The sequence below is a fragment of the Pseudophryne corroboree genome, chromosome 7 (assembly GCF_028390025.1).
Source record: "Pseudophryne corroboree isolate aPseCor3 chromosome 7, aPseCor3.hap2, whole genome shotgun sequence".
Classification (NCBI taxonomy): domain Eukaryota; kingdom Metazoa; phylum Chordata; class Amphibia; order Anura; family Myobatrachidae; genus Pseudophryne; species Pseudophryne corroboree.
This window is the reverse complement of record NC_086450.1, coordinates 507,984,825-508,056,562: the sequence shown is the minus strand read 5'-3', so window position 1 is coordinate 508,056,562 and position 71,738 is coordinate 507,984,825. Positions and strand designations below refer to the sequence as shown.

At 51.0% G+C, this 71,738-nt stretch overlaps 1 protein-coding gene across 1 annotated transcript; it reads left to right on the top strand.

Annotated features, from left to right (window-relative positions):
• Window positions 1–17,493: 17,493 nt before the first annotated feature.
• RABEP2 (rabaptin, RAB GTPase binding effector protein 2) lies at window positions 17,494–59,840 on the top strand. Its single transcript, XM_063933025.1, has 12 exons — window positions 17,494–17,730; window positions 19,688–19,962; window positions 27,676–27,792; window positions 27,877–27,975; window positions 28,718–28,849; window positions 33,399–33,537; window positions 39,810–39,892; window positions 42,587–42,680; window positions 43,401–43,456; window positions 44,312–44,410; window positions 44,485–44,601; window positions 58,852–59,840. The coding sequence occupies exons 2-12, from the start codon at window positions 19,705–19,707 to the stop codon at window positions 58,951–58,953; spliced, it is 1,296 nt and encodes a 431-aa protein (XP_063789095.1). The 5' UTR covers window positions 17,494–17,730; window positions 19,688–19,704; the 3' UTR covers window positions 58,954–59,840.
• Window positions 59,841–71,738: the final 11,898 nt, after the last annotated feature.

The following is a 71,738-nucleotide window of genomic DNA, read 5'->3' as shown; positions in this document are numbered from 1 at the left end:
TTGAGAGACAATACTTATACCTGTCACTATTTTACGAGGATAATATTTGTCACAGCAGCCTGTGACCTTTTATCAATATTACTAGTATCTGTTTTTATTTATATAGCGGAGCGTCGGCATATTCCAACCTTATGATCATAAAAGGAACGCATCCTCGGTCTTATTGCTGTAGACTAAAGATTCTTAGGGGCCAATTTATCACCATCCGCATCTGATGACGGGGATGACAGGCGATAAAATCGGCCAAACTCGCACTGCGATAATAGAATACATCGCACGGATGTATCAATAATCGCATGCAGGGACAGAGCTTGTGAGAAAGCTCTGTCCCTGCAATGCCTCTCTGCAGCATCATTGGGGTATTTTTACGCTGCCGGGTCTTCCCCCCCGTCGCAACTACACCCGCACCGCAAAAAAGCCCGCCCTGGATTTATACTTATAGGTCCCAGGAGCCGGTGTCCGCTGCTCCAGTAGGCTGCTGGGAGCCAGGTTCTGCTTCTGTGCTGTGACTCCCGGTGCTCTAAAGTGCGCTGCCGCTTCGCTTCCGGGTCCCTGCACAGCTTTTTCTGCGGGCCACATCGCATTTCCTATTATAAGTATGGGAACTGTGATATGGGTTATTAAAAAATTACAATTAAAGGGTTTGGAGCAGTTTTTCACGAAAACTGCTCCAAAATCCCTTTAAATACGTTTAAGTGATACCAAAATAATGTGAAAAGGGTGAAACAATGTAAACATAATATTAATAAATAAATAGACATCTTAGTATTATTTCTGAATAATTCATAGTGCTTGATATAGCGAGCCCTCAATTTGGATATATTTCTGTATAGTCCTTTATCACGAGACCTTAGAATAGAAAATTGCATGGCCCTAAGTGGGCACTGTAGGAATTGGCAATAATCTGAGAAGCCATGGAGGGTCTCGGCAATTTACCATGCATTTGCAAATATATGCAACAAATATCTCTTACTTTCTATTATCATAAAGTTCTCAAGTATTGTTGCAAGTACTATTTAGTGCGCAGGGGGGATACTAGTGGGGAGTAAGCACCCCCCTTTCTGATTAGTGCTTGATTAGAATGTAAGCTCTCACGAGCAGGGCCCTCTTCCCTCATGTGCTTATCCTTTCATACTTTAATAATCTTCAACTGCACCAACCCCATCAGTCTTCTGGCACCTGATACTTATTCCAGTGTCATCTGCTGATGTAACTATGTTTATTTACCCTGTACTTGTCCTATATTGTCATCAACTGTAAGTTGCTGTTTTACTGTTTGATTATTCATGTACTCTGTAATTGGGCGCTGCGGAACCCTTGTGGCGCCATATAAATAAAAGATAATAATAAAATAATAATAATAGACCAGAAACCTGCACCAGACTACATGGATGACTACAGTATGACGTTCAACCCAATAGAGTGATACCTCCAGTGCTGACTGTAGTGTATATATGTCACTTTAAGTAAATACCTTAATTAGTGCCCTGCATGACCAGAACTTTATCTAATGTCTGTACTTGCTTTACGTGAGCTGTGCACACAAGGAGTGGAGGATTGTCCACTACAGTAGTTTAGGGGTGAAAGGAATTTTATTGTAAATGATACAGAAACTAAAACAGACTAATTTAATACAACAATATAAAATACGTTTCACTAGGCTGTTGTCAGATAATAAGTACAAACATTTAAAAATGTGAATCAAATCAAATAAAATAATGAAAACAGAATGAGTCTCGCTAATCTGGACTCTTGCTGAACGGGCCGCCTGGAAGCGGTTGCGCTGTGAAACTTGCTGCAAGATTCCAGATAAGTGAGACTCATTCTTAAGGTTTATATATACTAGAGTCAGTGGCGGATATTTTATTGTATTGTATATTCACCTTCAGAAGCGATTTGGGAAGCTTCATTTGATCCCCTTGGCTGCGGTCTGTAGATGCTGTAGCACTAATCAGGGGCAGAACATCCGGAGGCAATGGAAGCATTTGCCTGCAGGTGCCAGCTGTCGGGGGGCACATATAAATCCATTCATAACTGCTGCCTGCAGCTGAATGATCACTTCAGCGGTGCAGGCAGCGGTTATAGCTGGAGTTATCTGGGGGTCGGGGTCTGGGCAGCTGCTGTCACTTGACGACGGATGCCTGGTACAATATTTTTTTGGTTGCGAGATGGCGTGCCTGACGTCACGTTTGCTGCACAGCTAATTGAGGAGCCAGCCACACCGCTGACAGAGGAGCAGCTGCCCATAACACAAGGTGAGTGTGGGCTGCAAAGGGCTGGATATGGGGGCTGGGAAGACAGAAGGGTGCTGGCTAGGGAGACAGAAAGGTGCTGGCTGGAGAGACAGAAGGGTGCTGGCTGGAGAGACAAGGGTGCTGGCTGGAGAGACAGAAGGGTGCTGGCTGGGGAGACAGAAGGGTCTGGCTGGAGAGACGAGGGTGCTGGCTGGGGAGACAGAAGGGGCTGGCTGGAGAGACAGAAGGGTGCTGGCTGGAGAGACAAAAGGGGCTGGCTGGGGTGACAGAAGGGCTGGCTGGAGAGACAGAAGGGTGCTGGCTGGAGAGACAAGGGTGCTGTCTGGAGAGACAGAAGGGTGCTGGCTGGAGAGACAAGGGTGCTGGCTGGAGAGACAGAAGGGTGCTGGCTGAGGGGACAGAAAGGGCTGGAGAGACAAAAGTGGGCTGGCTGAAGATACAGAAGGGTGCTAGCTGGAGAGACAGAAGGGGCTGGCTGGAGAGACAGAAGGGTGCTGGCTGGAGAGACAGAAGGGTGCTGGCTGGGGAGATAGAAGGGGCCTGGAGAGATAAAAGTGGGCTGGCTGGAGAGACAGAAGGGGCTGGCTGGAGAGACAGGGGCTGCCTGAAGATACAGAAGGGTGCTGGCTGGAGAGACAGAAGGGGCTGGCTGGGAGACAGAAGGGTGCTGGCTGGAGATACAGGGTCTGGCTGGGGAGACAGAAGTGGGCTGGAGAGACAGAAGGGGACTGGCTGGAGAGACAAGGGTGCTGGCTGGAGAGATAAGGGTGCTGGCTGGAGCTACAGGAGCTGGCTGGAGAGACAGAAGGGTGCTGGCTGGGGACACAGATTGGGGCTGAAGAAACAGAAGGGTGCTGGCTGGAGATACAAGGGCTGGCTGGAGAGACAGAAGGGGACTGCCTGGAGAGACAGAAGGGGACTGGCTGGAGATACAGGAGCTGGCTGGAGAGACAGAAGGGGACTGGCTGGAGATACAGGAGCTGGCTGGAGAGACAGAAGGTTGCTGGCTGGAGATACAAGGGCTGGCTGGAGAAAAAGAAGAGGACTAGCTGGAGAACAGGAGCTGGCCAGAGAGACAGAAGGGGACTGGCTGGAGAGACAGAAGGGGACTGGCTGGAGATACAGGAGCTGGCTGGAGAGACAGAAGGGTGCTGGCTGGAGATAGAAGGGCTGGCTGGAGAGAAAGAAAAGGACTAGCTGGAGATACAGGAGCTGGCTGGAGAGACAGACGGGGACTGGCTGGAGATACAGGAGCTGGCTGGAGAGACAGAAGAGGACTGGCTGGAGAGACAGAAGGTGACTGGCTGGAGATACAGGAGCTGGCTGGAGAGACGAAGGGGACTGGCTGGAGAGACAGAAGGGGACTGGCTGGAGATACAGGAGCTGGCTGGAGAGACAGAAGGGGACTAGCTGGAGATACAGGAGCTGGCTGGAGAGACAGAAGGGGACTGGCTGGAGATACAGGAGCTGGCTGGAGAGACAGAAGGGGACTGGCTGGAGATACAGGAGCTGGCTGGAGAGACAGAAGGGGACTGGCTGGAGATACAGGAGCTGGCTGGAGAGACAGAAGGGGACTGGCTGGAGATACAGGAGCTGGCTAGAGAGACAGAAGGGTGCTGGCTGGAGATAGAAGGGCTGGCTGGAGAGAAAGAAGAGGACTAGCTGGAGATACAGGAGCTGGCTGGAGAGACAGAAGGGGACTGGCTGGAGATACAGGAGCTGGCTGGAGGGACAGAAGTGTGCTGGCTGGAGATACAGGAGCTGGCTGGGGAGACAGTAGGGGACTGGCTGGAGAGACAGAAGGGGACTGGCTGGAGATACAGGAGCTGGCTGGAGAGACAGAAGGGGACTGGCTGGAAATATAGGAGCTGGCTGGAGAGACAGAAGGGTGCTGGCTGGAGATACAAGGGCTGGCTGGAGAGACAGAAGGGGACTGGCTGGAGAACAGGAGCTGGCTAGAGAGACAGAAAGGAACTGGCTGGAGATACAGGAGCAGGCTGGGGAGACAGAAGGGGACTGGCTGGATATACAGAAGCTGGCTGGAGAGACAGAAGGGGACTGGCTGGAGATACAGGAGCTGGCTGGAGAGACAGAAGGGGACTGGCTGGAGATACAGGAGCTGGCTGGAGAGACAGAAGGGGACTGGCTGGAGATACAGGAGCTGGCTGGAGAGACAGAAGGGGACTGGCTGGAGATACAGGAGCTGGCTGGAGAGACAGAAGGGGACTGGCTGGAGATACAGGAGCTGGCTGGAGAGACAGAAGGGGACTGGCTGGAGATACAGGAGCTGGCTGGAGAGACAGAAGGGGACTGGCTGGAGATACAGGAGCTGGCTGGAGAGACAGAAGGGGACTGGCTGGAGATACAGGAGCTGGCTGGAGAGACAGAAGGGGACTGGCTGGAGATACAGGAGCTGGCTGGAGAGACAGAAGGGGACTGGCTGGAGATACAGGAGCTGGCTGGAGAGACAGAAGTGTGCTTGCTGGAGATACAGGAGCTGGCTGGGGAGACAGAAGGGTACTGAAGTGACAGAGGGGGCTGACTGGAGATGCTTAAATCAAAATAACTAAGATACTAAAAAATTCACCTGTGTTGAAATATGGGCCCTCATTCCGAGTTGTTCGCTCGGTAAATTTCATCGCATTGCAGCGATTTTCCGCTTAGTGCGCATATGCAATGTCCGCACTGCGACTGCGCCAAGTAAATTTGCTATGCAGTTAGGTTTTTTACTCACGGCATTTTCATCGCTCCGGCGATCGTAATGTGATTGACAGGAAATGGGTGTTACTGGGCGGAAACACGGCGTTTTAGGGACGTGTGGAAAAAACCGCTACCGTTTCCGGAAAAAACGCAGGAGTGGCTGGAGAAACGGAGGAGTGTCTGGGCGAACGCTGGGTGTGTTTGTGACGTCAAACCAGGAACGACAAGCAGTGAACTGATCGCACAGGCAGAGTAAGTATGAAGCTACTCTGAAACTGCTAAGAGGTGTGTAATCGCAATATTGCGAATACATCGGTCGCAAATTTAAGAAGCTAAGATTCACTCCCAGTAGGCGGCGGCTTAGCGTGTGTAACTCTGCTAAAATCGCCTTGCGAGCGAACAACTCGGAATGACCTCCATGGTTCATGTATGGCTATTCTTACAACCTGGACTGTTAGTGTGGCTTGAGGACCGTGGCTGTGCACCTGTTATAGAATTATACCTGGCTGCTGTTATAGAGACACCTGCATGCACAGGTTTTATTCACAGTTGGATGTATCGCACTTTGCAGCTAGTTCAGACGCACCTGCACTTTCTTCTGCACGTGTGTCTACTTGCATTGTTTGTCTTGTAACATACACAACTTGGACTTGTGATTGCATATGACTGGTGAGCCGGGATGGGGGTTGGAGTGGGCGTGTAGACAGGGTAAGGGGCTGTGCAGACACGGCCAACATACAGTAAGCAGGGATATCACAAACTTTGTGGTTTGGGGGGGCAAGATATAATTTCATTTTGCCGCTCCTAAATCGCTGAATGTCGCCCCCTCAGAGGCAGCTGGACTTACCCACCACGCCACCTACCCGATGACAAAGTTACACAATAATAGAATAGGTGATTGAGATCTGCGCTTGTAGATATAGAGGCAGCCTATGTGGTACAATGAGCCTTCATCAAGACCCCAATTTGAGACAAAAAACAGAGAAATGCCCACACCTGGCGCCACCATACATCAATAGCAAATGAAATAGCTTACATTTGATCTAAACCGATTGGAATAGATAACCTCTTTTGTAGTTTATTACAGAGGTCCACTTTTCTCACAGAGGTAATATATCTGTAGAACTAAAATAAAACAAACATAGTGCAGCCAATTTCTTAAGGTGAAATAGAAGCAATGTTTTATTGGTTCAACTCACATATTTTATGAGTCACTCATGCATGTCATCCACCAATAAGCGTGGATCCTTAATCCCCACAGATGTCCTGATGAACTGGGGACTCAAAGGAAAAAATATAGTGCAATACTATTTCACCAAACAGGACGGTTTATTCAGACAAAAACACACTTACATAAAACATTGGGGGAAATTTACTAAGATTCGTATTTTCCAGATTCATGTCAAAGTTCAATCACGAATGACATCGACAGTGTAAAATTGCAACTTTTTGAATTGATTACGACTAATTTACTAAGCTGTCGTATTCGTGTTTTTCTTTTCTTCCGATGTCAATGTCATTCGTGGTTTTCTGCTGTATAATGCGGCCGCGTTTTTGGTTTTTTTTACGACTGCGTCACATGTCTGTTACGGCAGTGATTTAGAAATTGCTGCCGCGTTTTTAGTCCTAAGTTTCGTTTTTGTTGCGCGTCCGTGATTGGTTGTATTCGTGAAGGAGGAGTGTCTGTGCATATTACTATAAAACCGCCCCAAACACACCGCACCTCGTGGGTTTAGCTAGTGGAGAGGAGAGAGGAAGGTGTATTTGGAGTTGGTGAGTTTGGTGGAGTTTTTGGTGGATTTGGAGAGGAGTTTGGTGATTGTTGAGTGCTGTACTGTGTGTGTAAGTAGTCTTGTCATATTTGTAGTATTGTTTTTTCTCAGTTTGTCAACTTTTTTGTCCTTGTTATTTTTTTAAAGTCTTTTGTCATTGTTTGTGAGTGAGTGAGCGTGTGTGTTGGCTGTGTGGTGTGTAGTAGTAGTAGTAGTGGAGGAGTGTGTTTTGTGTTTTGATTTTTCAGTGTTTTTTGTCGTTTGTCATCATGTCAGACTCAGAGGTCAGTGTGGTGGCGGAGGTTAGTGAGGTGGAGGCTGGTAGTGAGGTGGAGGCTGTTAGTGAGGTGGAGGCTGTTAGTGAGGTGGAGGGGGGTAGTGAGAGGGAGGAGGTTAGTGAGGAGGAGGAGGAGGGGGTGCCTGTTGCTGTATTCTCCAGTGATAGTGATGGTGTTGTGGCTCCGCAGCCATGCACCACTACCAAGACTGGCAGGAATATTAAGTTCAGCTATGCTGAAAACATGGCGTTGGTGCGTGAGCTGATGAAGCACCATCGCCAATTGTTTGGTCAGGATGCTGGCAAGGTGTCCTCCCGCAGGAAGTCTGTCCTGTGGGGGCAAGTAATAGTTGCCGTCAATAGTGAGGGTGTGGTGACGCGGACTGAGGACACGTGAGGTTCTATGACATAAAGCGGCGTGTCAAGGCCAAGATGGCCAAAGAGGCAAAATCTGCCCGAAAAACCGGAGGTGGCCCCCCTTTCCGGGCAACCTATCGGGACTGGGAGGAGCCTGTGCGGGCATTGATTCCTGCAGAAGTGGTGTCTGCTACTCATGTCCGGGATTCGGACCGACCCACGCAGGATGGTGAGTTTGATTTGTTATATTTTTATTTAAATGTCCTCTAAATGTTTTTGTAATCATTTTTTAAGGGTAAAGGATGCAAAAATTGTTGGTCAGATATTGCAGGCCTATGCACCCTTAAGGTGTGTTTGTGTTTAGAAATTGCATTTTCCATCTTGCCTTGGCTGTTTTTTTTTCTAAATTTTGCGCTAAAACAGGTGCAATGCCTGCTGGTATGTGTATTTGCCATAATAATTTTGCGATATTGCTTGGACATCGGTGTTGTATCTAATTGTATTTTTTATTTTTTGATTTATTTTCTTCCTAAAAAAGGTTCTATTAATTCAACATTACATTTTGGTAACATTTGCAAGTAGTCAATCTATGCAATATCTGACGCATAATTCTCAAATGTTACAGATTTATTTTGTGCAACACCATGTACATTTTGATATACACCACAAATTAAGGAAGCACGAAGATCTTAATCAGAAATTAGTTTATTTTCGAATACCTAATAGATGGTTACAGTACACTAAGGCTTTGCAGTTGTAATTTTTACACAAAGCATGGTAATAATGTTTGCTCCACTTTCTCAACAGTCCGACAGACCAGCCGGCCAGACAGGCCTCACACAACTCAGGATGATGCTGGGATTGCAGGTAAGACTTCACTGTAGTCACATATTCTGCAAACACATAGAAGTACAAAATATTAATGTTTATATATTCTCATAGGTTCTGCTTCTGTAAGCCGACCTCCTGTAAGGTGCCCATCACAGGGCTCGGGCCACTTACCCAGGAGGCCAAGTAAGACACGGCGTCTTGGCACGGAATCTGCGGCTCCATCTTCCCCACCCAGGCGGCGCATTTCTGCAGTGTCACCCCAGCCACCACTGGCACTATTGGCGAGTCCACAGAGTGATGAGCCCCGATCACCTCAGTTATCTGGTGAGTCAAAACAGAAACTAAACACATAGCAAATAATCTACACAGTACAGTTACTATGTTGTGAGTTTGATTTGAGATTACATGTTTGCCATAACAAGCAATGTGATGTTACGTCTTCAATTGCTAAAGGTTAAAATGCATAATTTTTCAAGGTCTTAGTGGTTGATATCGCCAACATCATTTAAAAAAAAACAACATACATTTGTTAAAATTTAGGACACACACGTGCACATTAAAATAAATATAAAAACAAATAAAAACTTAAAAAAAAAAACACCCTCCACAACATTATAGTGTTCACACATCTCCCCTGTCCGGTATGTAGACTGCTTACTTGCTCCGCTCCTCTGGACTATCCAGGTAAGCAGTCTATATCGTGGCCAGGGGAGGTGACATAACACTGTAATGCTGTGGAGGGGAGGTAGTTAGGTGAGGATTACTCAAGTCTGTCTATGTGCACGCCTGTGATGGTATATATGTTTTTGGCGAAAAAACACATTATAAGTTTAGAAAAACAACTCTAAAAACTATACAAATGGAGTATTATGAATGTAGTAATGTGTAGAACTAGCAAATAAATTATTTGAAAAATAAACATTGCATGTTGGCCACCCCATACAGAGCCCAGCTTGATGGCCGACGTGGACCAGCAGGGACAAGACCAACAGGCAACCATCACACTGCAACTTACACCTGTTGACCCGAGCCAGCCAATACAGCTGCAGGATATCCCCCAAGCCTCCATGAGTCCACAACTGGCACAAGCTCCACCCCAAACACAAATACCAGATGACTTTTGGGCCAGTTGGACAAGCCAACAGGCCCAAAGCAATGCCAGCCTGACCGCACATACCCAACACCTTGCCAGTCTGCCCCATCATCTACCGCGCATTAGTCGCAACTCGGGCAGACTGATTGTACAAGTAGGCCGAATCGCAACATCGATGGAGCAAATAAGGGCTGACAACAACCAAATGCTGGCTCATTTAACGCGCATCATTGATGAGCAACAGCGCCATCAGCAGGCACTCGTTCAACTCATTCAGCACAACCAGGTGGTGAATGAGTCGTTATCCCGGATTGTAGCCAGCCACACTGCAACCAACACTCAACTGATTGCAAGCCTTAATAATTTGAGCAACAACATAACATTGATGGCAGCTCAACAAGTGACCTCCAGCTCTGGGACCACGACCCCTATCCAAACGCCAGTAACCTCCCCTGTTCGGCGTTCCTCCAGAGCACGTGCCAGTGAGCCAGCACAAAGCACAGCACCCAGCACACACAAGCGAAAAAAATAACAATTTTGACAAATGTAATTTTCACAATAAAAATTTGGATTTGACAAACACACAACTTCCTGTGTCCGTCTCAAACATTGTAGAAGCTGCTATGTATGTATTAATGTTTTTCATGGGTAATGACTGAAAATGTATTTATAACATAAACTAAGTACAATGTACACACCACTATAAACAACAAACAGTAAGTAACAAAACACACAATAGAAAGTATTGCAAAGTGTTTAGTCAAGGATAATTACATCCTACAAAAACTTACCTGAAAAATACCGCAGGATCACTTCTTGCCGTACCTGCCTCCCTACATATGTACTCACACTGTCACCAGATGGTTCTAACTCCTCTGCTTGCTGACTGCTTTCTCCTTCATCATGTGCCAGATGTTGACTTAAACACAGATTATGGAGAAAACAGCAGCAGAACACAATTCTAGTCACCTTTGAGGGACTATACAACAAAAGGCCTGCAGATTTATCCAGACACCGAAACCGTGACTTCAGCACACCAAAACATCTTTCTATCACATTCCGCGTAGCCTTATGTGCATGATTGTAACTGTGTTCAGCAGGAGAATCAGGTAGGGACAATGGAGTAAGGAGCCAAGAGTAGCAGCCGTAACCCCCATCACCTGAAAAACAGATATAGTCAACATTAGTACATGTGTTAGATTATTCTTTCCCCTACTCAAAACTACAGTTTGTGGTTAAAAGACATACACACAAAACATTTTAAACATACCCAACAGCCAGCCATCAGGCATTTGTCCGGCCTCAAATTTATCGAAGAGCGATGACTGACTGAGGATGAAGGAGTCATGGCAGCCACCAGGGTAACCTGCAACAACACTCATAATTTTAAAGTTTGCATCACAGACCACCTGGACATTAGTTGATTGTGCCAGATGTCTATTTGTATATATGTATTGCCGGCCCCTAGGTGATCTCAGCTGAACGTGTGTGCAATCTATGGCCCCCAGCACATTGGGCATGCCAGCAAGCTCATAGAAAGCTACCCTGACAGCACGCCACTCCGACTCCTCGGTAGGGAAGCAGATTGAGGCATTAATGTGTGGATCCAACACATCCAAAACCTGAGTGGACATTAAAGAAGCTAAGGTGAGTGTCATGTTAGGTATTCTATACAATACTGTGTTGTTTGTACTTACAGAAGCAACACTTAGACATAACCGCATATGTATTTTTAGACTCACCTGATTCAAATATCTGGAAAAGGTGGGCTGTGAGATACCAATGACGTCGCCTGCCACAGCCTGGAAGCTCCCAGTAGCCATAAAGTGTAACACAGCCAGGAGTTTGTGTAGGCCTGAGACAGAGCGAGAGCGTGCTGTCTCAGGGTCTAGGCCCAGTTTGACAAGGTCATACAGGTGGAAAATGTTGGTTCTATTTAAGCGGAACATCTGTATGACCCTATCATCGGACAATGCGTTTAAGTTTAAACGCCCTCTAAAAAAACGAGGCTGGCGCAGCCTCCGCGGCACCTGGACAACCTGTTGACCATGTTCACTTACCTGGGCCTGATTCCTGGAAGCCTCATGGAGCAGTCTAAGGTATCCCACAGCAAACATAAATTCATTGGCACACACCACAGCCGCCATTTCAGAGTGAGAGAAGTTCAGAATGTGCCTGGGACACTTTTATAGGGCCAAACATTCAGGTGTGAGTAATGGATAATTGAGTACACATGTAAACACGCTTTTTAAATGCTGGCGCGTTTTTTTTTAGGAATTTTTTACGATTTGTAATTTTTCGCGGCCGCAAATGCATTTTCACGGCAGCAATTACAATTACGAATGGTTAGTAAATGACCGAGATTCATATCTAAACAGGCGTAATTTGACCGATGGTGTATTCATTCGTGATTTTTAACTTGAACTTCCAAAATATTACGAATGACCACATCACTGCCGTGATTTGAGTTTAGTAAATTACCGAGATGACACTTTGATGAAAAAACGGCATCTCGGTCAAAATCGGGAGCTTAGTAAATTTACCCCATAGAATTAAAAGCATATCACCCAATTAGGGTCCTGGAACGCCTCCTCACTAACAGAGCCAGCTGTATTGGGTCACCTGTATGGGGTCCAGATGGTTAGAGCCAAGGCTCTGTTAGTGAGGAGGCGTTCCAGGACCCTAATTGGGTGATATGCTTTTAATTTTATGTTTTATGTAAGTGTGTTTTTGTCTGAATAAACCGTCCTGTTTGGTGAAATAGTATTGCACTATATTTTTTCCTTTGAGTCCCCAGTTCATCAGGACATCTGTGGGGATTAAGGATCCACGCTTATTGGTGGATGACATGCATGAGTGACTCATAAAATATGTGAGTTGAACCAATAAAACATTGCTTCTATTTCACCTTAAGAAATTGGCTGCACTATGGCCCTCATTCCGAGTTGTTCGCTCGGTATTTTTCATCGCATCGCAGTGAGAATTCTCTTAGTGCGCATGCGTAATGTTCGCACTGCGCATGCGTCAAGTAACTTTACTAAGAAGAAAGTAATTTTACTCACGGCTTTTTCGTCGCTCCGGAGAACGCATTGTGATTGACAGGAAATGGGTGTTACTGGGCGGATGTACGGCGTTTTAGGGGCGTGTGGCAGGAAACGCTACCGTTTCCGGAAAAAACGCAGGCGTGTCTGGAGAAACGGTGGGAGTGCTTGGGCGAACGCTGGGTGTGTTTATGACGTCAGCCGGGACCGAAAAGCACTGAATTGATCGCACAGGCAGAGTAAGTCTGGAGTTACTCAGAAACTGCTAACTCGGTTTTGATCGCAATATTGCGAATACATCGGTCGCACATTTAAGATGTTTAGATTCACTCCCAGTAGGCGGCGGCTTAGCGTGTGTAACTCTGCTATAATCGCCTTGCGAGCGAACAACTCGGAATGAGGGCCAATGTTTGTTTTATTTTAGTTCTACAGATATATTACCTCTGTGAGAAAAGTGGACCTCTGTAATAAACTACAAAAGAGGTTATCTATTCCAATCGGTTTAGATCAAATGTAAGCTATTTCATTTGCTATTGATGTATGGTGGCGCCAGGTGTGGGCATTTCTCTGTTTTTTGCCCGATGACAAAGTTATCTGTCTATAACCGCGCTTGCGTGCGACCCGTTTATCCTATGAATCGCGGGTTCTTACGCAGTGCACGTGTGTGGTCATGGGTACGCTAGTTGTAGCAATTGACTTGCGATTGCCGCGGCTAGCGGCATAGCTGAGGAAGGACAGATCTGTATGTATTATAGATCTATCTATCTATCTATCTATCTATCTATCTCTAAATACATACACAGACATTTATATAAAAATCACCATAGAGGACACTATGGGGGTCATTCTGACCTGTTCGTTCGCTGCTTTTTGTCACAGCAATGCAAACGGGTCCCTACTGCGCATGCCAGACGGTCGAAGGCCGTAGCAGGGCTGCGATCGCCTCTGCCTGACAGGCAGAGACGATCGCTGGGCGGGAGGGGGTGGAATGGCGGTATTTGGCCGCCATTTTGTGGGAGTGGTCCGGCCAACGCAGGCATGGACGGACCGAACGGCGGGCGGGCCGCAGCGGCTGCGTGACGTCACACGCAGCTGCTGCGGGCCAGGGAGTGATGAGTAGCTCCTGGCCAGCACGCTAAAGCTGTGCTGGTCGGGAGCTACTCTTGAAGTGCAAAGGATCCGCCGCTGTGCGATGCCTTTGCACTTCTGCGGGGGGAAGGGGGGCAGCACCGACATGCGGGACGGGATAGCGCTGTGCTGGGTGTCTCCCCGCATGTCAGTGTGAATGATCGTAGATGTGCTAAATTTAGCACAGCTACGATCAGCTCGGAATGACCCCCTATTGGGAATGCAGATAATAGTGTATTAGAAGAAAAATATAACATTAAGGGGCTCATTTACTGTTTATTGAGGTTTACATTCGATAAATAGAATTTCTTATTCAGAAATTAAGGCAATAAAAAATTAATTTCTGGCCAGATGTATTAAAAATCACATCCAGGGACAGGATCCCTTCTCAGCAATGTGTAAATGTAAGTGATCGCATCAGGGATCATTTTATGCTGCGGCCCTACTGCACACGCGTGGCTATTACAGCAGATGCGCCTGCGGCTGTTACCAGGGAGGGATCCGAACAATCCCTCTCCCTGTACATTGTGTGATATCTAGCCCGTAGACTACAATGGCTAACGCCATCGCTATTGCAATGGTAAATGGGGAGAGCGCAGCAGATATCAAAGATATACAATTTGTGGGAAATCAACTGAAAAATCCGGATACTCTTTAAATTATTATTATTATTATCCTTTATTTATATGGTGCCACAAGGGTTCCGCAGCGCCCAATTACAGAGTACATAAACAAATAATCAAACAGGAAAACAGCGACTTACAGTTGACGACAGTATAGGACAAGTACAGGGTAACTAAACATAGTTACATCAGCAGATGACACTGGAATAAGTATCAGGTGGCAGAAGACTGATGGATTTGGTGCAGTGGAAGATTATTAAAGTAAGACAAAGGATAAGCACATGAGGGAAGAGGGCCCTGCTCGTGAGAGCTTACATTCTAAAGGGGAGGGGTAGACACAGACAGGGGTGACACAGATGGGGTACATAGAGAGCGTAGAACAGAGGGTTAGGATGAGATTTGGCTGGGTTTGGTGAAGAAGTGGGTCTTGAGAGCCCGTTTGAAGTTTTGTAGAGGTGGAGAGTCTGAGGGGGAGAGGTAGGGAATTCCAGAGAAGTGGTGCAGCACGTGAAAGATGTAGGTATATCTGGATTTTTCAGGTAATTTCCCATAAAATGTGTATAATTAATATGCCACAAAAACATAACTGTAACATGTGAGTGACTTTATGTAGAAGATGAAGAAACAGGATCCACTTCTAGATCACACCCTGGCAGAGGCTGTGCATGGAGGGGAATGAGACTTTACGGGGTACACTTTCAGCTGAACCTGGTTGGAAATGGGGTGAGAGAAGGCGGTGGGGGGACAAAGGGAAGCTGAGGGGGAAGAGAGGAGGAACATGTGAAGTTGGAGGTGAGAAGGGCTCAGCAATGGTCCCAGAAGTTGGGCCATCCAACAATAACTAGCCACACACTGTAGGGGCTGGTGCCGGGTGCTGGGGGCAGTAGGGCCCTGGAGGTGGACGGAGAAGGGCTGTGGGGAGGGAGGAGGTAAAGCAGCCAGAAATGGGATTATATCCATCCTGACACTGCCCGTATTAACTGTAGAAGGTGACCCAGTACTTTGACTGGTGCCTCTCAAATATTTGGAGTGGGTGGGTGTGGGTGAGCCGCCCCCCCCTTGCTCCTCCGATTCCAGTGCCTATGAGAGTAAGGGATGTCTTCCTGGAGGGACCTGACTTGCGGATACTGACACACTGCTGCAAGATGAAAACGGCTGATGATGATGATGACGGACGCAGGGCTGCATCTAATACCGCTTTCACATCGCTAATGCCATATCCCACCCGGTAAAAGAAACGTGTCCTTACCGGGTGGGAACCGGCATTTGCTCCCTTCTGCTGGCTTTCCGACCCGGCAATATACCGGGTCGGTTGCCATAGCAGCGGGGGGGGCGCAGCAGCAGCAGGGGCGGGGGTGGAGGCGGCGCTGGGAGATGAGCTCATCTCCTGCGCTGCCTCTCCCTATGCTGTGAATGGGAACCGTGTTGCATCGACGCGGCTCCCATTCACACTGCACCTGACCCGGTATTCAACCCGGGTATAATCCTTCTTTTATACCTGGTTGAATTACCGGGTCAGGCGACCCGCTAATTCTCAGAAAGTGCTTTCACATCGCACACTGACCCATGTCGACACGGCAATATGCCGTGTCGATACCGGGTTATTTGTGCGATGTGAAAGGGGTATAAGTTTCTAAAGCACCCCCCCCCCCCCCCTAAATGCAAACAGCGTGAAACTACAGGAACTGTGTTTTAATAGTCAAATTACTCTGCCTTGATTACTCATTTAGCACAAATAAAGCCTCATACTCTGCTGGGAAAGGGGAAGTCTGATTATATATTTTTGAATGTTGATATTAATTTTTTATTTTTTTTATTTGGGTCTTGTTCGCTTAGCAAATGCTCCAAGGTACTTGGGTACTTACCATCAGCCGTACACGGACAATGGCCCTCATTCCGAGTTGTTCGCTCGCAAGGCGAATGTAGCAGAGTTACACACGCTAAGCCGCCGCCTACTGGGAGTGTATCTTAGCTTCTTAAAAGTGCGACCGATGTATTCGCAATATTGCGATCACAAACGAGTTAGCAGTTTCTGAGTAGCTTCAGACTTACTCTGCCTGTGCGATCAGTTCAGTGCTTTTCGTTCCTGGTTGACGTCATAAACACACCCAGCGTTCGCCCAGGCACTCCCACCGTTTCCCCGGCCACTCCTGCGTTTTTTCCGGAAACGGTAGCGTTTTCAGCCACACGCCCCTAAAACGCTGTGTTTCCGCCCAGTAACACCCATTTCCTGTCAATCACAATGCGATCGCCGGAGCGATGAAAAAGCCGTGAGTAAAAATACTTTCTTCATAGTAAAGTTACTTGGCGCAGTCGCAGTGCGAACATTGCGCATGCGCACTGAGCGGAATTTCACTGCGATGCGATGAAAAACTCCGAGCGAACAACTCGGAATGAGGGCCAATGTAATGTAATGTGTTTCTGCAATGTTGTGCACTCACACTGAAGCCACACCTCCTCCAGGCGTATTCCTGACGCACCTGATCCAGATATGTGAAGTGGAGCAGCCACAATTGCTGATTTGCTTATGCTTTGCTTATCTCTTAAGAGGTCGCAGAAATGTAAGGGGGGGTTTCACAGATTTTGCGATTGCGTTTGCATGCAACAATAGCAAAACTGAGGAACGCATGCTGGCTGTGGGCCTGGTCCTCACCCGGGCTCATCTCTAACCACTGACGCCAATGGCGACTCTGGGCACAGCAGTGCTTGGTGAATTCTTGGCGTTGGGCAGAGCCATAGTGACACAAATCATTTAGTCACGCCCCAGCACTTAAGCCACTGAATTAAAGAAAATATCTTACATTTCAGAACATGGCCCATCTGGAATTACTGATACTCCGGACTCCGGACAGATATCCTGATTTCTGGACTGTCCTGAATAATCCTGGACAAGTGGACAAGCCTAGGCCCACATGGGGCTTCACTTGCCATGCAACAGTCCAACATATGGCTGGGCATCGGAGACATCAGCGGACTCAGGAGGAGGACCAAGAATTACGGCGTACCCTACCCTTCTGGAACACTTGGCGCTCCAACCAGGGGTGCTAATGAGGGGCCCATCCGGGGGCCCAGGCTGGTAAAGACTACCCGTAGAGAACCTGGTTATTTTATGTACCAGGACCAAAACACCTACTGCAAACAGGCAACTATCTGCAGGCCAAATACTAGAGAAATCCCAGACACACAATACACCTGCTCTAGGCCCTACTAAGGTATTAGAATCTAGAATGCCCATGATAGTAAAAGCAAAACTCCAAATAAGTTCCACAAGTAATCATCAATCTATTCTATGCTGATCATGCCATGATCAATCATCCATTAATTATTACTGCCTGCAAAACCCATCAATAACAGCAAAGTGACGGAAAAAGACGATAACAAGCAATGATAACTTGGAAGAAATGAACGAAGAGCCTCCGAGTCAGCGAAGTCGAGCGCGGGCGGAGATTCCCGAACGTCCTACGAGTCAGTGAGCCGAGCGCGGGCGGAGATTGCCGAACGCTGTCGGAGATTGCCGAGCTCAGACGGAAACGTGCCCCATGCGGATGCGGATTTGCTTAGCACTGGGAAAGTTGGATGTCTGGGGGCTGAGAGAGGGAACAGGAGGGCTCCCCCAAATATCTCTCCACAGGGCTGGAACAAGCTCAGCACAGGTCAGTCCTCCAGAGCCACTTACTGTCTGCTGTGTAATATTATGTGTTTCCCCTGGAAGCTGCAGTGTTACAATGTATCCTGTGTGCTGCAGTCTGTATTGTGTGCGCAGCAGCGTCCCTGCTCGCCTGTCGGTATGTACTAACGCTACAGCCCGTGCTTATAAGTAATGTACTTATTTCCAAACACAAATTCTACTTTTTTAACTTTATATTATAATTTTTTTTACATATCAGTCTTGGAATAAGTGAAGTCCATTGGTGTAAATTCTGGGAGTGAAAGCGTGCGCAGTCCTTGCTTCTTAGTACATAGCGCTGGTTGCATGTGTGCGGCAGGTGGTGTCGTAGTCGCCCCTCCTGGACGCCGTCTCACCGGGGGTTTCATGGAAATATAAAAGTAGGGCAAAAGTTCCAAAAACTATATAAGAATATAAAGCAGCCAGTGAGCGCAATAACAGGTCTTGCAAATGTCCCAAGTCATTGCGCTCTGCACCCCTAACGCAATCACAGCCACTGCGCTCTGCACCCCTAACGCAATCACAGCCACTGCGCGCTGCTCCCCTAACGCAGTCACAGCCACTGCGCTCTGCACCCCTAACGCAATCACAGCCACTGCGCTCTGCACCCCTAACGCAGTCACAGCCACTGCGCGCTGCTCCCCTAACGCAGTCACAGCCACTGCGCGCTGCTCCCCTAACGCAGTCACAGCCACTGCGCGCTGCTCCCCTAACGCAGTCACAGCCACTGCGCGCTGCTCCCCTAACGCAGTCACAGCCACTGCGCGCTGCTCCGCTAACACAATCACAGCCACTGCGCGCTGCTCCGCTAACACAATCACAGCCACTGCGCGCTGCTCCCCTAACGCAGTCACAGCCACTGCGCGCTGCTCCCCTAACGCAGTCACAGCCACTGCGCGCTGCTCCCCTAACGCAGTCACAGCCACTGCGCGCTGCTCCGCTAACACAATCACAGCCACTGCGCGCTGCTCCGCTAACACAATCACAGCCACTGCGCGCTGCTCCCCTAACGCAGTCACAGCCACTGCGCGCTGCTCCGCTAACACAACCACAGCCGCTGCGCGTTGCACCCCTAACGCAATCACAGCCACTGCACGCTGCTCCCCTTAACGTAATCACAGCCACTGCGCGCTGCTCCGCTAACACAGCCGCTGCGCTCTGCACCCCTAACGCAATCACAGCCACTGCGCGCTGCTCCGTTAACGCAATCACAGCCTCCGCGTTCTGCGCCCCTAAGGCAATCACAGCCTCCGCGTTCTGCTCCCCTAAGGCAATCAGAGCCGCTGTGCGCTGCTCCCCTAAGGCAATCAGGGCCTCTGCGCTCTGCTCCCCTAAGGCAATCACGCCCTCTGCGCTCTGGTCCCCTAAGGCAGTCACGGCCTCTGCGCTCTGCTCCCCTAAGGCAATCACACCCTCTGCGCTCTGCTCCCCTAAGGCAATCACGCCCTCTGCGCTCTGCTCCCCTAAGGCAATCACGCCCTCTGCGCTCTGCTCCCCTAAGGCAATCACTCCCTCTGCGCTCTGCTCCCCTAAGGCAATCACGCCCTCTGCGCTCTGCTCCCCTAAGGCAATCACGCCCTCTGCGCTCTGCTCCCCTAAGGCAATCACGCCCTCTGCGCTCTGCTCCCCTAAGGCAGTTAGGGTGATATTTTTACTTTTAGACTGATTTAATGGCTGTGGCAATTTATATGCGTCGTGTGACTTATGTCCTCATCCCAAAGGATAGCACTAGTAAAAAGCGTGTAAGTGGGCCTGACGCTGATTCTAATGTGCCCACCGGCATTTTTACTAGCCTCGCAATGTCATTCTGGTTGCCCGACAACGCAAGGTGAAGCCTTCGGCGTGGCCCAGGTGCGTTTTTCGTAGGTTCAGAACCAGTTCGCACAAATAATGACCCAACATGGTAACGCTCATGTGTATTCATTGCCTCGTGTGTGCTGCAGGGGGAATTTGCGCCTTGATGTCTGAGTCGGATGATGGAGGCTACGGGCAGGACCCTCTTTCTTCCTCTCCGGATTGCTCCTCGGATGACTCGGAACTCCTGGTGGCGGCGGAGGCGTTTGCCAGGGGATATGACTCTCTATCCATTTCTTCCTACCCTGGAGAGAGGATGATGCAAGGGCAGGAAGACACAGCGTCTCTGATATCTACAGGTACTCTGGTACCCGAGTGTATATACATCCCCCCAGCGGGCTACCAGCTGCTGTCTGAGCAAGAGGTAACGATGGGCGGCGACCTCACCATCTCATTTGCATATATGATAATCATCATGTTCTGATCAGTGTTTTTGGTAAATAGATTTAGATTTGTCACAAAAGAAGATGAAACTTCCCATTGGGTCTTCCGGTACTGGGTACTGCTTTCTCCAGTTGGAACATTCCACGGGGGAGATGTATCAAGCCTTGGAGAGTGATAAACTGGAGGAGTTGCCTGAAGCAAGCAATCAGCTTCTGTTACTTATCTAGACAGTGTTTGAAACGACAGCAAGACGCTTTATCTCTCTCCAAGGGGGAAATGTAATAGGGCAGGGTTGGCCAACCAGTCAGAGGCAAAGAGCCAGAAAAGATCTGTAGTCAAGGGAAAGAGCCAGTATCATGCGCGTGCAAAAATGGGGGCGTGACCTAGTTTTCACAAAGCCACACCCCATTTTGTGCGCACACGTTTTGTTATGACGTTTGTAGGAGTATGACCTTGTGTCATAACTCTGTTTTTAGTCATGTTGTACAGTGCCAAATACATATAATGTCCCCACAGTGCCACATACATATAAAAATTTAAAAAAATGGGTGCCCCCACAGTGCCAGATACACATATGTCCCCACAGTGCCAGATACATATATGTCTCACAGTGCCAGATACATATATGCTTCACAGTGCCAGATACACATATGTCCCCACAGTGCCAGATACATATATGTCTCACAGTGCCAGATACATATATGCTTCACATTGCCAGATACACATATGCCTCACAGTGCCAGATACACATATGTCCCCACAGTGCCAGATACATATGTCTCACAGTGCCAGATACATATATGCTTCACAGTGCCAGATACACATATGTCCCCACAGTGCCAGATACATATATGCTTCACAGTGCCAGATACATATATGCTATATGCCTCACAGCGCCAGATACATATATGCCTCCACAGTGCCAGATACATATGTCCCCACAGTGCCACATACACATATGTCCCCACAATGCCAGATACATATATGCCCCCACAGTGCCAGATACATATATGCCCCCACAGTGCCAGATACATATATGCTTCACAGTGCCAGATACATATATTCATCCACAGTGCCAGATACATATATTCCTCCACAGTGCCACATACACATATGTCCCCACAATGCCAGATACATATATGCTTCACAGTGCCAGATATATATATGCCCCCACAGTGCCAGATACATATATGCCCCCACAGTGCCAGATACATATATGCTTCACAGTGCCAGACACATATATTCCTCCACAGTGCCACATACATATATTCCTCCACAGTGCCACATACATATATGTCCCCACAGTGCCAGATACATATATGCCCCCACAGTGCCAGATACATATATGCCCCCACAGTGCCAGATACATATATGCTTCACAGTGCCAGATACATATATTCCTCCACAGTGCCAGATACATATATTCCTCCACAGTGCCACATACATATGTCCCCACAGTGCCAGATACATATATTCCTCCACAGTGCCAGATACATATATTCCTCCACAGTGCCAGATACATATATGCCTCACAGTGCCAGATACATATATGCTATATGCCTCACAGTGCCAGATACATATATGCCTCACAGTGCCAGATACATATATGCCTCACAGTGCCAGATACACATGACCCCCCCAGTGCCAGATACACATGTCCTCCCAGTGCCAGATACACATGTCCTCCCAGTGCCAGATACACATGTCCTCCCAGTGCCAGATACACATGTCCTCCCAGTGCCAGATACACATGTCCTCCCAGTGCCAGATATACATTTCCGCCCAGTGCCAGATATACATTTTCCCCAGTGCCAGCTATGCCCCCAGTGCCAGATATATATGTCCCCCCAGTGCCAGCTATGCCCCCAGTGCCAGATATACATGTCCCCCCAGTGCCAGATATACATGTCCCCCCAGTACCAGATATACATGTCCCCCCAGTGCCAGATATACATTTCCCCACAGTGCCAGCTATGCCCCTAGTGCCAGATATATATGTCCCCAAAGTGCCAGCTATGCCCCCAATGCAGTGTCCCCACAGTGCCAGATATACATGTCCCCACACAGTACCAGCTCTGCCCCCAGTGCCAGATATACATGTCCTCCCAGTGCCAGATATACATGTCCTCCCAGTGCCAGATATACATTTCCCCCCCGTGCCAGCTATGCCCCCCGTGCCAGATATACTTGTCCCCACAGTGCCAGCTATGCCCCCAGTGCCAGATATATATGTCCTCACAGTGCCAGTTATGCCCCTAGTGCCAGATATATATGTCCCCACAGTGCCAGCTATGCCCCTAGTGCCAGATATATATGTCCCCACAGTGCCAGCTATGCCCCCAATGCCAGTGTCCCCACAGTGCCAGATATGCCTCTCAGTGCCAGATATACGTGTCTCCCCAGTGTCGGCTATGACCCCAGTGCCAGGTATACATGTCCCCACAGTGCCAGCAATGCCCCCCTTCCCCCGTGCTGCTCACCGCGCTGCTGCTGTCAGTGAGGGGAGGAGAGCGCAGCGTGCGCCTCTCCTGCCCCTCACTCTCCGGCGGCTGTGTCCCTTCAATTGGGCGCCGGTCCGTGAGCCAGTTCAAAGCTCGTGGTCCGGCAGCCTCTGCCGCCGGAGAGTGAGGGGCAGGAGAGGTGCACGCTGCGCTCTCCTTCCCTCACTGACAGCAGCAGCACGGGTGAAGGGGGTCCGGGGGCAGCGGTGGCCCGGAGACGGCTGAGCCACATGCGGCGGATGAATGAGCCGCATGCGGCTCGAGAGCAACGGGTTGGCCACCCCTGTAATAGGGTGTGAGAATCAGAAAGTGAGAGATTTTGGTCAAATTCTCCTGGTTTTTTAAAGTGGCAATCACTTACAGGTACAAAATCTCTCACTTTCTGATTCTCACACCCTATTACATTTCCCCCCATGACTTGATGCATCTCCCCCCCAAATATTTACAACTGAAAAGGACTCTAATGAAACATAAAAAGTGCCTTTCATTAGCCACAGGTCAGCCACACTTGTCTATCTATCTATCTATCTATCTATCTATCTATCTATCTATCTATCTATCTATCTATCTATCTATCTATCTATCTATCTATCATAATATGTGTGTATGTTGTAGCTTCATATTCCATGAAAGTTCTGAGGCTTCAGAATGTGTGTGCACTTTTTTTATATTCTACATTATATGATAAGGTGGATGTGCATGTAAGTCTGAAAACCAAGACCGTTCAGTATGCAACATCTTAGCTTAGAAGTGAAAGTACTTAGAAGTGCAAACAAATAGTCTTAGGCCTGGGGCGGTACTGAGCAGTCATACTGAGAGTATGACTGAGACTAGACCTAGGCCTGGGGTGGTACTGAGCAGTCATACTGAGAGTATGACTGAGACTAGACCTAGGCCTGGGGTGGTACTGAGCAGTCATACTGAGAGTATGACTGAGACTAGACCTAGGCCTGGGGCGGTACTGAGCAGTCATACTGAGAGTATGACTGAGACTAGACCTAGGCCTGGGGCGGTACTGAGCAGTCATACTGAGAGTATGACTGAGACTAGACCTAGGCCTGGGGCGGTACTGAGCAGTCATACTGAGAGTATGACTGAGACTAGACCTAGGCCTGGGGCGGTACTGAGCAGTCATACTGAGAGTATGACTGAGACTAGACCTAGGCCTGGGGTGGTACTGAGCAGTCATACTGAGAGTAGGACTGAGACTAGACCTAGGCCTGGGGCGGTACTGAGCAGTCATACTGAGAGTATGACTGAGACTAGTCCTAGGCCTGGGGCGGTACTGAGCAGTCATACTGAGAGTATGACTGAGACTAGTCCTAGGCCTGGGGTGGAACTGAGCAGTCATACTGAGAGTGACTGAGACTAGTCCTAGGCCTGGGGCGGTACTGAGCAGTCATACTGAGAGTATGACTGAGACTAGGCCTGGGGTGGTACTGAGCAGTCATACTGAGAGTGACTGAGAATAGTCCTAGGCCTGGGGTGGTACTGAGCAGTCATACTGAGAGTAGGACTGAGACTAGACCTAGGCCTGGGGCGGTACTGAGCAGTCATACTGAGAGTATGACTGAGACTAGTCCTAGGCCTGGGGCGGTACTGAGCAGTCATACTGAGAGTATGACTGAGACTAGTCCTAGGCCTGGGGTGGTACTGAGCAGTCATACTGAGAGTGACTGAGAATAGTCCTAGGCCTGGGGCGGTACTGAGCAGTCATACTGAGAGTATGACTGAGAATAGTCCTAGGCCTGGGGCGGTACTGAGCAGTCATACTGAGAGTATGACTGAGACTAGTCCTAGGCCTGGGGTGGTACTGAGCAGTCATACTGAGAGTGACTGAGAATAGTCCTAGGCCTGGGGTGGTACTGAGCAGTCATACTGAGAGTAGGACTGAGACTAGTCCTAGGCCTGGGGTGGTACTGAGCAGTCATACTGAGAGTATGACTGAGACTAGTCCTAGGCCTGGGGTGGTACTGAGCAGTCATACTGAGAGTATGACTGAGACTAGTCTTAGGCCTGGGGCGGTACTGAGCAGTCATAGTGAGAGTGACTGAGAATAGTCCTAGGCCTGGGGTGGTACTGAGCAGTCATAGTGAGAGTGACTGAGACTAGTCCTAGGCCTGGGGTGGTACTGAGCAGTCATACTGAGAGTAGGACTGAGACTAGTTCTAGGCCTGGGGTGGTACTGAGCAGTCATACTGAGAGTAGGACTGAGACTAGTCCTAGGCCTGGGGCGGTACTGAGCAGTCATACTGAGAGTATGACTGAGAATAGTCCTAGGCCTGGGGTGGTACTGAGCAGTCATACTGAGAGTATGACTGAGACTAGTCCTAGGCCTGGGGCGGTACTGAGCAGTCATACTGAGAGTATGACTGAGACTAGTCCTAGGCCTGGGGTGGTACTGAGCAGTCATACTGAGAGTATGACTGAGATTAGTCCTAGGCCTGGGGTGGTACTGAGCAGTCATACTGAGAGTATGACTGAGACTAGTCTTAGGCCTGGGGCGGTACTGAGCAGTCATAGTGAGAGTGACTGAGAATAGTCCTAGGCCTGGGGTGGTACTGAGCAGTCATAGTGAGAGTGACTGAGAATAGTCCTAGGCCTGGGGTGGTACTGAGCAGTCATACTGAGAGTAGGACTGAGACTAGTTCTAGGCCTGGGGTGGTACTGAGCAGTCATACTGAGAGTAGGACTGAGACTAGTCCTAGGCCTGGGGCGGTACTGAGCAGTCATACTGAGAGTATGACTGAGACTAGTCCTAGGCCTGGGGCGGTACTGAGCAGTCATACTGAGAGTATGACTGAGACTAGTCCTAGGCCTGGGGTGGTACTGAGCAGTCATACTGAGAGTGACTGAGAATAGTCCTAGGCCTGGGGTGGTACTGAGCAGTCATACTGAGAGTAGGACTGAGACTAGACCTAGGCCTGGGGTGGTACTGAGCAGTCATACTGAGAGTAGGACTGAGACTAGTCCTAGGCCTGGGGTGGTACTGAGCAGTCATACTGAGAGTAGGACTGAGACTAGGCCTGGGGCGGTACTGAGCAGTCATACTGAGAGTATGACTGAGAATAGTCCTAGGCCTGGGGCGGTACTGAGCAGTCATACTGAGAGTATGACTGAGAATAGTCCTAGGCCTGGGGCGGTACTGAGCAGTCATACTGAGAGTAGGACTGAGACTAGTCCTAGGCCTGGGGTGGTACTGAGCAGTCATACTGAGAGTAGGACTGAGACTAGTCCTAGGCCTGGGGCGGTACTGAGCAGTCATACTGAGAGTGACTGAGAATAGTCCTAGGCCTGGGGTGGTACTGAGCAGTCATACTGAGAGTAGGACTGAGACTAGACCTAGGCCTGGGGTGGTACTGAGCAGTCATAGTGAGAGTATGACTGAGACTAGTCCTAGGCCTGGGGCGGGTACTGAGCAGTCATACTGAGAGTATGACTGAGAATAGTCCTAGGCCTGGGGTGGTACTGAGCAGTCATACTGAGAGTATGACTGAGACTAGTCCTAGGCCTGGGGCGGTACTGAGCAGTCATACTGAGAGTATGACTGAGACTAGTCCTAGGCCTGGGGTGGTACTGAGCAGTCATACTGAGAGTATGACTGAGACTAGTCCTAGGCCTGGGGTGGTACTGAGCAGTCATACTGAGAGTAGGACTGAGACTAGTCCTAGGCCTGGGGCGGTACTGAGCAGTCATACTGAGAGTGACTGAGAATAGTCCTAGGCCTGAGGTGGTACTGAGCAGTCATACTGAGAGTATGACTGAGAATAGTCCTAGGCCTGAGGTGGTACTGAGCAGTCATACTGAGAGTATGACTGAGAATAGTCCTAGGCCTGGGGTGGTACTGAGCAGTCATACTGAGAGTATGAATGAGAATAGTCCTAGGCCTGGGGTGGTACTGAGCAGTCATACTGAGAGTATGACTGAGAATAGTCCTAGGCCTGGGGCGGTACTGAGCAGTCATACTGAGAGTAGGACTGAGACTAGTCCTAGGCCTGGGGCGGTACTGAGCAGTCATACTGAGAGTGACTGAGAATAGTCCTAGGCCTGAGGTGGTACTGAGCAGTCATACTGAGAGTATGACTGAGAATAGTCCTAGGCCTGGGGTGGTACTGAGCAGTCATACTGAGAGTATGAATGAGAATAGTCCTAGGCCTGGGGTGGTACTGAGCAGGACATATCACTGAGAATAGTCCTAGGCCTGGGGTGGTACTGAGCAGGACATATCACTGAGAATAGTCACAGGCCTGGGGCAGTACTGAGCAGGGCGTATCACTGAGAATAGTCACGGGTCTGGGGTAGTACTAAGCAGGGCGTAAGTCACAGGCCTGGGGTGGTACTGAGCAGGGCATGTGACTGAGAATAGTCCTAGGCCTGGGGCGGTACTGAGCAGGGCGTATCATAGAGAATAGTCACAGGCCTGGGGCGGTACTGAGAAGGGCATAAGTCACAGGCCTGGGGTGGTACTGAGCAGGCCAACAGGGTAGGGAGGGTGAGTGGGAGGAAGCCATCACAATCCACCAACTATTGATTGCAGTCTGAGTGTCCTCCCCTCTAGATCCCACTGGTATCTGGCAAAGGACCCCCAGGAAAAACAGTTGCGTGGGGCAGCCAAACAAGGGTACCGGAGAACTGGGGGTGAATCCGGTCCTGTGACGTTTCCCAGGTGCAGCTACAACATTTGTGTCTTAGAAACAGACATTGGGCGCCCTCTAGTGGCCGCAATGGAACAGAAGAACCCACATTTGAATCGACCCAATATTGGGAAATGCTACACTTCTGATATGCTGGATGTAAGCCTCTGTGTATGTTTTCTACGTTTCTCTACAATTATATACATATATAGCATATATAACAGTATATTTAATGTGCTGGTAAGTATAGTATCGTTACATAGCATGGCTGTAAGACGGTACAGGCAGGTTCGTGGCCCGCAGGGCACGGCAGGGGCCGGTGAATGGTGAGGAGCATTTGGGTGGAGATGGGAGTGGAAGAATAATTGTCTTGACTTTTAGATGTTTAATGATCTATGAAAAGGACGATGTGAGAGGTTATTCTTGGCTGCTTTGTAGTATTGTACCAGTTTGTTATGAGCGACACCGCGGCTGGTAGCGCCATTTTATGGGAACGTTAATGGGGTTACAGTTCTGCCTGTCACTTATATTCTTATTATTTCCCCATCTTACGCCCAGCTCGCCCAGCAAAAGGCGGCTCTGAAGAGCACTAGCGAACGGCTGGAAAAAGTGACGCAAGAGAAGGAGGCTCTGCAGGAGGCACTGCGGTGCAGCTCCGAAGATTGCGCTAACCAGGTGCGTCACGCCTCGGATACGAGCAGTACATATGTGTTGGTGAATTCCAGCACAGACCTGATATTCGGGCTGTATCTCACGCAGGTCAAACAGCTGCTGGATCAGATTAAGAACTCGGAGGAAATTCTGAAGAGTCTGCAAGGAAATCTGTCGGAGTCTCAGCAGAAGACTGCGCGCAAAATGGTGAGACGTGTTCCAAGGTGTCCGCCATTTTCCAAAATAGAGGTCCCCAATGGACAGTTACACTAAAGTGTTAGTGTCTGCTCTAGAGAGCAGCGGGTCGGGGTCTATCTAACAGTCTGAGACGGGTTTCCCACCCACCTCGGATCTGATAGCAGAACATTACTTATTGTGTGCGTGTATGTGCTTGCAGATTATCTACTCTCAGAGGGTCATTCCAAGTTGATCGCTAGCTGCATTCGTTCGCTGTGTAGCGATGAGGGGAAAAAACGGCACTTAGGCGCATGCGGCGCAATGTACTATTACAGCGAACGATGTTGTTTCACACAGGGTCTAGCGAAGCTTTTCAGTCGTACTGCTGGCCGCAGAGTGATTGACATGAAGTGGGCGTTTCTGGGTGTCAACTGACCGTTTTCAGGGAGTGTTTGAAAAAATGCAGGCGTGCCAGGAAAAACGCAGGCGTGGCTGGGCGAACGCAGGGCGTGTTCGTGACGTCAAAACAGGAACTGAACAGTCTGAAGTGATCGCAAGCGCTGAGTAGGTTTTGAGCTACTCTAAAACTGCACAAAAAAACTTTGTCGCCGCTCTACGATCCTTTCGTTCGCACTTCTGATAAGCTAAAATACACTCCCAGTGGGCGGCGGCTTAGCGTTTGCACGGCTGCTAAAAACTGCTAGCGAGCGAACAACTCGGAATGACCACCTCAGTTCCTCACGGCCTCCCTTTCTCTCTGCTCCTCTCCCAGGCGGCTCTTACGGCCTCCTTTAGCCGCCTCTGCCAGGAGGTGAATTCTCTGAATGACGAGAATGAGAAGCTGAGAACCCTAAGCTCAGAAGCCGCTCCCGGTGAACAGTTCGTGCAGGTTTCATCTCAGCAGGTACCTTTTCCTTCCCCAGTTGTCTGCACAGTGTCAGTCAGCTACTGCAAGAGCCGGCTTCAGTCCAGCTTAGTCTTCTTCAGAGTTATTTATTTAAGGTGTCCATTGTGTTTCATAGTAAAGTGATTTCTAGTTAACAAGGAGGGTTATTCGGGTGGGGATCATAGGGTCGACAGTCATTAGGTTGACCACTATAGGTCGTCATGAGGTCTTTATTTTTATTTTTTGGGTGTCGTTTTCTTCATAAAGTGACCGGGAACCCCAATTAGTGCACCTTCTTCCCTCGCACTTCGGGCAAGGTTACTATTCCCAGTTGTAGTCCATGTGGATCGTAAAGTATGAAAAAGTAAAAAAAAAAAAAAAAAATTAAGACTTTTTTTTTAAAAAAACAACCTCGCGTCAACCTTGTCCATATCGACCAATAGTGGTCCACCTAATGAGTGTCGACCTAAGTGCAGTTGTCCTAAAGACCGGATCTCGGATTATACAGTTGCCGTCAAGAACACTTTGCAATGAGCGGTGAATTCAGTTGAGCTTTTATTTTAAGGTGTCACACCATGAACAAGGGGCTGTGGCAGAGGGGGGTGTATGGGGCGTGTCTCGGGGACTGCATATGTGCCAGGCATGGCACCACCAGCAATCTACAATTTAGTGTCTGACTGTAGTAAAACTGTCACAGACTGTAGAGGCACAATGGCCGCTCTGCCTGGCAAATCAGTCAGTATATTTAGTCCTTTAACGTCTGTTGGGTTTATTGAAACAAATAAGGAGATTTATGGTAAGAACTTACCCCTGTTAAATCTCTTTCTGCGAGGTACACTGGATTCCACAGGGAATAACATCGGGGTGTAGAGTAAGATCTTGATCTGAGGCACCAACAGGCTAAAAGCTTTGACTGTTCCCAAGATGCTCAGCGCCGCCTCCTCTATAACCCCGCCTCCGTGCACAGGAGCTCAGTTTCGTTAACCAACCCAATGCAGTAGCAGGCAAAAGAGACGACAACCGTTAGTAGCCACATACACCACATTCTCACGACAGGAGAAGGTATCAGCGGCTAATGCCATACCAACCCAAAGAAGCTAAGTGCGTCTGGGGGGATGCCCTGTGGAATCCAGTGTACCTCGCAGAAAGAGATTTAACAAGGGTAAGTTCTTACCATAAATCTCATTTTCTGCAGCGGGGTACACTGGTATTCCACAGGGAATAACATCGGGGATGTCCTAAAGCAGTTCCTCATGGGAGGGGACTCACTGTAGCGGGCACAAGAACCCGGCGTCCAAAGGAAGCATCCTGGGAGGCGGAAGTATCGAAGGCATAGAGGACAACGTAGCCGCCTTGCGCAATTGTTCAAGGGTTGCACCACGGCAGGCCACCCAAGAAGGTCCAACAGACCGAGTAGAATGGGCTTTGATGGCAGCAGGAGCTGGAAGGCCAGCCTGTACATAAGCATGTGCAATCACCATTCTAATCCATCTGGCCAAGGTCTGCTTATTGGGATCCGGTCTGAAGATCGACAGTGTCCAGGTCGACCACTATAGGTCGACAGTCACTAGGTCGACATGGATGGAAGGTCGACAGGGTTTCTAGGTCGACATGTGCTAGGTTGACAGGTCTAAAGGTTGAAATGAGGATTTTTTTTGGTGTCGTTTTCTTCGTAGAGTGACCGGGATCCCAAATTAGTGCACCGCGTCCCCTATAGTGGTCGACCTAAACATTGTCGACCTAGACACTGTCGATTTGATGAACCACACCCCTGCTTGTTAGCAGGCCAGCCACGTTTGTGAAAACCAAACAGTACAAAGAGAGAATCAGACTTCCTAACGGAGGCTGTCCTCTTCACATAGATACGGAGAGCCCGTACCACATCCAAAGACTGCTCTTTGGAGGATAAATCTGGAGAGACAAAGGCTGGAACCACAATCTCCTGGTTAAGATGGAAAGAAGACACCACCTTAGGTAGATAATCAGGGCGCGTCCGAAGAACCGCCCGGTCACGGTGAAAAATCAGATAGGGGGACCTACAAGACAAGGCACTCAAATCTGATACCCGTCTAGAAGAGGCAATAGCCAGTAGAAACAAGACCTTGAGGGAAAGCCACTTAAGGTCCGGAGATTCAAGACGTTCAAACGGAGACTCTTGCAAAGCCTCCAGAACCACCGACAAATCCCAAGGAGCCACAGGTGGAACATAGGGAGGTTGAATCGGTAAAAAACACCCCTGAGTGAATGTATGAACATCAGGCAGAGTCGCAATTTTTCTCTGAAACCATACCGACAAGGCAGAAATATAAACCTTGAGGGAGGGCCAGCCGAAGGCCCAAGTCCAGCCCTGTTGTAGGAAGCCAAAGTTTGGCCGTACTAACTTGTAAACGTCATGATTGTTAGATGCGCACCAAGCAAAGTAACAATTCTAGACCCTATGATAAATCTGAGCAGAAGCCAGCTTACGGGCCTTCAACATAGTTTGAATGACCGCCTCAGAAAATCCTTTGGCCCTCAGTACAGAAGCTTCAAGAGCCACGCCGTCAAAGCCAGTCGGGCCAAATCCTGGTAAACACAAGGGCCCTGAACGCGGAGGTCTGGTCGTTGCGGAAGCAGAAGAGGACGCTCTAGCGAGAGACCTTGTAGGTCTGAGAAGCAATGTCGTCTGGGCCACACTGGAGCTATTAAAAGAAGGATTCCTCCTTCTTGCTTGAACTTCCTCACTACTCTGGGCAGGAGTGACACCGGAGGGAACACGTACGTCAGCCGAAAGTTCCATGGACTTGTCAGTGCGTCCACGGACGCCGCTTGAGGATCCCGTGTTCTTGCTTCGAAGACCGGAACCTTGTGATTGTGTCGAGACGCCATCAGGTCTACATCTGGTAGGCCCCACTTGTCCACTAGGAGTTTAAATACTTCTGGATGAAGGCTCCAGTCTCCGGCGTGTATGTCCTGACGACTGAGGAAGTCCGCTTCCCAGTTGAGGACCCCCGGAATGAACACTGCCAATATGGCTGGCAGATGGCGTTCCGCCCATTGAAGAATCTTTGACACTTCCATCATTGCCATGTGGCTTCGATTTATGTATGCCACCGTGGTGGCGTTGTCTGACTGTACTTGAACAGGCCGGTTAAGTACCAGATGCTGGGCCACTTTCAGAGCATTGAACACTGCCCGCAATTCCAGAATGTTTATCGGGAGGAGAGACTCCTCCCTGGTCCACCGACCCTGAATAGAGTGTTGCTCCAACACCGCGCCCAAACCCCTCAGACTGGTATCCGTCGTCAGAAGGACCCAGTTGGAGATCCAGAAGGGACAACACCTGCTCAATCATTGTTCCTGCAGCCACCAGGTCAGTGACAGACAGACCTCCGGAGACCAGGAGATCATTTGAGACCTGATCCGGTGAGGCAGGCCGTCCCACTTGGCAAGGATCAGTTTCTGCAGAAGGCGGGAATGAAATTGAGCATACTCCACCATGTCAAAAGCCGACACCATGAGGTCTAGTACTTGCATCTCCGAGTATATCGGCACACGCGGCCGAGAGAGGAAGCAACGTATCTTGTCCTGAAGCTTCAGGACTTTCTCCTGTGACAAAAACATCCTCTGGTTGTGTGTGTCCAACAATGCCCCCAGATGCACCATGCTCTGGGCAGGGACCAGGGATGATTTCTTCCAGTTGATGAGCCACCCGTGGGCTTGCAAAAACTGGACCGTCAGATCCAAATGATGGAGGAGAACTTCTGGGGAATTGACCAGGATCAGCAAGTCCTCCAGATACGGCAGGATCCGGATGCCCCGACGGTGGAGTGAAGCCGTCATAACTGCCATGACCTTGGTGAAAATTTGCGGAGCCGTGGTCAGACCAAACGGTAAGGCCTGGAATTGGTAATGGAGATTGCCAATAGCAAACCGCAGGTATTGCTGATGTGACATGGCAATAGGGATATGCAGGTAAGCATCCTGTATATCCAGGGATACCATATAGTCCCCTGGTTTCAAAGCCAGGACAATAGAACGAAACTTGGAGACCCTCACAAACTTGTAAGTACCTGGCAACCAGGGACGCGGGAGTATACAGCGCCGCTGGGGGAGGTGATGGAGCTGCAGCAGGAGATATCAGAATGATATCTAGCACTAGAGTGCCTCTGCTGCAGCCCTTGAAGTCTTCTATCTTCTTTAAAATAGCTCTTCTTAGCCCTGCCTGGTAGCTGCCTGCACTGCAGGCACCAACTTAAAAACTGAGCTGCTGTGCTGGGAGGCGGGGTTATAGAGGAGACGGCGCTGAGCATCCTGGGAACAGTCAAAGCTTTTAGCCTGTTGGTGCCTCGGATCAAGATCCTACTCTACTTCCCGATGTTATTCCCTGTGGAATACCAGTGTACCCCGCTGCAGAAATATAGATGTGTATTGGGGTCTCTCGGTAACCAGAAGTGTTATTTGCATGTTTGCAGTGTACTTATCCAGAGAATAACCTGTCGCAGGGTCAGGACACTGAGTAGCTATAGACACAGTGTGTAGGGAATATTACTGTGCCCTTGCTCATGTTTTACCTCTCTCTCTCCAGAGAGCGGCACAGCACAGTCAGGAGCGGCTCTGCATCGAGGTGGTCACTCTGCAGGAGGAGCTTAAGGCCGAGAAAGTGGCCAAAGCGGATGTGGAGGACCAGCTGAGGAGACAGATGGAGACGTACACAGAGGAGAGGGGTGAGTGAGGGCGATGCACGGATGGTGAGGAGAGGGGTGAGTGAGGGAGATGCACGGGAGGTGAGGAGAGGGGTGAGTGAGGACGATGTACGGATGGTGAGGAGAGGGGTGAGTGAGGGAGATGCACGGGAGGTGAGGAGAGGGGTGAGTGAGGGAGATGCACGGATGGTGAGGGGAGGGGTGAGTGAGGGCGATGCACGGGTGGTGAGGAGAGGGGTGAGTGAGGGCGATGCATGGATGGTGAGGAGAGGGGTGAGTGAGGGCGATGCACGGATGGTGAGGGGAGGGGTGAGTGAGGGCGATGCACGGATGGTGAGGGGAGGGGTGAGTGAGGGCGATGCACGGATGGTGAGGAGAGGGGTGAGTGAGGGCGATGCACGGATGGTGAGGAGAGGGGTGAGTGAGGGCGATGCACGGATGGTGAGGGGAGGGGTGAGTGAGGGCGATGCACGGATGGTGAGGAGAGGGGTGAGTGAGGGCGATGCACGGATGGTTAGGGGAGGGGTGAGTGAGGGCGATGCACGGATGGTGAGGAGAGGGGTGAGTGAGGGCGATGCACGGATGGTGAGGAGAGGGGTGAGTGAGGGCGATGCACGGATGGTGAGGGGAGGGGTGAGTGAGGGCGATGCACGGATGGTGAGGAGAGGGGTGAGTGAGGGCGATGCACGGATGGTGAGGAGAGGGGTGAGTGAGGGCGATGCACGGATGGTGAGGAGAGGGGTGAGTGAGGGCGATGCACGGATGGTGAGGAGAGGGGTGAGTGAGGGCGATGCACGGATGGTGAGGAGAGGGGTGAGTGAGGACGATACACGGGAGGTGAGGAGAGGGGTGAGTGAGGGCGATGCACGGGTGGTGAGGAGAGGGGTGAGTGAGGGCGATGCAAGGGAGGTGAGGAGAGGGGTGAGTGAGGGCGATGCACGGATGGTGAGGAGAGGGTGAGTGAGAGCGATGGACGGTGAGGGGTGAGTGAGGGCGATGCACGGGAGGTGAGGGGAGGGGTGAGTGAGGACGATGCACGGACGGTGAGGAGAGGGGTGAGTGAGGACGATGCACGAACGGTGAGGGGAGGGGTGAGTGAGGACGATGCACGGATGGTGAGGGGAGGGGTGAGTGAGGGCGATGCACGGATGGTGAGGGGTGAGTGAGGGCGATGCATGGGAGGTGAGGAGAGGGGTAAGTGAGGGCGCTGCACGGGTGGTGAGGAGAGGGGTGAGTGAGGGCGATGCACGGGTGGTGAGGAGAGGGTTAAGTGAGGGCGATGCATGGTAGGTGAGGAGAGGGGTGAGTGAGGGCGATGCACGGGAGGTGAGGAGAGGGGTGAGTGAGGGCGATGCACGGGAGGTGAGGAGAGGGTTAAGTGAGGGCGATGCATGGTAGGTGAGGAGAGGGGTGAGTGAGGGCGATGCACGGGTGGTGAGGAGAGGGGTGAGTGAGGGCGATGCATGGGAGGTGAGGAGAGGGGTGAGTGAGGGCGATGCACGGATGGTGAGGAGAGGGTGAGTGAGAGCGATGCACGGATGGTGAGGGGAGGGGTGAGTGAGGGCGATGCACGGATGGTGAGGAGAGGGTGAGTGAGAGCGATGCACGGATGGTGAGGAGAGGGGTGAGTGAGAGCGATGCACAGATGGTGAGGAGAGGGGTGAGTGAGGGCGATGGACGGTGAGGGGTGAGTGAGGGCGATGGACGGTGAGGGGTAAGTGAGGGCGATGCACGGACAGTGAGGGGAGGGGTGAGTGAGGACGATGCACGGACGGTGAGGGGAGGGGTGAGTGAGGACGATGCACGGACGGTGAGGGGAGGGGTGAGTGAGGGCGATGCACGGACGGTGAGGGGAGGGGTGAGTGAGGGCGATGCACGGGAGGTGAGGAGAGGGGTGAGTGAGGGCGATGCACGGATGGTGAGGAGAGGGTGAGTGAGAGCGATGCATGGGTGGTGAGGAGAGGGGTGAGTGAGGGCGATGCACGGATGGTGAGGAGAGGGGTGAGTGAGGGCGATGCATGGGAGGTGAGGAGAGGGGTGAGTGAGGGCGATGCACGGATGGTGAGGAGAGGGTGAGTGAGAGCGATGGACGGTGAGGGGTGAGTGAGGGCGATGGACGGTGAGGGGTGAGTGAGGGCGATGGACGGTGAGGGGTGAGTGAGGGCGATGGACGGTGAGGGGTGAGTGGGGGCGATGGACGGTGAGGGGTGAGCGGGGGCGATGGACGGTGAGGGGTGAGTGAGGGCGAAGGACGGTGAGGGGTGAGTGAGGGCGAAGGACGGTGAGGGGTGAGTGAGGGCGATGGACGGTGAGGGGTGAGTGAGGGCGATGGACGGTGAGGGGTGAGTGAGGGCGATGGACGGTGAGGGGTGAGTGAGGGCGATGGACGGTGAGGGGTGAGTGAGGACGATGCACGGACGGTGAGGGGAGGGGTGAGTGAGGACGATGCACGGACGGTGAGGGGAGGGGTGAGTGAGGACGATGCACGGACGGTGAGGGGAGGGTTGAGTGAGGACGATGCACGGACGGTGAGGGGAGGGTTGAGTGAGGACGATGCACGGACGGTGAGGGGAGGGGTGAGTGAGGGCGATGCACGGACGGTGAGGGGAGGGGTGAGTGAGGGCGATGCATGGGAGGTGAGGAGAGGGGTGAGTGAGGGCGATGCACGGATGGTGAGGAGAGGGTGAGTGAGAGCGATGCACAGATGGTGAGGAGAGGGGTGAGTGAGGGCGATGGACGGTGAGGGGTGAGTGAGGGCGATGGACGGTGAGGGGTGAGTGAGGGCGATGGACGGTGAGGGGTGAGTGAGGGCGATGCACGGACGGTGAGGGGAGGGGTGAGTGAGGGCGATGCACGGACGGTGAGGGGAGGGGTGAGTGAGGACGATGCACGGACGGTGAGGGGAGGGGTGAGTGAGGACGATGCACGGACGGTGAGGAGAGGGGTGAGTGAGGACGATGCACGGACGGTGAGGAAGGGGTTGAGTGAGGACGATGCACGGACGGTGAGGGGAGGGGTGAGTGAGGACGATGCACGGACGGTGAGGGGAGGGGTGAGTGAGGGCGTTGCACGGATGGTGAGGGGAGGGGTGAGTGAGGGCGATGCACGGGAGGTGAGGGGAGGGGTGAGTGAGGGCGATGGACGGGGAGGGGTGAGTGAGGGCGATGCACGGACGGTGAGGGGAGGGGTGAGTGAGGACGATGCACGGACGGTGAGGGGAGGGGTGAGTGAGGACGATGCACGGACGGTGAGGGGAAGGGTAAGTGAGGGCGCTGCACGGGTGGTGAGGAGAGGGGTGAGTGAGGGCGATGGACGGTGAGGAGAGGGGTGAGTGAGGGCGATGCATGGGTGGTGAGGAGAGGGGTGAGTGAGGGCGATGCATGGGAGGTGAGGAGAGGGGTGAGTGAGGGTGATACACGGGTGGTGAGGAGAGGGGTGAGTGAGGGCGATGCATGGGAGGTGAGGAGAGGGGTAAGTGAGGGCGCTGCACGGGTGGTGAGGGGAGGGGTGAGTGAGGGCGATGCACGGATGGTGAGGAGAGGGGTGAGTGAGGGCGATGCATGGGAGGTGAGGAGAGGGGTGAGTGAGGGCGATGCACGGATGGTGAGGAGAGGGTGAGTGAGAGCGATGCACAGATGGTGAGGAGAGGGGTGAGTAAGGGCGATGGACGGTGAGTGAGGGCGATGGACGGTGAGGGGTGAGTGAGGGCGATGGACGGTGAGGGGTGAGTGAGGGCGATGGACGGTGAGGGGTGAGTGAGGGCGATGCACGGACGGGGAGGGGTGAGTGAGGACGATGCACGGACGGTGAGGGGAGGGGTGAGTGAGGACGATGCACGGACGGTGAGGGGAGGGGTGAGTGAGGACGATGCACGGACGGTGAGGAGAGGGGTGAGTGAGGACGATGCACGGACGGTGAGGGGAGGGTTGAGTGAGGACGATGCACGGACGGTGAGGGGAGGGGTGAGTGAGGACGATGCACGGACGGTGAGGGGAGGGGTGAGTGAGGGCGATGCACGGATGGTGAGGGGAGGGGTGAGTGAGGGCGATGCACGGGAGGTGAGGGGAGGGGTGAGTGAGGGCGATGGACGGGGAGGGGTGAGTGAGGGCGATGCACGGGAGGTGAGGAGAGGGGTGAGTGAGGGCGATGCACGGGTGGTGAGGAGAGGGGTGAGTGAGGGCGATGCACGGGAGGTGAGGAGAGGGGTAAGTGAGGGCGATGGACGGTGAGGGGAGGGGTGAGTGAGGGCGATGCTTGGGAGGTGAGGAGAGGGGTGAGTGAGGGCGATGCACGGGTGGTGAGGAGAGGGGTGAGTGAGGGCGATGCACGGGAGGTGAGGAGAGGGGTAAGTGAGGGCGATGCACGGGAGGTGAGGAGAGGGGTGAGTGAGGGTGATGCACGGGTGGTGAGGAGATGGGTGAGTGAGGGCAATGCATGGGAGGTGAGGAGAAGGGTAAGTGAGGGCGCTGCACGGGTGGTGAGGAGAGGGGTGAGTGAGGGCGATGCACGGATGGTGAGGAGAGGGGTGAGTGAGGGCGATGCATGGGAGGTGAGGAGAGGGGTGAGTGAGGGCGATGCACGGATGGTGAGGAGAGGGGTGAGTGAGGGCGATGCATGGGAGGTGAGGAGAGGGGTGAGTGAGGGCGATGCACGGATGGTGAGGAGAGGGTGAGTGAGAGCGATGCACAGATGGTGAGGAGAGGGGTGAGTGAGAGCGATGCACAGATGGTGAGGAGAGGGGTGAGTGAGGGCGATGGACGGTGAGGGGTGAGTGAGGGCGATGGACGGTGAGGGGTGAGTGAGGGCGATGCACGGACGGTGAGGGGAGGGGTGAGTGAGGACGATGCACGGACGGTGAGGGGAGGGGTGAGTGAGGACGATGCACGGACGGTGAGGGGAGGGGTGAGTGAGGACGATGCACGGACGGTGAGGGGAGGGGTGAGTGAGGACGATGCACGGATGGTGAGGGGAGGGGTGAGTGAGGACGATGCACGGACGGTGAGGGGAGGGGTGAGTGAGGACGATGCACGGACGGTGAGGGGAGGGGTGAGTGAGGGCGATGCACGGACATTGAGGGGAGGGGTGAGTGAGGGCGATGCACGGGAGGTGAGGGGAGGGGTGAGTGAGGGCGATGCACGGGAGGTGAGGAGAGGGGTGAGTGAAGGCGATGCACGGGTGGTGAGGAGAGTGGTGAGTGAGGGCGATGCACGGGAGGTGAGGAGAGTGGTGAGTGAGGGCGATGCACGGGAGGTGAGGAGAGGGGTGAGTGAGGGCGATGCACGGGTGGTGAGGAGAGGGGTGAGTGAGCGCGATGCACGGGTGGTGAGTGAGGGCGATGCACGGGAGGTGAGGAGAGGGCTGAGTGAGGGCGATGCGCGGGTGGTGAGGAGAGGGGTGAGTGAGGGCGATGCACGGAAGGTTAGGAGAGGGGTGAGTGAGGGCGATGCACGGGAGGTGAGGAGAGGGGTAAGTGAGGGCGATGTACGGGTGGTGAGGAGAGGGGTGAGTGAGGGCGATGCACAGGTGGTGAGGAGAGGTGTGAGTGAGGGCGATGCACAGGAGGTGAGGAGAGGGGTGAGTGAGGGCGATGCACGGGAGGTGAGGAGAGGGGTGAGTGAGGGCGATGGACGGGGAGAGGTGAGTAAGGGCGATGCACGGGAGGTGAGGAGAGGGGTGAGTGAGGGCGATGCACGGGTGGTGAGGAGAGGGGTGAGTGAGGGCGATACACGGGAGGTGAGGAGAGGGGTGAGTGAGGGCGATGCACGGGTGGTGAGGAGAGGGGTGAGTGAGGGCGATGCACGGGAGGTGAGGAGAGGGGTGAGTGAGGGCGATGCACGGGAGGTGAGGAGAGGGGTAAGTGAGGGCGATGCACGGGAGGTGAGGAGAGGGGTAAGTGAGGGCGATGGATGGTGAGGGGAAGGGTGAGTGAGGGCGATGCACGGGTGGTGAGGAGAGGGGTGAGTGAGGGCGATGCATGGGTGGTGAGGAGAGGGGTGAGTGAGGGCGATGGACGGTGAGGAGAGGGGTGAGTGAGGGCGATGGACGGTGAGGAGAGGGGTGAGTGAGGGCAATGGACGGTGAGGGGAGGGGTGAGTGAGGCACCTGTCCTGTCTGGGTAGCGCGCGGGGCACCTGGCCTGTCTGGGGAGCGCGCGGGGCACCTGGCCTGTCTGGGTAACGCGCGGGGCACCTGGCCTGTCTGGGTAACGCGCGGGGCACCTGGCCTGTCTGGGTAACACGCGGGGCACCTGGCCTGTCTGGGTAACACGCGGGGCACCTGGCCTGTCTGGGTAGCGCACGAGGCACCTGGCCTGTCTGGGTACCACTCGGGGCACCTGGCCTGTCTGGGTACCACTCGGGGCACCTGGCCTGTCTGGGTAACGCGCGGGGCACCTGGCCTGTCTGGGTAACACGCGGGGCACCTGGCCTGTCTGGGTAGCGCACGGGGCACCTGGCCTGTCTGGGTAACACGCGGGGCACCTGGCCTGTCTGGGGAGCGCGCGGGGCACCTGGCCTGTCTGGGGAGCGCGCGGGGCACCTGGCCTGTCTGGGGAGCGCGCGGGGCACCTGGCCTGTCTGGGTAACACGCGCGGCACCTGGCCTGTCTGGGTAGCGCTCATGGCACCTGGCCTGTCTGGGTAACGCGCGGGGCACCTGGCCTGTCTGGGTAACGCGCGGGGCACCTGGCCTGTCTGGGTAACGCGCGGGGCACCTGGCCTGTCTGGGTAACGCGCGGGGCACCTGGCTTGTCTGGGTAACGCGCGGGGCACCTGGCCTGCCTGGGGAGCGCGCGGGGCACCTGGCCTGCCTGGGGAGCGCGCGGGGCACCTGGCCTGCCTGGGGAGCGCGCGGGGGCACCTGGCCTGCCTGGGGAGCGCGCGGGGCACCTGGCCTGCCTGGGGAGCGCGCGGGGCACCTGGCCTGCCTGGGGAGCGCGCGGGCACCTGACCTGTCTGGGTAACACGCTGGGCACCTGGCCTGTCTGGGGAGCGCGCGGGGCACCTGGCCTGTCTGGGGAGCGCACGGGGCACCTGGCCTGTCTGGGTAACACGCGGGGCACCTGGCCTGTCTGGGTAACACACGGGGCACCTGGCCTGTCTGGGTACCACTCGGGGCACCTGGCTTGTCTGGGTAGCGCACGGGGCACCTGGCTTGTCTGGGTAACGCGCGGGGCACCTGGCCTGTCTGGGTAACGCTCGGGGCACCTGGCCTGTCTGGGTAACGCGCGGGGCACCTGACCTGTCTGGGTAGCGCTCGTGGCACCTGGCCTGTCTGGGTAACACGCGGGGCACCTAGCCTGTCTGGGTAACGCGCGGGGCACCTGGCCTGCCTGGGGAGCGCGCGGGGCACCTGGCCTGCCTGGGGAGCGCGCGGGGCACCTGGCCTGCCTGGGGAGCGCGCGGGGCACCTGGCCTGCCTGGGGAGCGCGCGGGGCACCTGGCCTGTCTGGGTAACACGCGGGGCACCTGGCCTGTCTGGGTAACACGCGGGGCACCTGGCCTGTCTGTGTAACGCGCGGGGCACCTGGCCTGTCTGTGTAACGCGCGGGGCACCTGGCCTGTCTGTGTAACGCGCGGGGCACCTGGCCTGTCTGTGTAACGCGCGGGGCACCTGGCCTGTCTGTGTAACACGCGGGCACCTGGCCTGTCTGGGTAACACGCGGGGCACCTGGCCTGTCTGGGGAGCGCGCGGGGCACCTGGCCTGTCTGGGGAGCGCGCGGGGCACCTGGCCTGTCTGGGGAGCGCGCGGGGCACCTGGCCTGTCTGGGGAGCGCGCGGGGCACCTGGCCTGTCTGGGGAGCGCGCGGGGCACCTGGCCTGTCTGGGGAGCGCGCGGGGCACCTGGCCTGTCTGGGGAGCGCGCGGGAAACCTGGCCTGTCTGGGGAGCGCGCGGGGCACCTGTCCTGTCTGGGTAACACTCGGGGCACCTGGCCTGTCTGGGGAGCGCGCGGGGCACCTGGCCTGTCTGGGGAGCGCGCGGGGCACCTGGCCTGTCTGGGGAGCGCGCGGGGCACCTGGCCTGTCTGGGTAACACGCGGGGCACCTGGCCTGTCTGGGTAACACGCGGGGCACCTGGCCTGTCTGGGGAGCGCGCGGGGCACCTGGCCTGTCTGGGGAGCGCGCGGGGCACCTGGCCTGTCTGGGGAGCGCGCGGGGCACCTGGCCTGTCTGGGGAGCGCGCGGGGCACCTGGCCTGTCTGGGGAGCGCGCGGGGCACCTGGCCTGTCTGGGGAGCGCGCGGGGCACCTGGCCTGTCTGGGGAGCGCGCGGGGCACCTGGCCTGTCTGGGTAACACGCGGGGCACCTGGCCTGTCTGGGGAGCGCGCGGGGCACCTGGCCTGTCTGGGGAGCGCGCGGGGCACCTGGCCTGTCTGGGGAGCGCGCGGGGCACCTGGCCTGTCTGGGGAGCGCGCGGGGCACCTGGCCTGTCTGGGGAGCGCGCGGGGCACCTGGCCTGTCTGGGGAGCGCGCGGGGCACCTGGCCTGTCTGGGGAGCGCGCGGGGCACCTGACCTGTCTGGGGAGCGCGCGGGGCACCTGACCTGTCTGGGGAGCGCGCGGGGCACCTGAACTGTCTGGGGAGCGCGCGGGGCACCTGACCTGTCTGGGGAGCGCGCGGGGCACCTTACCTGTCTGGGGAGCGCGCGGGGCACCTGGCCTGTCTGGGGAGCGCGCGGGGCACCTGGCCTGTCTGGGGAGCGCGCGGGGCACCTGGCCTGTCTGGGGAGCGCGCGGGGCACCTGGCCTGTCTGGGGAGCGCGCGGGGCACCTGACCTGTCTGGGGAGCGCGCGGGGCACCTGGCCTGTCTGGATAGCGCGCGGGGCACCTGGCCTGTCTGGGGAGCGCGCGGGGCACCTGGCCTGTCTGGGGAGCGCGCGGGGCACCTGGCCTGTCTGGGGAGCGCGCGGGGCACCTGACCTGTCTGGGGAGCGCGCGGGGCACCTGGCCTGTCTGGGGAGCGCGCGGGGCACCTGGCCTGTCTGGGGAGCGCGCGGGGCACCTGGCCTGTCTGGGGAGCGCGCGGGGCACCTGGCCTGCTGCAGCAGCTACGGATGTGAGGTATTTGTAGAATTGCTGTGGTATGACGGTGCTTATATCATTTACTAACGTGTTTCTTCTCTATCCCTTTCATCTCCTTGGCGGGATTGCAGAGATAATGGAAGGTAAGTGAGATATCTGGCCAGCGTCTGCTACTTTATACGTTTCCTGTAAGTTACCCAAGATATACTTATAATGCCGGCGCCGGACATTTTACCGGTGGTTGGATTCCCTACCTAATTCCCACTCAGTTGATGAGTCCACGCCACCAACTGAGTGGGAATAGAACCTGTGGCGAGCAAAGTTTGCCACCGGGCCCAAAGCGTGGCGAGCCCGCGAGGGGACTTGCTTTCGGTATACCAATATATCATACTATCCGGTATATCATACTACACCCAATTTCTCAAGTCAACAATTTGATAAAAGAAACGGGTAACTGCAAACATCAGACATTTGTAACCAATAAGACATTTCTTTTCATTCTCTACACTGCAATAAAAGAATGACAAGTGGGATCTGATTGGTTGCTACATGTTACAGTAACTGTAATGTCAATTTAACTTTGCTCCTTTACTCATAATACTTTTTCCAAATATTGTACACTCCCTCCCTACTGTCCCTTTATGACGCCACGGCTATCTGTGCACTGGGGAATCCTGATACAAGAGCAACGTGTTTAAAAATAACATTTCTACTCTTAATTATGGGGCACGTGGGGGCAGAAAATGTGTTACATTCTCTATAATCGCCCATTTTATGGATAGTTCCACCACCCTTTACATAGTGATCGTGACTTGTACTTTATTTTGATGGGTGTCTCTGATTGTATATCTTGCTTTCTCTAGCGACGCTTTCCAGTATGACAACCGAGATGGACAGGATCCTGCAGGACCGGAAGCAGGTGAGATAAGAGACAAGGAAATGTTAAATGAGTTGTTTTAGTCCACTCTTCCACCTCATTCTGTCCTTTCCTCCACCTCCTTCATCCATCTCCTCCATCTCCTCCACCTCCTTCATCCATCTCCTCCACCTCCTTCATCCATCTCCTCCACCTCCTTCATCCATCTCCTCCACCTCCTTCATCCATCTCCATCTCCTTCAGTCCCTCTCCTCGGCCTCCTTCAGTCCCTCTCTTCGGCCTCCTTCAGTCCCTCTCCTCGGCCTCCTTCAGTTCCTCTTCTCGGCCTCCTTCAGTCCCTCTCCACCTCCTTCTGCCCTCTCTTTTGCCTCCTCCTATCTTCTCCTCCACTCCACTTCCTTCTGTCCTCTCTTCCACCTCCTTCAAGGCTCTCCCTTCCACCTCCTTTAGCCATCAGCTATTGTCTATACTGGGCATATTTACAGTGGTCAAACAATGGTAGAAACATAGAATTTGACGGCAGATAAGAACCACTTGGCCCATCTAGTCTGCCCCTTAAATGATCTCTGACATGCTTATATATGGTCTTCATTTGACCGGATTTACCAGCAGTTGCCAATAATTGACTTCAATTTATGGCCACTTAGGTGTTAAACAACCATATTAGTCAGAATAATTGAAGTGTTCAGTATGTGGACACCTTATCCCGATGCGTACAACCTTATCAACCTGTCCACCTATGTGCAAAAATGTGCTGATTTGTGTCTCATCGCTCATCGTGTAAGGTGTATAACTTTCAATATAAGCAGTTCTGACCTAGATATGAAGATCTCCTCAAACACGCTTTATCCTCCACCCATTTATAAATGGAGGTTCTTTGGCTCTTTGTGTCTTCAGGCAGAGCTGCAGCTTCAGGAATCGGAGAGCCAGGTCCAGAAAGTGTGGGAGTCCCTTGGCGAGCAGGAGAAGCTTCTGCAGAAGGAGAAAGAGGAGAGGGTACGGCACAGTCAGGGGTTACATATCTTCAGTCTTCATTTCCATGGTCACATTAACTTGCCCTTTGTCTCCAGGCTTCTCTGGAGCTTGCCCTAAACGAGGAGAAGAACAAGGTCTCCAGGATACAGGCTGAAATGAAAACCAGTGAGGAGGTGCAAAGGGACTTTGTCCGGCTGTCACAGACACTGCAGGTACCCGGTTTTATGTTTACGGTTGTGTGTTGTTTTGTTGGTCATGGGTGAGTTAAAGATAGATATCCCGAGGTTGGATGGAAGGAGAATAAATTGAGGAATATCATCTGAAATAGCTGGAAAGTAAAGTTTAATCTAGTTTCTCTGACGTCCTAGTGGATTCTGGGAACTCCGTAAGGACCATGGGGAATAGCGGCTCCGCAGGAGACAGGGCACAAAAGTAAAGCTTTAGGACTAGCTGGTGTGCACTGGCTCCTCCCCCTATGACCCTCCTCCAAGCCCCAGTTAGATTTTTGTGCCCGAACGAGAAGGGTGCACACTAGGTGGCTCTCCTGAGCTGCTTAGTAAAAAGTTTAGTTTTAGGTTTTTTATTTTCAGTGAGACCTGCTGGCAACAGGCTCACTGCATCGAGGGACTAAGGGGAGAAGAAGCGAACCTGCCTGCTTGCAGCCAGCTTGGGCTTCTTAGGCTACTGGACACCATTAGCTCCAGAGGGATCGAACACAGGCCCAGCCATGGAGTCCGGTCCCGGAGCCGCGCCGCCGGCCCCCTTACAGAGCCAGAAGCAAGAAGAGGTCCGGAAAATCGGCGGCAGAAGACATCCTGTCTTCACCAAGGTAGCGCACAGCACTGCAGCTGTGCGCCATTGCTCCTCAGCACACTTCACACTTCGGTCACTGAGGGTGCAGGGCGCTAGGGGGGGGGCGCCCTGAGCAGCAATAAAAAACACCTTGGCAGGCAAAAATACATCACATATAGCCCCCAGGGCTATATGGATGAATTTTAACCCCTGCCAGATTCCTCATAAAAGCGGGAGAAAAGGCCGCAGAGAAGGGGGCGGAGCCTATCTCCTCAGCACACAGGCGCCGTTTTACCTCACAGCTCCGCTGGAAGGACGTCTCCCTGACTCTCCCCTGCAGTCCTGCACTACAGAAACAGGGTAAAAAAGAGATGGGGGGCACTAATTTGGCGATATTTGAACATATAGCAGCTATAAAGGGAAAAACACTTATATAAGGTTATCCCTGTATATTTATATAGCGCTCTGGTGTGTGCTGGCATACTCTCCCTCTGTCTCCCCAAAGGGCTAGTGGGGTCCTGTCCTCTGTCAGAGCATTCCCTGTGTGTGTGCTGTGTGTCGGTACGTTGTGTCGACATGTATGAGGAGGAAAATTATGTGGAGGCGGAGCAATTGCCTATAATAGAGATGTCACCTCCTAGAGAGTCGACACCTGAGTGGATGAGATGCTGGAAGGAATTACGTGACAGTGTCAGTTCTTTACAAAAGACAGTTGACGACATGAGACAGCCGGCTACTCAGCTTGTGCCTGTCCAGGCGTCTCAAAAGCCATCAAGGGCTCTAAAACGCCCATTACCTCAGATGGTAGATACAGACGTCGACACGGATACTGACTCCAGAGACGAATTTGACTTCCAGTAGGGCCACACGTTATATGATTGAGGCAATGAAAAATGTTTTACATATTTCTGATAATACCACTACCACTAAAAGGGGTATTATGTTTGGTGAGAAAAAACTACCTGTAGTTTTTCCCGAATCTGAGGAATTAAATGAAGTGTGTGATGAAGCGTGGGTTTCCCCCGATAAAAAACTGATAATTTCTAAAAAATTATTGGCATTATATCCTTTCCCGCCAGAGGTTAGGGTGCGTTGGGAAATACCCCCTAGGGTGGATAAAGCGCTCACACGCTTATCAAAACAGGTGGCTCTACCCTCTCCTGAGACGGCCGCCCTTAAGGATCCTGCTGATAGAAAGCAGGAGGGTATCCTAAAATGTATTTACACACATACTGGTGTTATACTGCGACCAGCAATCGCCTCAGCCTGGATGTGCAGCGCTGGTTTGGCGTGGTCGGATTCCCTGACTGAAAATATTGACACCCTAGACAGGGACAGTATTTTACTGACTATAGAACATTTAAAAGATGCATTTCTATATATGCGTGATGCACAGCGGGATATTTGCCGACTGGCATCAAGAATAAGTGCGCTGTCCATTTCTGCCAGAAGAGGGTTATGGACGCGACAGTGGTCAGGTGATGCTGATTCCAAACGACATATGGAAGTGCTGCCTTATAAAGAAGGGACCTGCTCCAGCAAGGACCCTGTCTGTTCCAAGACTTACCGCGGCTGCGTTTGACGGCATGGCGGTTGAACGCCGGATCCTGAAGAAAAAAGGCATTCCGGATGAAGTCATCCCTACCCTGATCAAAGCCAGGAAGGATGTAACCGCACAACATTATCACCGTATTTGGCGAAAATATGTTGCGTGGTGCGAGGCCAGGAAGGCCCCTACAGAGGAATTTCAACTAGGTCGTTTCCTGCATTTCCTGCAAACAGGAGTGTCCATGGGCCTAAAATTAGGGTCCATTAAGGTTCAAATTTCGGCCTTGTCGATTTTCTTCCAGAAAGAATTGGCTTCAGTTCCTGAAGTCCAGACGTTTGTCAAGGGGGTACTGCATATACAGCCTCCTTTTGTGCCTCCAGTAGCACCCTGGGATCTCAACGTGGTTTTGGGATTCCTAAAATCACATTGGTTTGAACCGCTTACCACTGTGGACTTAAAATATCTCACATGGAAAGTGGTAATGCTGTTGGCCCTGGCTTCAGCCAGGCGCGTATCAGAATTGGCGGCTTTGTCCTATAAAAGCCCTTACCTGATATTTCATACGGATAGGGCGGAATTGAGGACTCGTCCTCAATTTCTCCCTAAGGTGGTTTCAGCGTTTCACCTGAACCAGCCTATTGTGGTGCCTGCGGCTACTAGGGACTTGGAGGACTCCAAGTTGCTGGACGTGGTCGGGGCCCTGAAAATATATGTTTCCAGGACGGATGGAGTCAGAAAATCTGACTCGCTGTTTATCCTGTATGCACCCAACAAGCTGGGTGCTCCTGCTTCTAAGCAGACTATTGCTCGTTGGATTTGTAGTACAATTCAGCTTGCACATTCTGTGGCAGGCCTGCCACAGCCAAAATCTGTAAATGCCCACTCCACAAGGAAGGTGGGCTCATCTTGGGCGGCTGCCCGAGGGGTCTCGGCTTTACAACTTTGCCGAGCAGCTACTTGGTCAGGGGCAAACACGTTTGCTAAATTCTACAAATTTGATACCCTGGCTGAGGAGGACCTGGAGTTCTCTCATTCGGTGCTGCAGAGTCATCCGCACTCTCCCGCCCGTTTGGGAGCTTTGGTATAATCCCCATGGTCCTTACGGAGTTCCCAGCATCCACTAGGACGTCAGAGAAAATAAGAATTTACTCACCGGTAATTCTATTTCTCGTAGTCCGTAGTGGATGCTGGGCGCCCATCCCAAGTGCGGATTATCTGCAATACTTGTACATAGTTATTGTTAACTAAATCGGGTTATTGTTGTAGTGAGCCATCCTTTGAGAGGCTCCTCTGTTATCCCTCTCCTGAGACAGCCGCCCTTAAGGATCCTGCTGATAGAAAGCAGGAGGGTATCCTAAAATGTATTTACACACATACTGGTGTTATACTGCGACCAGCAATCGCCTCAGCCTGGATGTGCAGTGCTGGTTTGGCTTGGTCAGATTCCCTGACTGAAAATATTGACACCCTAGACAGGGACAGTATTTTACTGACTATAGAACATTTAAAAGATGCATTTCTATATATGCGTGATGCACAGCGGGATATTTGCCGACTGGCATCAAGAATAAGTGCGCTGTCCATTTCTGCCAGAAGAGGGTTATGGACGCGACAGTGGTCAGGTGATGCAGATTCCAAACGACATATGGAAGTGCTGCCTTATAAAGGGGAGGAGTTATTTGGGGTAGGTCTTTCAGACTTGGTGGCCACGGCAACGGCTGGGAAATCCACATTTTTACCCCAGGTCGCCTCTCAAAATAAAAAGACGCCGTATTATCAGGCGCAGTCCTTTCGTTCCCATAAGGGAAAGCGAGCGAAAGGCTCCTCATTTCTGCCCCGGGGCAGAGGGAGGGGAAAAAGACTGCAGCAAGCAGCCAGTTCCCAGGATCAGAAGCCCTCTCCCGCTTCTGCTAAGTCCTCAGCATGACGCTGGGGCTTTACAAGCGGACTTAGGCTCGGTGGGGGCACGTCTCAAGAATTTCAGCGCGCAGTGGGCTCACTCGCAAGTAGACCCCTGGGTCCTTCAGGTGGTATCTCAGGGATACAGGTTGGAATTCGAGACATCTCCCCCTCGCCGTTTCCTAAAGTCTGCTTTACCGACGTCTCTCTCCGACAGGGAGGCGGTATTGGAAGCCATTCACAAGCTGTATTCTCAGCAGGTGATAATCAAGGTACCCCTCCTGCAACAGGGCAAGGGGTATTATTCAACGCTATTTGTGGTACCGAAGCCGGACGGCTCGGTGAGACCTATTTTAAATCTGAAATCCTTGAACACTTACATACAAAGGTTCAAGTTCAAGATGGAGTCACTCAGAGCAGTGATAGCGAACCTGGAAGAAGGGGACTATATGGTGTCTCTGGACATCAAGGATGCTTACCTCCATGTCCCAATTTGCCCTTCTCACCAAGGGTACCTCAGGTTTGTGGTACAGAACTGTCATTATCAGTTTCAGACGCTGCCGTTTGGATTGTCCACAGCACCCCGGGTCTTTACCAAGGTAATGGCCGAAATGATGATACTTCTTCGAAGAAAAGGCGTCTTAATTATCCCTTACTTGGACGATCTCCTGATAAGGGCAAAGTCCAGGGAACAGTTAGTAGTCGGAGTAGCACTATCTCAAGTAGTGTTACGGCAGCACGGGTGGATTCTAAATATCCCAAAATCGCAGCTGATTCCGACGACACGTCTGCTGTTCCTAGGGATGATTCTGGACACAGTCCAGAAAAAGGTGTTTCTCCCGGAGGAGAAAGCCAGGGAGTTATCCGAGCTAGTCAGGAACCTCCTAAAACCAGGCCAAGTGTCAGTGCATCAATGCACAAGGGTCCTGGGGAAAATGGTGGCTTCTTACGAAGCGATTCCATTCGGCAGATTCCACGCAAGAACTTTTCAGTGGGATCTGCTGGACAAATGGTCCGGATCGCATCTTCACATGCATCAGCGGATAACCCTGTCCCCGAGGACAAGGGTGTCTCTCCTGTGGTGGTTACAGAGTGCTCATCTTCTAGAGGGCTGCAGATTCGGCATTCAGGACTGGGTCTTGGTGACCACGGCTGCCAGCCTGAGAGGCTGGGGAGCAGTCACACAGGGAAAAAAATTCCAGGGCTAGTGGTCAAGCCTGGAAACGTCACTTCACATAAATATCCTGGAACTAAGGGCCATTTACAATGCCCTAAGTCAAGCAAGGCCTCTGCTTCAGGGTCAGCCGGTGTTGATCCAGTCGGACAACATCACGGCAGTCGCCCACGTAAACAGACAGGGCGGCACAAGAAGCAGGAGGGCGATGGCAGAAGCTGCAAGGATTCTTCGCTGGGCGGAAAATCATGTGATAGCACTGTCAGCAGTGTTCATTCCGGGAGTGGACAACTGGGAAGCAGACTTTCTCAGCAGACACGATCTTCACCCGGGAGAGTGGGGACTTCATCCAGAAGTCTTCCACATGATTGTAAACCGTTGGGAAAAACCAAAGGTGGACATGATGGCGTCCCGCCTCAACAAAAAACTAGAAAGGTATTGCGCCAGGTCAAGGGACCCTCAAGCAATAGCGGTGGACGCTCTGGTAACACCGTGGGTGTACCAGTCAGTGTATGTGTTCCCTCCTCTGCCTCTCATACCCAAGGTACTGAGAATTATAAGACGGAGAGGAGTAAGAACTGTACTCGTGGCTCTGGATTGGCCAAGAAGGACTTGGTACCCGGAACTTCAAGAGATGCTCACGGAGGACCCGTGGCCTCTACCTCTAAGAAGGGACCTGCTCCAGCAAGGACCCTGTCTGTTCCAAGACTTACCGCGGCTGCGTTTGACGGCATGGCGGTTGAACGCCGGATCCTGAAGAAAAAAGGCATTCCGGATGAAGTCATCCCTACCCTGATCAAAGCCAGGAAGGATGTAACCGCACATCATTATCACCGTATTTGGCGAAAATATGTTGCGTGGTGCGAGGCCAGGAAGGCCCCTACAGAGGAATTTCAACTAGGTCGTTTCCTGCATTTCCTGCAAACAGGACTGTCTATGGGCCTAAAATTAGGGTCCATTAAGGTTCAAATTTCGGCCTTGTCGATTTTCTTCAAGAAAGAATTGGCTTCAGTTCCTGAAGTCCAGACGTTTGTCAAGGGGGTACTGCATATACAGCCTCCTTTTGTGCCTCCAGTGGCACCCTGGGATCTCAACGTGGTTTTGGGATTCCTAAAATCACATTGGTTTGAACCGCTTACCACTGTGGACTTAAAATATCTCACATGGAAAGTGGTAATGCTGTTGGCCCTGGCTTCAGCCAGGCGCGTATCAGAATTGGCGGCTTTGTCCTATAAAAGCCCTTACCTGATATTTCATACGGATAGGGCGGAATTGAGGACTCGTCCTCAATTTCTCCCTAAGGTGGTTTCAGCGTTTCACCTGAACCAGCCTATTGTGGTGCCTGCGGCTACTAGGGACTTGGAGGACTCCAAGTTGCTGGACGTGGTCGGGGCCCTGAAAATATATTTCTCTATCGTCCTAGTGGATGCTGGGGTTCCTGAAAGGACCATGGGGAATAGCGGCTCCGCAGGAGACAGGGCACAAAAGTTAAGCTTTAGGATCAGGTGGTGTGCACTGGCTCCTCCCCCTATGACCCTCCTCCAAGCCTCAGTTAGGTTTTTGTGCCCGGCCGAGAAGGGTGCAATCTAGGTGGCTCTCCTAAAGAGCTGCTTAGAAAAGTTTAGTTTTAGGTTTTTTATTTTACAGTGAGTCCTGCTGGCAACAGGATCACTGCATCGAGGGACTTAGGGGAGAAGAAGTGAACTCACCTGCGTGCAGGATGGATTGGCTTCTTAGGCTACTGGACGTTAGCTCCAGAGGGACGATCACAGGTACAGCCTGGATTGGTCACCGGAGCCGCGCCGCCGGCCCCCTTGCAGATGCCGAAAAGAGAAGAGGTCCAGAAATCGGCGGCAGAAGACTCTTCAGTCTTCTTAAGGTAGCGCACAGCACTGCAGCTGTGCGCCATTGCTCTCAGCACACTTCACATGGCAGTCACTGAGGGTGCAGGGCGCTGGGGGGGGGGCGCCCTGGGCAGCAATGGAAACCTGTTATTTGGCAAAAAAATACCTCACATATAGCCTCCGGGGGTTATATGGAGATATTTAACCCCTGCCAGAATCCGTTGAAGAGCGGGAGACGAGCCCGCCGAAAAAGGGGCGGGGCCTATCTCCTCAGCACACAGCGCCATTTTCCCTCACAGAAAGGCTGGAGGGAAGGCTCCCTGGCTCTCCCCTGCACTGCACTACAGAAACAGGGTTAAAACAGAGAGGGGGGGCACTAATTTGGCGTTAGAAATATATATAAAGATGCTATAAGGGAAAACACTTATATAAGGTTGTCCCTATATAATTACAGCGTTTTTGGTGTGTGCTGGCAAACTCTCCCTCTGTCTCTCCAAAGGGCTAGTGGGTCCTGTCCTCTATCAGAGCATTCCCTGTGTGTGTGCTGGTGTGTCGGTACGTGTGTGTCGACATGTATGAGGACGATGTTGGTGAGGAGGCGGAGCAATTGCCTGTAATGGTGATGTCACTCTCTAGGGAGTCGACACCGGAATGGATGGCTTATTTAGGGAATTACGTGATAATGTCAACACGCTGCAAGGTCGGTTGACGACATGAGACGGCCGACAAACAATTAGTACCGGTCCAGACGTCTCAAAAACACCGTCAGGGGTTTAAAACGACCGTTTAAGGCCTTAGTCGGTCGACACAGACACTGACACGGACACTGAATCCAGTGTCGACGGTGAATAAACAAACGTATTCCTCATTAGGGCCACACGTTAAGGGCAATGAAGGAGGTGTTACATATTTCTGATACTACAAGTACCACAAAGATGGGTATTATGTGGGAGTGAAAAAACTACCGTAGTTTTTCCTGAATCAGATAAAATAAAATGAAGTGTGTGATGAGGCGTGGGTTTACCCCGATAGCAAATATTGGCGTTATACCTTTTCCCGCCAGAAGTTAGGGCGCGTTGGGAAACACCCCTTAGGGTGGATAAGGCGCTCACACGCTTATCATGTGGCGTTACCGTCTCCAGATACGGCCGCCCTCAAGGAGCCAGCTGATATGAAGCTGGAGTAATATCCTAAAAAGTATATACACACATACGGTGGTTATACTGCGACCAGCGATCGCCTCAGCCTGGAAATGCAGTGCTGGGTTGGCTTGGTCGGATTCCCTGACTGAAAATATTTTAGTGATATAGAGCATTTAATAGGATGCAGTCTATATATATATATATATATGTATGGTCGTATAAAGGAGAGGAGGTACTTGGGGTCGGTCCATCGGACCTGGGGGCCACGGCAACAGCTGGGAAATCCAACCTTTTTACCCCAAGTCACATCTCAGCAGAAAAAGACACTGTCTTTTCAGCCTCAATCCTTCCGTTCCCATAAGGGCATGCGGGCAAAAGGCCAGTCATATCTGCCCAGACATAGAGGAAAGGGAAGTAGACTGCAGAAGGCAGCCCCTTTCCAGGAACAGAAGCCCTCCACCGAGTCTGCCAAGTCCTCAGCAGGATGCTGGGGCCGTGCAAGCTGACTCAGGTGAGGTGGGGGGTCGTCTCAAGAGTCTCAGCGTGCAGTGGGATCACTCGCAAGTTGACCCCTAGATCGTACAAAGTATTATCCCAGGGGTACAGTTTGGAGATTCGAGACATCTTTTCCTCGCAGGTTCCTGAAGTCTGCTTTACCAAAGGCTCCCTCCGACAGGGAGGCAGTATTGGGGAAAAAATTCACAAGCTGTATTTCCAGCAGGTGATAATCAAAGTACCCCTCCTACAATCAAGGAAAAGGGTATTAGTCTTCCACACTATATTGTGTTACTGAAGCCAGACGGCTTGGTGAGACATATTCTAAATCTGAAATCTTTGAACACTTACATACAAAGGTTCAAATCAAGATGGAGTCACTCAGAACAGTGATAGCGAACCGGAAAAAAGGGGACTATATGGTGTCCCTGGACATCAAGGATTACCTCCATGTCCAAATTTGCCCTTCTCAACAAGGGTACCTATGGTTCGTGGTACAGAACTGTCAATATCAGTTTCTGACGCTGCCGTTGAATTATCCACGGCACCCCGGGCCTTTACCAAGGTAATGGCCGAAAAGATGATTATCTTCAAAGAAAAGGGCATCTTAATTATCCCTTACTTGGACGATATCCTGAAAAGGGAAAGGTCCAGAGAACAGTTGGAGGTCGGAATAGCACTATCTAAAGTAGTTCTACGACAGCACGAGTGGATTCTAAATATTCCAAAAGTCGCAGCGTTTTTCCGACGATACGTCTGCTGTTCCTAGGAATGATTCTGGGCATAGTCCAGAAAAAGGTGTTTCTCCTGGAGGAGAAAGCCAGGGAGCTATCCGAACTAGTTTGAAACCTCCTAAAACCAGGCCAAGTATCAGTGCATCAATGCACAGGAGTCCTGGGAAAAATGGTGGCTTCTTACGAAGCAATTCCATTCGGCAGATCTCACGCAAAAAATTTTCAGGGGGATTTGCTGGACGAATGGTCCGGATCGCATCTTCAGATGCATCAGCAGATAATCCTGTCTCCAAGGACAAGGGTGTCTCTTCTGTGGAGGCTGCAGAGTGTTCATCTTCTAGAGGACAGCACATTCAGCATTCAGGACTGTGTTCTGGTGACCACGGATGCCAGCCTGAGAGGCTGGGAAGCAGTCACACAGGGAAGAAATTTCCAAGGAGTGTGGTCAAGTCTGGAGACTTTTCTCCACATGAATATACTGGAGCTAAGAGCAATTTACAATACTCTGAGCCTAGGAAGACCTCTGCTTCAAAGTCAGTCGGTGCTGATCTGGTCGGACATCATCATGGCAGTCGCCCACGTAAACAGACGGGGCGGCACAAGAAGCAGGAGGGCAATGACAGCAAGAACTTTTCGCTGAGCGAAAAATCATGTGATAACACTGTCAGCAGTGTTCATTCCGGGAGTGGAAAACTGAATTTCCTCAGCAGGAATGAATTCCACTCGGAAAAGTGGGAACTTCATCTGGAAGTTTCCACATGATTGAAAACCGTTGGGAAAGACCAAAGGTGGTCATAAGATGGCGTCCCACCTGAAGCACCAGGTCAAGAGACCCTCAGGCAATAGCTGGGTCGCTCTGGTAACACCGTGGGTGTACCAGTCGGGTATGTGTTCCCTCCTCTGCCTCTCATACCCAGGGTATTGAGAATTATAGGAAGGAGAGGAGTAAGAATTATACTCGTGGCTCCGGTTTGGCCAAGAAGGACTTGGTAACCGGAACTTCAAGAGATAAGAAGGGTCTTGATTCAGCAAGAATCATGTCTGTTCCAAGACTTACCGCAGCTGCGTTGACGCAGGGGCGGGTGAACGCCGGATCCTAAGGGAAAAAGGCATTCCGGAAGAGGTCATCCCTACCCTGGTCAGAGCCAGGAAGGAGGTGACCGCACAACATTATCACAGTTTAGGTGAAAATATGTTCCATGGTGTGAGGCCAGGAAGGCTTCACGGAAGAATTTCAACTAGGTTAATTCCTATATTTCCTGCAAACAGGAGTGTCTATGGGCCTCAAATTGGGGTCCATTAAGGTTCAAATTTCGGCCTGTCGATTTTCTTCCAGAAAGAATTGGCTTCAGTTCCTGAAGTCCAGAAGTTTGTCAAGGGAGTACTGCATATACAACCCCTTTTGATGTCTCCAGTGGCACTGGGGGATCTCAACGTAGTTTTGGGGATTCCAAAAATCACATTGGTTTAAACCACTCAAATCTGTGGATTTGATATATCTCACATGGAAAGTGAACATGCGGTTGGTCCTGGCCTCGGCCAGGCGAGTGTCAAAATTGGCGGTTTTGTCTCACAAAGCCATATATGATTGTCCATTCGGACAGAGCAAAGCTGCGGACTCGTCCCCAGTTTATCCCTAAGGTGGTGTCAGCGTTTCACCTGAACCAGCTTATTGTGGTACCTGCGGCTACTAGGGACTTGGAGGACTCCAAGTTGCTGGAGGTTGTCAGGGCCCTGAAAATATAGTTTTCCAGGTCGGCTGGAGTCAGGAAATCTGACTTGCTGTTTTATCCTGTATGCACCCAACAAGCTGGGTGCCCCTGCTTCTAAGCAGACTATTGCTCGTTGGATTTGTAGTAAAATTCAGCTTGCACATTCTGTGGCAGGCTTGCCACAGCCAAAAATATGTAAATGCCCATTCCACAAGGAAGGTGGGCTCATCTTGGGCGGCTGCCCGAGGGGTCTCGGCTTTACAACTTTGCCGAGCGGCTACGTGGTCGGGGGAGAACACGTTTGTAAAATCCTACAAATTTGATACCCTGGCTAAGGAGGACCTGGAGTTCTCTCATTCGGTGCTGCAGAGTCATCCGCACTCTCCCGCCCGTTTGGGAGCTTTGGTATAATCCCCATGGTCCTTTCAGGAACCCCAGCATCCACTAGGACGATAGAGAAAATAAGAATTTACTTACCGATAATTCTATTTCTCGGAGTCCGTAGTGGATGCTGGGCGCCCATCCCAAGTGCGGATTATCTGCAATACTTGTACATAGTTATTGTTAACTAAATCGGGTTATTGTTGTAGTGAGCCATCTTTCAGAGGCTCCTCTGTTCTCATACTGTTAACTGGGTTCAGATCACAGGTTGTACAGTGTGATTGGTGTGGCTGGTATGAGTCTTACCCGGGATTCAAAATCCTTCCTTATTGTGTACGCTCGTCCGGGCACAGTATCCTAACTGAGGCTTGGAGGAGGGTCATAGGGGGAGGAGCCAGTGCACACCACCTGATCCTAAAGCTTAACTTTTGTGCCCTGTCTCCTGCGGAGCCGCTATTCCCCATGGTCCTTTCAGGAACCCCAGCATCCACTACGGACTCCGAGAAATAGAATTATCGGTAAGTAAATTCTTATTGTTTCCAGGACGGCTGGAGTCAGAAAATCTGACTCGCTGTTTATCCTGTATGCACCCAACAAGCTGGGTGCTCCTGCTTCTAAGCAGACTATTGCTCGTTGGATTTGTAGTACAATTCAGCTTGCACATTCTGTGGCAGGCCTGCCACAGCCAAAATCTGTAAATGCCCACTCCACAAGGAAGGTGGGCTCATCTTGGGCGGCTGCCCGAGGGGTCTCGGCTTTACAACTTTGCCGAGCGGCTACGTGGTCGGGGGAGAACACGTTTGTAAAATCCTACAAATTTGATACCCTGGCTAAGGAGGACCTGGAGTTCTCTCATTCGGTGCTGCAGAGTCATCCGCACTCTCCCGCCCGTTTGGGAGCTTTGGTATAATCCCCATGGTCCTTACGGAGTTCCCAGCATCCACTAGGACGTCAGAGAAAATAAGAATTTACTCACCGGTAATTCTATTTCTCGTAGTCCGTAGTGGATGCTGGGCGCCCATCCCAAGTGCGGATTATCTGCAATACTTGTACATAGTTATTGTTAACTAAATCGGGTTATTGTTGTAGTGAGCCATCCTTTGAGAGGCTCCTCTGTTATCATACTGTTAACTGGGTTCAGATCACAAGTTGTACGGTGTGATTGGTGTGGCTGGTATAAGTCTTACCCGGGATTCATAAATCCTTCCTTATTATGTACGCTCGTCCGGGCACAGTATCCTAACTGAGGCTTGGAGGAGGGTCATAGGGGGGAGGAGCCAGTGCACACCAGCTAGTCCTAAAGCTTTACTTTTGTGCCCAGTCTCCTGCGGAGCCGCTATTCCCCATGGTCCTTACGGAGTTCCCAGCATCCACTACGGACTACGAGAAATAGAATTACCGGTGAGTAAATTCTTATTTTTTTGGGATTGTTCTCTTTTGTACTTTTTACTTGGAGATTTCACCACTCCAATGTTCTGTCCAAGGCCAGGGGCACCCAATGCTCAGCTACTGTAGTTAGAGAAGCTGTGAGAGACCTGTTATTTACCCATTAAGGTTTGATTGGTCTAGCTTTATTGGTAATTTTTCAGCATATGAATCTGCAAATCTCCTCGGGAATGGTGAGGGCCTGACCTGCGACTTATGTACAGTCATGGAGATTTTTTTTGTAAATAGAATTGATATGTTACTTAAAAAAATAGCAACCATTAAAAAAAAACAATAGCCTAAGATCTATATTCATCCGAGTAAGAATATTATTACACAAAATATTTTGTAATCAGAATCCACCTCTTAGGCGTACGACCCTCTATGGGGACAGTGCACCTGCCAAACTGTATCTCCCAGTGTCCTAAGGCGAGGTCAGGGAGGACTGACACCACTTGTGGACCAGAAGAGAAACCCACTTTGTCGCTTGGGCCTACTTGTGCACAAAAGTTGCTGCTATGTATATGCATGGGTACCAAACAAAAACAATTGCTATCTCTGTCAGAGGGGCAGCCATCAAATGTCAATTGAAATGGCAGGTGCGGTCTTTCGATAGGACCCAAAAGATGGTGAACTATGCCTGGGCCGGGCAAAACTCTGGTGGAGGTCCGCAGCAGTCCTGACGTGCAGATGGGTCGTCAGATCTGGGTATAAGACTAATTGAACCATCTAGTAGCTGGTTCCCTCCAGAGTTTCCCTGTGTGACAGTGTTGGCACCGAGTTCCGAACATCCAAATCTATCAGAATTAGCCATAGACCTTAATGTAGACGTATGACCAAATCTGACGGGGCTCTGGCCAGCAGGCATTTTGGAGGGGAGGGGAGGGGTGGGGGTGGGGGGGGGGGGGGGGGCAGATAAGCTACTGTACAGCCATCTTAACTGGCCAAGTGCCATTAAAAGAATGGCTGAATTATTGGGGGGGGGGGTCTACTAAATACTGTATGTCATTCAGGGGAGATGTATCAAATCTATGAGAGAGATAAAGTGGAGAAGGTGACCATGGCAGTTCCATACCCTCCAACATTTTACACATACAAATCGGTACAAATTAGGAAAGGGGCGTGGCCACGGGTAAAGAGGAAGCCCCCTTTCCTATACTTTCTATGGGAATTTGGAGTCTCAGAAATCTAAAAGGTCCAGTTGGAGGATATGCAGTTCGCATGCTGTTACATTTACCCCCAAGGCTTAATACATCTCCCCCTTAAACCGTTACATGTTAAAGTTGAAAAAGTGATGAATTTGTCCACACGACAGGTCAGCTTGGAGAAAATACGACAGGCTACTTCTCTGCAGGACGTCCAGGACATTGTGGAAGGGATTCGGCTCACAGAAGTTACCCAGCTGACTGACGCCTGACCCGTCTCCCATCGACCTTCTGACCAAAAAAACACTGCCGATTATAAGATGAGATTTGTATACTGTGTATATAACTTTATACGTATGCAACACTAACGAATAGTGATTAATCAGGTAACTAGGTGCTAGTGACGTCCTTCTCAGTGCGGTATCCACAGGGACATAACTTAGGTGGCACCCTCCGTCTGGTTTTAAAGATTCGTGAGACATTACCAGTGATTTTGGCGTATACTGTAGATGTAAATATTAGAACTTTGAAATATAAATTGCCTTACATAAGCAACGGTCTAGTGGCAGCCCCAAATATATAGGAGAGGCTTTCCATATTTGCCGTGCAGCCCTGCGCGCTCCAGCCAGGTGGTTGACGACCTGCAGACCGGAACGCACGGGAGAAATGTCTTCCTCCCGTTTCTAAAAAAAAAAAAAAAAAATAGCAATATAATGCACAACGACTGAACCAAAAAGAGAGAGACTGCGTTTATTTGATCGGCCTCGCACAACAATGTTATAAAATGTTATTACTGTACCTAGGAAAACTTGCGTGACTGTTGAATAACCCTAAATAGATTCCTGCTCTCTTGCAAACACTGTCGGCGCACACTCGATGCAATAAAGTGAAAACTAAAAATAAACTGACACGACCTTGCCGAGAGGCTACACAATCTGACACATTTGTGTATTTTTGGTATGCTGATTTGTTTCTTACCCTTTTGTTGTCTCACGCTCTGTTTTGCAGTGATTTTGTACTTTTGAGGGTTGACTGTTACGTTATTGTAAAGCCTGAGCTGTGGGAACCTGTACTGTAAGTTTAGTTGTCATTTAAGCACAATACGTATGATACTAATGATGACTAACAACTACGTTTTATTAAATTATATTTTATATTACTTGTGGCCTACTATCTATTGGTTTGCGGACAACGGAATAACTACATGGGTTTTCAGGATGTCCGGTTGGAGATGAACAGATCAGGCAAAGCGAATCCATAGCATAATATGGTCGGACTTTAATGAGGACCATTTTATAATCCAGTAGAATCTGACCAATCACATTTAAAGTTTATGGGAAGGACCAATAGCAACACAACAGACATCGTTTGCCGAGAACCAGCTAGTACCATATAGGCGGTTCCTCTTCCTGCCACTGTGAGGCTGGAGAAGTCTATTAGGGCAGAGTTCCCAAAATGCCACCATGACAGTGCAGGTTTCAAGGATATCCAATACTTTGGTATAGATGGTTACATCAAATTGACTGAGTTACTAATTAAATCACCAGTGAGTATTCACAATGCCTGAGTGTGCTTAGTCTGATGATAATGGTGAGGGAAGAGAGATGCATAGACCTCAGCCCAACTCATAAGACGGCAAAATAAATATTCTCGCAACTACATCTGGTTATTGGAACGTATAAAAATACAAAAATAACACCTAAGGGGCGGCAGATGGTAATGCAATATAGCGCTGCAGCAAAACTGCCTCAGCGGTCGGCTCTTCATCTGGTAAGGGATGTCAGCACAGGCTTAGTCAAGAATACAACTCCCATGGCAATGATCAAACCTCCAGCTTTGTAAGGCCGAAAAGCTAATCTGGACAAGTAGGGTGATGCAGAGTTGAACGGTGAAGTGTCCTTAAACGGCGTCCAACTGCTGTTTCGATGTCATCCAGGAAGCGGTCTCCGCATGATTCTGCGCTGGGTGATATCTATTACAAGGTCAACGCATGTTTTAGTATATACTATCCCTGATGAAGGTTTGCAATAAAACTGAAACGTCGGACTAACTGGTGACTACTATAGTTCTGTTAACATGCGAGATGCCGCATATGCATTTATTTGATAATACAATTTAATATTTGGAGGCACCTTGGCAGATTGAGTGCTGGGCATTGGAGACGTGTTTGATTTGAAGATTGTAAATCCAGTTATTGTTTATTTTAGTAGTCCGTTGACTTAATGCTGTTTATAAAGTGTTTGCTGTATTGTCATCTACAACAGGAAGTGCTGAAGTTGGTGGCTTTGCAAGTGTTAATTTCCCCCGAGGAGATGTACTTTCATGTTCAGACTCTGATGCAGAAAATTTTGTTTTCAAAGAACATTTGCTAGACACGGGCGGGGCAGAAACTGCAGAGTAACTTCACTTCCAACTGCTTAAAAACTGCAAAAATATTGGGGGTCATTCCGAGTCGTTCGCTCGGTAAATTTCTTCGCATCGCAGCGATTTTCCGCTTAGTGCGCATGCGCAATGTCCGCACTGCGACTGCGCCAAGTAATTTTGCTATGAAGTTAGTATTTTTACTCACGGCTTTTTCATCGCTCAGGCGATCGTAGTGTGATTGACAGGAAATGGGTGTTACTGGGCGGAAACTAGCCGTTTTATGGGTGTGTGCGGAAAAATGCTACCGTTTCCGGAAAAAACGCAGGAGTGGCCGGAGAAACGGAGGAGTGTCTGGGCGAACGCTGGGTGTGTTTGTGACGTCAAACCAGGAACGACAAGCACTGAACTGATCGCAGATGCCGAGTAAGTCTGAAGCTACTCTGAAACTGCTATGAAGTGTGTAATCGCAATATTGCGAATACGTCGTTCGCAAAATTAAGAAGCTAAGATTCAATCCCAGTAGGCGGCGGCTTAGCGTTCGTAAATCTGCTAAAATCCGCTTGCGAGCGATCAACTCGGAATGACCCCCCATTGCTAGAGGATTTAGAATAAGAAGCGAGACCACAATTGGCCGTCACAGTCAAATCTTTTGTAGTATCTAGGCTGCGATACTTTATAAATGCTCGTTCCGTCTCTACCTCTTTGTTAAACATAATTCAGTGAGAGAACGTTCCATAGTGAAAGGAAAAAAAAAATCCGCCAGTAACGTATTTGCAATTTGTGAGCGTTTTAAATTAGTCTGCAAAACTGGACCTGCAGCTCCTGCCTCAAGGTCAAAGCCGGCCCAGCTCAGGCCCCTCCTGGAAGCTGCGACTGAGATTTTTCAGTGGCCATGTTTATTTTAACTTCAGCCTACATGCACAGAACATGCCCTTACTGGAATTTTAGTTGTGACTGCAGCCACATTAATGCCAACTTTCGCTGAGTCTATGCCCATTTCAAGTCCAGACTTCAGATCATAAAATATGCAGATTCCAAGTAGATGCACCATTAAAAAAATCACAAGTTGAGGGAGATAAAAAAAAAAAATCTCAACTTGTGTTTAATGCTAAATTAGAATAGGGCCACTTGTTTGTATGCGCCCATACAGAACTTATGGCTGCGGAACTTGACTCTGCTCAAGTTATGCAACGGAACCCGACTTAAAGTGGCTGCTCCGCAGAGGAACCTAATTGAGGCAGAGATTCTAACGGGATGTGGCGCAGGTGAGACTGTGTTTATACTCTGACGATCAGCAAGTCACAGGGGCAAACGCTCAAGGCTGCAGGCGTAGAGCTCAGGACCAGCTGCTTCTCCCACGGGCAGCTTTACAAGTTAGTAGCCCCAGGAAACTTTTTGTGTTAATCCCTGAAGGAAAAACTGCAAATATTTACAAAGACATTTTGTGAGCAATGTGCACTGTACAATATAAAATATATATCACAATATTAGATGGCACTGCTGTCATTGTAAAATTAGTTCCACAACGCCACAGGCAAACGCTAGTCCACTTATAAAATGCTTCACTGAGGAAGCTTGACAGCAAGATAGAACATGACCATTTCTCTGACGTCCTTGTGGATGCTGGGACTCCGTCAGGACCATGGGGATTAGCGGCTCCGCAGGAGACTGGGCACAAAAGTAAAAGCTTTAGGACTACCTGGTGTGCACTGGCTCCTCCCCCTATGACCCTCCTCCAAGCCTCAGTTAGATTTTTTTGCCCGAACGAGAAGGGTGCAGACTAGGTAGCTCTCCTGAGCTGCTTAGGGTAAAAGTTTAAGTTAGGTTTTTTATTTTCAGTGAGTCCTGCTGGCAACAGGCTCACTGCATCGAGGGACTAAGGGGAGAAGAAGCGAACTCACCTGCGTGCAGAGTGGATTGGGCTTCTTGGCTACTGGACATTAGCTCCAGAGGGACGATCACAGGCCCAGCCATGGATGGGTCCCGGAGCCGCGCCGCCGGCCCCCTTACAGAGCCAGAAGATTGAAGAGGTCCGGAAAATCGGCGGCAGAAGACGTCCTGTCTTCCATAAGGTAGCGCACAGCACCGCAGCTGTGCGCCATTGCTCTCAGCACACTTCACACTCCGGTCACTGAGGGTGCAGGGCGCTGGGGGGGGGGCGCCCTGAGACGCAATAAAAACACCTTAGATGGCAAAAAATACATCACATATAGCTCCTGGGCTATATGGATGTATTTAACCCCTGCCAGTTTTTCCTCAGAAAAGCGGGAGAGAGGCCGCCGAGAAGGGGGCGGAGCCTATCTCCTCAGCACACAAGCGCCATTTTCCCTCACAGCTCCGCTGGAAGGACGTCTCCCTGACTCTCCCCTGCAGTCCTGCACTACAGAAACAGGGTAAAACAAGAGAGGGGGGGGCACTAAATTGGCAGATAAACATATATAGCAGCTATATAGGGGAAAAACACTTATATAAGGTTATCCCTGTATATATATAGCGCTCTGGTGTGTGCTGGCAAACTCTCCCTCTGTCTCCCCAAAGGGCTAGTGGGGTCCTGTCCTCTATCAGAGCATTCCCTGTGTGTGTGCTGTGTGTCGGTACGTTTGTGTCGACATGTATGAGGAGGAAAATGGTGTGGAGGCGGAGCAATTGCCTGTAATAGTGATGTCACCCCCTAGGGAGTCGACACCTGACTGGATGGTCTTATGGAAGGAATTACGTGACAGTGTCAGCACTTTGCAAAAGACTGTTGACGACATGAGACAGCCGGCAAATCAGTTAGTGCCTGTCCAGGCGTCTCAAGCACCGTCAGGGGCTCTAAAGCGCCCGTTACCTCAGATGGTCGACACAGACCCAGACACGGATACTGACTCCAGTGTCGACGGTGAGGAAACAAACGTGATTTCTAGTAGGGCCACACGTTACATGATCACGGCAATGAAGGAGGTTTTGAACATTTCTGATACTACAAGTACCACAAAAATGGGTATTATGTGGGGTGTGAAAAAACTACCAGTAGTTTTTCCTGAATCAGATGAATTGAATGAGGTGTGTGATGAAGCGTGGGTTTCCCCCGATAAAAAATTGCTAATTTCTAAAAAATTATTGGCATTATACCCTTTCCTGCCAGAGGTTAGCGCGCGTTGGGAAACACCCCCTAGGGTAGATAAGGCGCTCACACGCTTATCAAAAAAAGTGGCGTTACCGTCTCCTGATACGGCCGCCCTCAAGGAGCCAGCTGATAGGAAGCTGGAAAATATCCTAAAAAGTATATACACAAATACTGGTGTTATACTGCGACCAGCAATCGCCTCAGCTTGGATGTGCAGTGCTGGGGTGGCTTGGTCAGATTCCCTGACTGAAAATATTGATACCCTGGATAGGGACAGTATATTATTGACTATAGAGCATTTAAAAGATGCATTTCTATATATGCGTGATGCACAGAGGGATATTTGCACCCTGGCATCAAGAGTAAGTGCGCTGTCCATTTCTGCCAGAAGAGGGTTATGGACACGACAGTGGTCAGGTGATGCGGATTCCAAACGGCATATGGAAGTATTGCCGTATAAAGGGGAGGAGTTATTTGGGGTCGGTCTATCGGACCTGGTGGCAACGGCTGGGAAATCCACCTTTTTACCCCAGGTTACCTCTCAGCAGAAAAAGACACCGTCTTTTCAGGCTCAGTCCTTTCGTCCCCAGAAGGGCAAGCGGGCAAAAGGCCACTCATTTCTGCCCCGGGGCAGAGGACGGGGAAAAAGACTGCAGCAGGCAGCCTCTTCCCAGGAACAGAAGCCCTCCCCCGCTTCTGCCAAGTCCTCAGCATGACGCTGGGACCTTACAAGCGGACTCAGGTATGGTGGGGGGCCGTCTCAAAAATTTCAGCGCGCAGTGGGCTCACTCGCAAGTGGACCCCTGGATCCTGCAGGTAGTATCTCAGGGGTACAAATTGGAATTCGAGACGTCTCCCCCTCGCCGGTTCCTGAAGTCTGCTTTACCGACGTCTCCCTCCGACAGGGAGGCGGTATTGGAAGCTATTCACAAGCTGTACTCCCAGCAGGTGATAATCAAGGTACCCCTCCTGCAACAGGGAAAGGGGTATTATTCCACGCTGTTTGTGGTACCGAAGCTGGACGGCTCGGTGAGACCTATTTTAAATCTGAAATCCTTGAACACTTACATACAAAGGTTCAAATTCAAGATGGAGTCACTCAGAGCAGTGATAGCGAACCTGGAAGAAGGGGACTATATGGTGTCTCTGGACATCAATGATGCTTACCTCCATGTCCCAATTTGCATTTCTCACCAAGGGTACCTCAGGTTTGTGGTACAGAACTGTCACTATCAGTTTCAGACGCTGCCGTTTGGATTGTCCACGGCACCCCGGGTCTTTACCAAGGTAATGGCCGAAATGATGATTCTTCTTCGAAGAAAAGGCGTCTTAATTATCCCTTACTTGGACGATCTCCTGATAAGGGCAAGGTCCAGGGAACAGTTGGAGGTCGGAGTAGCACTATCTCAGGTAGTGCTACGACAGCACGGGTGGATTCTAAATATTCCAAAATCGCAGCTGATTCTGCTGTTCCTAGGGATGATTCTGGACACAGTCCAGAAAAAGGTGTTTCTCCCGGAGGAGAAAGCCAGGGAGTTATCCGAGCTAGTCAGGAACCTCCTAAAACCAGGCCAAGTGTCAGTGCATTAATGCACAAGGGTCCTGGGAAAAATGGTGGCTTCTTACGAAGCGATTCCATTCGGCAGATTCCATGCAAGAACTTTTCAGTGGGATCTGCTGGACAAATGGTCCGGATCGCATCTTCAGATGCATCAGCGGATAACCCTGTCTCCGAGGACAAGGGTGTCTCTCCTGTGGTGGTTGCAGAGTGCTCATCTTCTAGAGGGCCGCAGATTCGGCATTCAGGACTGGGTCCTGGTGACCACGGATGCCAGCCTGAGAGGCTGGGGAGCAGTCACACAGGGAAGAAATTTCCAAGGCTTATGGTCAAGCATGGAAACGTCTTTTCACATAAATATCCTGGAACTAAGGGCCATTTACAATGCCCTAAGTCAAGCAAGGCCTCTGCTTCAGGGTCAGCCGGTGTTGATCCAGTCGGACAACATCACGGCAGTCGCCCATGTAAACAGACAGGGCGGCACAAGAAGCAGGAGAGCGATGACAGAAGCTGCAAGGATTCTTCGCTGGGCGGAAAATCATGTGATAGCACTGTCAGCAGTGTTCATTCCCGGAGTGGACAACTGGGAAGCAGACTTCCTCAGCAGGCACGACCTCCACCCGGGAGAGTGGGGACTTCATCCAGAAGTCTTCCAAGTGATTGTAAACCGTTGGGAAAAACCAAAGGTGGACATGATGGCGTCCCGCCTCAACAAAAAACTAGACAGGTATTGCGCCAGGTCAAGGGACCCTCAGGCAATAGCTGTGGACGCTCTGGTAACGCCGTGGGTGTACCAGTCAGTGTATGTGTTCCCTCCTCTGCCTCTCATACCAAAGGTACTGAGAATTATAAGACGGAGAGGAGTAAGAACTATACTCGTGGCTCCGGATTGGCCAAGAAGGACTTGGTACCCGGAACTTCAGGAGATGCTCATGGAGGATCCGTGGCCTCTACCTTTAAGAAGGGACCATGTCTGTTCCAAGACTTACCGCGGCTGCGTTTGACGGCATGGCGGTTGAACGCCGGATCCTGAAGGAGAAAGGCATTCCAGATGAAGTCATCCCTACCTTGATCAAAGCAAGGAAGGATGTAACCGCACAACATTATCACCGTATTTGGCGGAAATATGTTGCGTGGTGCGAGGCCAGGAAGGCCCCGACAGAGGAATTTCAACTAGGTCGTTTCCTGCATTTCCTGCAAACAGGACTGTCTATGGGCCTAAAATTAGGGTCCATTAAGGTTCAAATTTCGGCCTTGTCGATTTTCTTTCAAAAATAATTGGCTTCAGTTCCTGAAGTACAGACGTTTGTCAAGGGGGTACTGCATATACAGCCTCCCTTTGTGCCTCCAGTAGCACCCTGGGATCTCAATGTGGTTTTGGGATTCCTAAAATCACATTGGTTCAAACCACTGGCCACGGTGGATTTAAAATATCTCACGTGGAAAGTGGTAATGCTGTTGGCCCTGGCGTCAGCCAGGCGCGTATCAGAATTGGCGGCTTTATCCTATAAAAGCCCTTACCTGATATTTCATTCGGATAGGGCGGAGTTGAGGACTCGTCCTCAATTTCTTCCTAAGGTGGTTTCAGCGTTTCACCTAAACCAACCTATTGTGGTGCCTGCGGCTACTGAGGACTTGGAGGATTCCAAGTTGCTGGACGTAGTCAGGGCCCTGAAAATATATGTTTCCAGGACGGCTGGAGTCAGAAAATCTGACTCGCTGTTTATCCTATATGCACCCAACAAGCTGGGTGCTCCTGCTTCTAAGCAGACTATTGCTCGCTGGATTTGTAGTACAATTCAGCTTGCACATTCTGTGGCAGGACTGCCACAGCCAAAATCTGTCAATGCCCATTCCACAAGGAAGGTGGGCTCATCTTGGGCGGCTGCCCGAGGGGTCTCGGCTTTACAACTTTGCCGAGCAGCTACTTGGTCAGGGGCAAACACGTTTGCTAAATTCTACAAATTTGATACCCTGGCTGAGGAGGACCTGGAGTTCTCTCATTCGGTGCTGCAGAGTCATCCGCACTCTCCCGCCCGTTTGGGAGCTTTGGTGTAATCCCCATGGTCCTGACGGAGTCCCAGCATCCACAAGGACGTCAGAGAAAATAAGAATTTACTTACCGATAATTCTATTTCTCGTAGTCCGTAGTGGATGCTGGGCGCCCATCCCAAGTGCGGATTGTCTTCAATACTTGTACATAGTTATTGTTGCCAAAAAAATTCGGGTTTTGTTGGAGTGAGCCATCTGTTCTGGAGGCTCCTCATATTATCATACTGTTAACTGGGTTTTAAATCACAAGTTATATGGTGTGATTGGTGTGGCTGGTATGAGTCTTACCCGGGATTCAAAAATCCTTCCTTATTGTGTACGCTCGTCCGGGCACAGTATCCTAACTGAGGCTTGGAGGAGGGTCATAGGGGGAGGAGCCAGTGCACACCAGGTAGTCCTAAAGCTTTTACTTTTGTGCCCAGTCTCCTGCGGAGCCGCTAATCCCCTTGGTCCTGATGGAGTCCCAGCATCCACTACGGACTACGAGAAATAGAATTATCGGTAAGTAAATTCTTATTTTTTCTGCCATGGTCGCCCCAATTTTTTTGTTTCTCTGCAGAGGCGACGGCCGTACATATTCCAGGCAGCCATTGTGACATGGCAACACGCCCCGCCAATACTAGATACCACTGCATACAAACTGGAAACTCAATGACCAATTATGTGATGGTAATGTACATAAAACAGAAAATTGCAAGGTAATCCGAACAGAAGATTGGATGAAGCCATAAACAGCCGCTCAGAACAATGTCATTCCTAAAACTAAGAGATCTAGATCTGCCAGTGTTCATTGTAACATGAGATACTACTTTGTATTGTAGATATAGGAATTGTTCCAAGGCTACTCAGTGCTATCTTTGTACTGTCCATGTTGTTAAGTTTCTCTTTAGCAGTTACGAGTCCCATTTGCAGAACTTATCACGTACATGACATATTTAGTTATCCTGACCCCTCCTGTCCTCCTAGCTCATCTTACTTTCATTTTCACATGCCAAAGGTTATCGGAGCAATCCGCTTTCCAATTGCTGTGATGTAGACAAGTGTGCGGCCACTCTGTTGTCACTCTGTCTGTACTTGTCATTACCGCATTTGTCTGCGTATTGTGATGGCCGGGGCACCTGGATCCAAACAGGAGGCGATCGCTAGGTGCGGCCCAGGCTACACACTGCCCAACGCTGACCATGGAATCCAGAGTGTTACTCCAGGTGTTCGGAATGCTGGGACATGGAAAGTCTTCGCTTGTTAACACTTGTATCTGTGTAGCGAAGAACCAGGGGTACGGAACCTAGCGGCGTCCGGCTGATTTCGGTGGGATGACATTAAGTAGAGAGGCGTACGAGCTGACAAGTAAATTATTTCTCATTGACAACAGAGGGTTTCGGAGGCTGAGCCCATCTCACTTCTTGTTTTGTAGAAGAACCTTTACTTGTTTTATGGTCCGTAGGGCCTTATTTAGAGTTCTTAGCAAACCAAAAAAGCAAGCAACCGGGCCAAACCATGCTGCACTGCAGGTGGGACAGATGTAACATGTGCAGAGAGAGTTAGATTTGGGTGGGGTGTGTTCAAACTGAAATCTAAATTGCAGTGTAAAAATAAAGCAGCCAGCATTTACCCTGCACAGAAACAATATAATATAACCCACCCAAATCTAACGCTCTCTGCACATGTTACATCTGCCCCACCTGCAGTGCAGCATGGTTTTGCCCATTAGTGTGCTTTTTTGGTTTGTTAACAAACCTGAAAACCCCCCTTAATGCTTTAGAGGACAGACCAAATATTTACACTCGTTAAATTTGGATGAAATTTAATTTTTTTCGAAGGCTATTGAAATTAATTTTATATTGATTGCTTCCTGGGAGATACAGTACAGCTACCTTAATATTTTGGAATGAAAGGTTGGGAAGGGTGTAGAGAGCTAGTCTGGACCGCAAGTTCTTTCCACCACTGTCCCCTGTGTTACTAACACCCACAGCTGCCCAGTGCTATGCTATAGAGGCAAAAGCCTGGTTGCGGAGAAAGGAGTCCTTGTCCCATACGACCAGGGGCAGTTGCAAGAGGGGAGCGGGTAGTGATTACCCATGCCCGGGTCTCTGCAGGAGCCGGGGTAGCAGGGAGGGGTAGCCACGCACATGCTATGTCCCAGAGGGGTGTGGATCATTAGATCGACAGTGTCTAAGTCGACCACTATAGGTCGACAGGGGTAGAAGGTCGACAGGTCAAAAGGTCGACATGAGGGTTTTTGTTTTTTTTAGTGCCGCTTTCTTCGTAGAGTGACCGGGAACCCCAATTAGTGCACCGCGTCTCTTCGCATGGCTCGCTTCGATTGCCGTTTCAATCGTAGTCCACGTGGATCGTTAAGTATGAAAAAGTTCAAAAATTAAGAAAGAAAAAAACTCATGTCAACCTTTTGACCTGTCGACCTTTCAGCCCTGTAGACCTCCAGCCCTGTCGACCTAGTGACTGTCGACCTAAACATTGTCGACCTAGACACTGTCGATCTTCAGACCGGAACCCTTCCCAGAGATCTAAGAGAGGATTTTTTTATATATTTTTATTGGAACAGCGTATTGGGTAACGTACAATAATCATTAATCTCACGGCTGTGGTATATTTTTGGTGACGTTCTCCATGTACCGTGAGATCTAGATGCCAGTTTTAACTTTCTTACCTGTAGTTTCCAACAAATAAATGTTCAATATATGGAATAATTTGTCCATGAATGGGTTTCTAGTAGGAGAAGTAGAACTTATCCTCACCTGCAGCCTTAGCGATTCTCTGTCCAGATGGAAGGGGGCGTATTCATTGTAATCCCGTGTACAACGTAGTAACACACAGTGGCCAAGCTCCCCCTGACTTTCCACTGCATGTGATTGTCATTTCCTCCATGACCATAATCTACAAACCCCCCAGCTTGCAGTTAGTACGTTGGGTATATCCTCACATAAACAGGTTCACAGTGTAATTAACTGTTGTTGATCGTCATTATAATAGTGTGTGCAATATAGGCGCAGCCATCTTGGAAGATCTGATCATCCGATCCGGCCAGTTGCTGTGCGATGGGTTTTACGAAAATCCATTCACACAGCCGATTGCAACGATATTGACAAGAAGAAGGCGTTTGTGGGTGTCAACTGACCGTTTTCTGGGAGTGTTTGGAAAAACGCAGGCGTGTACAAGCGTTTGCAGGGCGGGTGTCTGACGTTAATTCCGGTCCCGGACAGGCTGAAGTGATCGCAGCTGCTGAGTAAGTCCTGGGCTACTCAGAAACTGCACAAAACATTTTTGTACCGCTCGGCTGCACAGGCGTTCGCACACTTGCAAAGCGAAAATACACTCCCCTATAGGCGGCGACTATCTGATCGCAGCGCTGCAAAAAATTGCTAGCGGGCGATCAGGGCTGTATGACCCCCAATAAACGGATCTGTGTACAGAACTGCATGTCATACTAGTGATAAAGCTAAATATTTATCGTATATATAACCCTTTAAGAGGTCTAAGAACACTGTACGCTATTTACGTATGAAGTACCGTAAGGGTACGCACGTTGCGTAACAATCGCTTAGCCGTAGTCGAGACGCTCAAGCGTCACGTTCGCTCACGGCCAAGAGATCACAGACAGGCACGCTATTGGCTGCCGACTAACGTAATGGTTCGCTATAGCGTAGCGGACGCTCGGGACCACGAGGAGATCACCAGCGGCGCTGACGCTCACAATGTTAAACCTTTATATCTAAACCATAAACAGTGTGTTATGCAGTAAAACCTTAGTGTAATGATAGAGTGTAAATGTAACACAGTATAACCTTATTAACTCAAAAGCTGTTCGAGCGTCACCGACGCTCTGAGAATACTTAACACTATAAGAAATACACAGATACCGTGCTCAGGGTCCAACGCCTAATATATATATATTATGGATGATATACTTGCAAAAGAATTAATACAATACAAATCATACACTACAATATAACATA

What these genes read in the sequence shown, in the direction of transcription:
- RABEP2 (XM_063933025.1), top strand. Translation starts at nt 19,705, where the DNA reads ATGTCTGAGTCGGATGATGGAGGCTACGGGCAGGACCCTCTTTCTTCC. An exon ending in CCGAAGATTGCGCTAACCAG is followed by an intron (nt 27,793 to 27,876) that starts GTGCGTCACGCC and finishes TATCTCACGCAG; the next exon opens with GTCAAACAGCTGCTGGATCA. An exon ending in TGCAGGTTTCATCTCAGCAG is followed by an intron (nt 28,850 to 33,398) that starts GTACCTTTTCCT and finishes CTCTCTCTCCAG; the next exon opens with AGAGCGGCACAGCACAGTCA.